The 72,089-nt window shown below is 35.4% G+C and overlaps 1 pseudogene; it reads left to right on the top strand.

Moving 5' to 3' along the window:
• Window positions 1–46,523: 46,523 nt before the first annotated feature.
• Window positions 46,524–67,438, top strand: LOC122750213 (annotated as a pseudogene).
• The last annotated feature ends 4,651 nt before the right edge of the window (window positions 67,439–72,089 follow it).

The following is a 72,089-nucleotide window of genomic DNA, read 5'->3' as shown; positions in this document are numbered from 1 at the left end:
TCATTAAAACAATCCTTTATAAAATTGATGATTAAGGATTTTTTTGCAATAACTTACATCAGGTGAGATAGAAAATGACACTTGACTTGTTCATTTATGTTCTTTAAGAATCTCAGTGAAAACCAATGAAGCTCTTCCCCAAAGCAGTTAAGCAGGCTATCAAATTATTACTTCCCCAAAGTCATTCATGAGTTACAGAAGGAAATGGAGTATTGTTTAAATACAACTAAGGTTACACAAATTTCCAAATTTAATTTTTAAAATGCTGAATTTTAGATCATTAATATGAAGACAATCATACTTCTAAAATGCACTGTTATGTGTTCTAAAATGAAGTGTTTTCATCATTTATGACTACCAAGGTACTACCTTTGGCCTTTAAAGCCTCAGTCCCCATGTGCAATATGAAGTTGAAAGGCCACTTATAGAAAAATAAAGTTGGGAAGATTTTGTTTGTTTGTTTTGGTGAGGCAATTGGGGTTAAGTGACTTGCTCAGGGTCACGCAGCTATTAAGTGTCAAATGTCTGAGGCCAGATTTGAACTCAGGTCCTTCTGAATCCAGGGCCAGTGCTCTATCCACTGCACCACCTAGCTGCCCCAGTTGGGAAGATTTTAATCAAACCAAGTATACCCAGACTAACTATATAGATATGTGTACCATGTATAAACTTGAGGGCTTGGGGAGATTGTTTTGTAAGTTATCTCAGAGAGAAGTTATTAAAAATTAAAGAGAAAATACATATAAGAAATTTTTACTATAGTGATAACACCATAGGTATTGATAGGTGAACAGAAAGAAAATGAAGGAAGCAGAGACAGAAAAAATATATACAGAATGAATAAAGCAAAATAAATGAAAACATCAAAAAATAAGCAATCAAAACTGAATGGTTTATATCATAATGGCCAAATTTGTCTCCAAATGAGATAGATAAGAAGGTACCTCCTCCCATTTTCTTTGCAGGTAAAGTAGGTGGGATAATAAATGTGGAACATTAGAAATACTGTCAGATTTTTCAGATATTTTGGTTAGGGTTTGTTAAAAACTTTTAAAAAACTAATCCTTGATATAAAGAATAACTTAATATATGGGAGATATCTATCTATACATGCACAAAATGTCAGCAATTATATATATTAACATTTATTAATCATAAATTACATATAACTATGAACCATACAAAGCATTTGGAATATGATTACCAAAAATGAAATATTATCTTCTCTGAAAAAACTCATATTATACTCACAATACATACTGAAATATAAATGAATTTTAAAAACAATAGATAAAAATAAAAGTTTATTTTAATAAAATATGTAGGATATTATGACATAAAATAACTACCAACCTATATGCTTATTTTTGTTTTTTAATAAAATATTTTTGAAAATTGTTAAGGGCTAAAATTCTAGCTAAACTGTCTAAAATATCTAATGAGTGGTCGCCAATAAATTATAAGCTTTAGCAAGAGTTAGACTTTTAAGCATTTATTAAGGAGAATAAGAATTTGGTAAAGAGAGAGAAAAAGGCCTAGATTCCTATCTATTAAAGGGAGAGCGCATTTCTAGCTCCCTTCTCCGCCAGAGTCCAGAGGAAAAGAGCCCCAGAGTCAGCGCCAGTCTCTTCCTTCCTCCTCCCACTAGTCCGCGTCACTTCCTCCCAAAGAAAAGACTCCTGGTCTTGCCCTCAAAGACCTTCGCTTCATGGGCAGAACTCTTCTACAGTAAGTATCCAGCAGGTGCCGTCATTCCAATCGTTACAGTCCCCCCTGTTGTTCCTCAAGAAACAAAATGTTTCCTTGATGGAACAGTAAAAACAATATAATAACTATTGCTAACTAATAATATGTGAACAACAATATAGAAAAGGAAGAGAGGAAAGTTTTGTCCAGAGGGGCGATTTTTTTTTGTCCTCATGAACCGACGCTTTGACATTAGTCTTGCAAAGGGAGGGCCTCTGCAGAGAATACATGTTACAGATGGTGTATATTATAACAGAAAGAGAAAAAAAAACCAACAAAAACAACAAATCAAAACTGTTCATTTAAAGTCTCTGAAAGTCTTTTCTCAGATGTCCTCTAGGTGTAGTCGTGGAATGGAAGTCTTTTCAGGGGTTGATGTGTGGATACTGGTAATCAGCCAGAAAATTTCCTACAAAATTGAGCTTAACACAACTTTAAAATAGCTTTGTCAATAATCAAATCAAACAATGAAAGTTCTCAAAAACATGTCTAAGGGAATTCAGAATCTTAGTTGTTACACATGAAACATATAATAAAACAAAAATTGAACCATTCTTTAAAATTATAATATTACTATAGTCCCCCCCTTATGGAGGGTAATTGAGAAGACAATTGCTACGATATTAATTATTAAAAATAATTTTTATCTTTGTTTCATCACTTTTTGCATCATCTGCCTAATTATCCTCATGCCACTATGAGAAATTAAAAAATCTAATATAATTGGTAACAGGTGTCAAGGCCAAATTCAACACTGTATTTATCATGACACCTGAGATAATTATGGGGGTTACCATAAAAAAACAGAGAAATGATGGGATATGAGCATTCCCACACTTGAGCAATATGTACTGCCCATACAGTATGCCAGGCTTAAAATAGGTGGATGGAATATATGTCCATGCCACCGAACATATTGGAAGAAACTGAGTCAGACTTAATCAGATGCATGGGATTGAGATGTCCATGGCATCAGGCATATAGGAGGGAGCATAGAAGCCAGGTGTAGAAGTGAGATGGGTGGGATGAATACTTCCAGCCATCTGTACAATATTGTGGGGAAAAAGAGAATAAAATATTAAACCAAGAGAATCCAACCTCAACATTTGTCAAAAGCTGTTCCCTCGGCCATACCTTGACTTCATGCATGTCTCCCCTCATGTGACAGTTCAGTGTCTGCTCTTGCATGTATTCCTCCTGTGATTGGATGGCATCTTGGCCAACTGGCATCTGATAACTCAGAATAAAGGCAATTAATGTCTTAAATGATAAGTTCCCATAATCCAAGTCTCATATGGATTTAAAAATTGAGGATAATAAATGATTGCAAAAAATGTGAATACATCTTGACTCAGAACACAATATATAATTATGCAACAATTTCAAATAATACCCCTTTTTTTTACTTAGTATACAATTACTTTTTTGAAAAATCTGAACATATTTAAATAAAAGTTAAAGCACAACACAATCTCAAAGACAACTTTTACAAATGTTCCCCTCTTTTTTTTTTTGGAATATGCTTATCAAAAATAATACTTCTAGAATCAATTTACACTTGCCATGGCAAACAATTTGCTAGGGAAATGCTTTAAAGAGTTTGATCAAATAATCAGTTGAGAAAAACAAAAACAAACAACTCAGAATATGGGACCACAATACTCCTAGAATTAACATTGTATTATGAAATCAAAACCATCTTGCAATTTTTTAAAATTAGATAGATAAAAACGAATAGAAGAAAATACACATGGAACAATAAAAAACAATGAAATTCAAACTAGGACTAAATGAATGTGAACTTAATATTAATAAGAGTATTATAAAATATAAACTTGATCACATGACTATAAAAAGCTTTTACAAATATTCTCCTTGTTTTAAAAACTAAGTATAAAACACAATCTCAAAAGCATTAAAATCTCTATGAAAATAAACCTATACCATTAATTCCAAAATGTATATGTAATAGCATAGAAATCCTATGTAACCTCTGAACTGACATTAATAATCTGAGTGAATTCAGAACACTCTTGATTCCGATATCTAAAATCCCCAATACTCATATCAATACCTTGCTGCTTACTTCTACATTTCTGTAAAATATATACCCTTCCATGGCAAAAGAAGCAGAGTCTTGAACTATGTTGATTGTCATTCTTATTCAGCTTAAGTTTTTCTTCTTTAACCCCTCTATATTGTCTGTCGGGCTTTTCACCATACAAATGCTTTATAAGATTACTAATTAAAGACAAAAGCAGGTTAGCAAAATTATGAACAAAACGAGCATATCTGGAATTTAAAGAGTTTTCTAAGATTGTCTCAAAAGCACAGCCAGGCCGGGGAAGGGCTGAGCCTGAAGCTGCAAATGCAGGTAGAAAAAGTTGAGCATGCACACCAGATCTCTGGACTTCCCAGGCAGGGGAAGCTATGGGCTTGGCCATAGGAGGAGTAGAGGGTGGGGTCTGGAGAGGAGGGGAGGGACCAGTGCAATTTGAATCAGACTTGATTTTGAACTCAGGCCTGGATTCCTCTTCCCCCACTTTGCCTCCAGGTGCTAGGGAATTAAAAGCTTCTAGAGGGTGGGTCATTGCCTCCAGGCATGCAAAATTAGAGCAACAATTAGTGTTAGAATTGGGAAAAGCTGCAGGAATCTCTTCAGGTTTCTCTGAAAAAGCATGGTTGGGAGAGGGAGTGATATTTCCTTGTGTGAGTAAGTTGCTGGCTCTTTTAACAAAAATAAAAAGAAAAATAGAAAATCCACAAAAACAAAGCATTAACATGATCTTATCCCCCATTTGTCTGGTTAAACAGACTAAAATCAAAAATAGGGTAATTAGGGAGTTTAAAAGGTCCATTCGAAAAAATTTAAAGGAAAACACAGCCAGTATGCCAGTACTTAGCAGTTAAAGGGAGAGGGAGGGGAAATTTCTTACCCAACCAGAAGATCAGAAGACTGAAGTTTAGCTTTCCTCTTCGTGGTCAGCCATCTGTTAAGGGCTAAAATTCTAGCTAAACTGTCTAAAATATCTAATGAGTGGTCGCCAATAAATTATAAGCTTTAGCAAGAGTTAGACTTTTAAGCATTTATTAAGGAGAATAAGAATTTGGTAAAGAGAGAGAGAAAGGCCTAGATTCCTATCTATTAAAGGGAGAGCGCATTTCTAGCTCCCTTCTCCGCCAGAGTCCAGAGGAAAAGAGCCCCAGAGTCAGCGCCAGTCTCTTCCTTCCTCCTCCCACTAGTCCGCGTCACTTCCTCCCAAAGAAAAGACTCCTGGTCTTGCCCTCAAAGACCTTCGCTTCATGGGCAGAACTCTTCTACAGTAAGTATCCAGCAGGTGCCGTCATTCCAATCGTTACAAAATCATCTATACACATATTTAAGGTAGTCTTGATGAAAATACATAAAGAAGCTTCAGATTTTCTCAAGGAAACCTAATTACCTAATTAACTGCAAAGTGCAGAAATTACAATTTCCTGTTTTTACTTTTTATGTTGATTGGGATAAATGGGATACATTATTTAGTAAAATTAAACCCCTCTCCTAAGATATGAGATTGCTTAGTAACTAAAACCATAGTAAAAATTACTTTTAATTGCCCTGTGACTCATAAAAGGTGAATGTCATTGTCATGGACAATACACTGCGTAGGGTTCAAATGAAAGAGATCCTCCTCATTGAGAATGTGGTCCTGTAGATTCTCCTCTTTATAATCAATGTAGTTTGGACTTAATCAATCTAGGATAGTATAAACATCATCATAAAATGTAATATTGATGGTAGTCATCCCTCAACATTTTGGGGTTTCACATTTTGGGGTTTTGTCATTCAAGCACTGGCCATTAATAATTAAATGGGAATTTGGGGAGATTTATGGTGTAATGTGAAAAAACGCATATATGAAGAAAACAAAAAACGATATGTCATAAATGAATAAATACTGTATATTGTTAATCTATTTTGTCATTCACTACTATAAGTATACATATATAAATTTATTATAAAGTTAAACTTTGTTAAAAGTTTCAGCATATTAAAGAAATATTATTACTCACTCACTTTGGGAACACCTCCACTTCATCTCTCTACCATCCAGACTCAGTCATGTGATTTTTTTTCCTGCATTGATCTTTGTATCTTGTGCTTTCTGTAGGAGAAGTAAAACCAAAAAGCAATTGCAGCAGCTACACCAGTGGCTACAAAAACTCTGTATAATGTGCAAGTACTAATTTCTCTCCCATAGAAACTGCAACTTTTTAATGGTTGCAGTGTGTTATTTTACTTGTTTTGTGTGTTAAATAAATATGATCAGAATTATTAAAAATAAAGTTTTGGGGAGGGACCTAGAATTATTTATGTTTTTCTTTTTATATTCTGGGGGTCCTGTACCCCAGCCACCAAGAATGTTGAGGGATAAGATAACTGTATAAATGGATTATATAATTATATTTATATTGTGTTATATTTATATCATATCAATTCTATTAATATTATATCTGAACATACATCTATATTGTATCTGAGTTAATATTATGCCTAAGCAATAATTTGCCTAATGAATTCTACCTCTACTATAAATGATATAATGTCTTTATGTTATATTGTATCTGTTTAAATAGATAGGTAGACAGACAGATAGACAGACAGACAGACAGACAGACAGACAGACAGACAGACAGACAGACAGACAGATAGATAGATAGATAGATAGATAGATAGATAGGTAGGTAGATAGATAGGTAGATAGACAGACAGAGAATGGATTATTAAAATTGTCTTAAGTCTCTAGCTATTCCAGTCTATTCTATCCACTGCTGCAAAAGTAATTTTCATTATGTGTAGATCTAATCATGTGATCCTCAACACAACCAACTCCTGTGGCTTCCTATTGCCTATAGGATTAAATATAAATTCCTCTGTTTATCTTTTAAAGCCATACACAACTTGCCCCCAGGCCTTTCAAACTGTGCTAGACATTATCCCCCATTTCACATTTTGCATTCCAGCCAAACTACCTTTCTTTCATCTCAGTATCCATGATTTTGACGAGCTATACCTCATACCCAAAATTTATTTCTTCCTGACCTCTCCCTCATAAAGTCCCTCTGATGTAGCAGTATTTTCATCATGAAGACTTTCCTGGTATTCCCAAACACTAAACCTCTCTCCTAATTATTATTTAACTCCTTCGTATGTGTAACTAAATATAATGAAATTACTCTCTCTCTCTCTCCTTTCAATATATGTTTGCATATGCACACATATGTGTATATATGTATATATTTAAATATTCATGTTAGTATATTTATTCAGTATTGTTTATATGTACTTATTGTATCTCCCAGTATAATGTAAGTTCCTTGGAATTAGTAATGTTATTGGATGTCATTCTTTATAATTTTTTTATCAACACTTAACACAGTGCCTGGAAATTAAAAGTGGCCTAATAAATATGTGTTGTTGTTTAATTTGGCGACATTACATTCTACAAAGTAAGAGAATTGTGATTGATCCAAAGAACAGTGGAAGGATTTATATACATATTCCCAATGTCTTTCAGTCTATTTGTCTGTCTCATTGTCTATAGACCTGTGTATTCTGTCTAATCAATTTATCTCTATACTTGAGGTTTGGAAGGTTCTTTCACATTGGATTTCTCTATTCTCAAGACCCTCTTCTGATAAATGTTTAATTATAAATTTTTATTTTTTTTACTACTTTTATTTCTTATATGATCTGAACCTTGTTAAGCTGTGTTATACAGTGGAAAACAATGGCTCCGAAGACAGGTTTTCAAAATAGGTCCCTTAAAAGATTGCTAAATTTGTGACATAGAGGACATTGTCAAACTGTCTTGGACTTCCGTTTCCATGTATTCAGTCAGTCAGTCAATAAACATTTATTAATTGCCTATAAATTGGCCAGTCACTGTGATAAGTGCTAAAAAAATGAAGAAGTTGGAGTACATGGCTTTTGAAATCCTTTCTTGATCTAGATTGAGAATCTTATGATCCCTTTGAATTTTGCTTTAAATTGGTAAATTAATTAAGTGAATCTTAAAAAAAAAATATTCTCTTCTTTTCCAGATTCCTTTCTTATTGTTTCTTTTTGGGAGCTCTTCATTGTACAGTATGAGATTAAAGTTTTCTACTTCACATACTAGTGATATATGGATTTAATTAATCTTCCATAACCCCTCCATAAAATAGTGAGAGTTCCCACAAGTATGTTATGCTCATTTTTGATATTCCTCCTTGGGAGAATTCTTTGACAGTTCTACCATTCTTATTATGGCTCTTACTATGGAAATAGCTGCCTTATATACTGTTGTGCACAAATGGGGAAGTGCTTTAACCTTTCTATCAGATATTGTGGAAGAATACCTTTGTTTTTAGTGGTGACAGGAGATACCAGCTTTTTTAAGTTACTTGGGCTTACGATAATTGTTCTACTACTTGAATTCACAGTTTCAAATGCAGAAAGGACTTTTGAGAAGTTTATCTTAAGTATGACCATCTCCTCTTCAAAATCACTTGAGATGTCAGTGCTGTTTCTTTTTGCCCTCTTTTTTGTTATAAAGTATCAGTTTTGGAATTTGCATTAAGTAAATATTTTCAGGTTTGGAGAAGGCCTCAAGCTCTTCAAATTTTAAACTTATATTTTTGTTGCTCCTCAATTGTTCTCTCATCTTACATAATCTTGAGCTTTACAGATAAAAATAGCTCTTTTGATTGCCCTGCACTTGCTGTTATTTTTTTTTTGAGGGGCTATGCGGGTTAAATGACTTGCCCAGGGTCACACAGCTCGTAAGTGTCAAGTGTCTGAGGCCGGATTTGAACTCAAGTACTCCTGAATCCAGGGCCATGCTTTATCCACTGCGCCACCTAGCTGCCCCCTGTTAATTTGTTTTTGTATGACTTGTAGCTGGGGGTAGAGTTTACAAAAACAAAGAGACAAAAATATATAACCCTTGCTTATAAAAGGGATGATCTGTTTCAGATTTGGTCATAATATAGTACTGGCACAAATCAAAGAATGTGTGTCTTCAATCCATTTCCAGAATATTCATTGTTACCAGTTTTAGTTCTCAGTGACATCTGTACCAAGGCATTCCAATAGGTGGAGGTTTTATTATATCTGATTTTTTCAACGTGTCTTGTCATCTTTTGGTAATAGAATGAGAAAGAGAAGCCCACACTCTGGTGCCCTCCATATCAAGTTGTTCCTCATGATGGTTTTGAAAAAAAAAAAAAGAATGACCTGTAAACCTATGCTGTCTTACCTATTTCTTAAATTCATAAGAGTAGTTTCATTACACTTCCTAGGGTGCTAAGCCAATTAGTAGTATAGACAGAGGCCCATTGGCCAGCATTTCATGGCTCCTTCCAGGCCTGAATAGTTACTGTTGTGGTCTTAGGGCACGCAGATTTGCTGTTGAGACTCAACCTGCCTAGAATTTCCTCAATTTGCTATTCCTTACCCTTCCACAATACCATGTGGTTGCTAAATTGAACTTTGGGTTGGTTATTCCAATTATCTTTAATTAAATATTTTTAATATAATATCAAATCCATTTTAAAATAATGAAGTAGAAATTTGCTTAGAATTATCACTATAGATACCTCAGGTATAAAAAGCCAAGTCAGAAATGCGGGCAAGGCTTGATTTATATTTCTTACACTTGCTGGCTATCCTTCAGAATCATTCAGGTGAAAGCCCTGCTGGAAGTAAATTGACCTTACTTAAGAGAAAAGACATTTTATTGACTCTGTTTTAATAAAGTAATAAGACTCTCCAGGCCATTCATTTGCTCTTCATTATCAAATGTCAGGTCAAGGGCCACAAAGCCCAGTAATCCCCAACAAATGAGATGTTAACTGTGACTTACTTGCTATTATGAAAAGAAAAAAAAGAACATAATTGAGCCTCAGGCATTTTGACTTTTATGGGCCTTTTATGGAATCAAATAATTTAAAGAAAAGGTTAGCAATAGCTTCAATAGACAGAGGAGAATAGCTATCACCCAAAAACATTAGATTAAGTCATCAACCCAAGCCAAAGCTGACATTGTGTGGACCATCCAAAAACAATGTTTAAATATTTCTTTTCTAAAGCACTTCATTAAGTGATATGGCAGGATCCCAAATTGACCATTGAGTGTTTTTTTTTAAATCATCCTATAATATAGTTTGGAATATAAAGAGTACACATATGGGGGCATAAGGGTCAAATTTAGTATGAGAAGAGTTACTTGGGCACCCCACCTTAATATTGGGATAAGAAAAGAAACAGCCTCTTTCAAAAACACAAAACATAGGTATGCCATCATGGAAAGTGCCATTGGCTTTGGACTTAGAGTACTTAGGCTCAAATTCTAATTCTGTTACATATTTAGATCCTGTATTTAGATCAAGGACTTGGAAAATGTGCCCTTTGATACTATGGGGGGAAAGGAAGTTATAATATTTCAGTAAAAATTTAAAGACTAATGAAAGTATGAAAGTAAGTACTGGCCCCCAAATCAGGATTAGCTTTTTGAGAAGTTTATTTTAGTAGTGGTCCACTTTCAGCAAGCAGTCAAATGTTTACCAAAGCAAGAGAGATTCGCTCTTGTTTTTAACGCTCTAAAAGAGAAAAAAATTTCAACACTTCTATAGTTATTCTTTGCTTTTGTCAAATCATGAACACAAATTGTGTTTATGTCAAACTGAATACACTTGATAAAATGGTATATATCTATGTTTAATTCTTCAAAGGTGGGTAGTGGCTTACTGTAGACTGGGAGTGGAATCAAGAAGACATGAGTTCAAATTTGACCCCAGACACTTAACTCTATGACCCTGGATATGTCACTTAACTTCTCGCTACCTCATTTTTCTCAACTGTAAAATGGGGGTAATAATAACATCAACCTTGAACAGTTTTGTGAGAATCAAATGAGATAATATTTGTTTTTAAAAAGTGCTTAGCACAGTGGCTGTCACATAGAAAGTGCTATGTAATGATTATTAGCTTCGTTTTCTCTTGTCTTCCCCTTTCCAAACTATTCAAGATGGAAAGAAAGTACTCAGCAGGCTCTTTTATCTGAAGAGACTTAAACATCTCTTCCCCAAGCTACAAGCCTTTTGAATTCTTTCTCTTTCCTCACTAGTCACTGAACATAGGGCTAGGTATCAGGAGGTTTGGATTTTATTCCTAGATCTACTTCCTTATATCTGGTTGACTTGGGACCAGTAACAACACCTTTATGGGCTTCATTTTCTTGATTCATAATGTGAGGAACCTGGACTAGATAAAATACTATACCAATGTAATGTACCATTGATTTATACAAGTGTTTTCTTCACAGGAGTTCCAGGAGAGAAGCACTATGAGTTTCATAATCCCCATTTGAAGAAACTAATCCATGAATATTTCCAGGGTCAAACAGCTAGCAAGGCTTGAAGGCAGGATTTAAGCTATGTCTTCTCTGACCTTGGCCCTTTACCATTTCCACTATAACATATTCATCTTTAAGTTCCCTTTCAAATATACATTATGTGATCCTTAGGCCTATAATATGAGGGAGCTAGACTGAATCACTTTTAAGGTCTCTGTAAGATATAAATTCTGTTTCTATTTTTTAAAGAAGAATGAAAAAAAAACTTATTAAACACTTACTATATGCAGAGCACCATGCTAAACGTGGGAATACAAATCGAAAAGGAAGCCAGCCCCTGCTCAGTTCGCATTCTAATGAGGAAGACAACAAATATAGAAAGTTTCAGCTACAAGCTGGATGGAAAGGTCCCATGTTCTTTATACCGTGGTATCAAAGCAGATAGTAATTCCTTTCAGTTCATGTCATTCCTGTTGATAAAATTACATCAGTTTCTTATGTTTAACCACATGATAGTGCCAAGGACTTTGGTAACAAGAGCTTTCTTTCTGGGTGTTCAGTATCTCTGACAATGTCATATTCAGGAGTAACTTTTATCTCCACAGGGATGTTTCCCACGATAAGGTAGGAGGGCATTGAGCTGGGTAGAATACTCGTCCAATGATACTTAAGCTCAGAATCCTGGAATAGCTCCAAAACCATCTGAGAGAAGACAATGACCAAGATGCTGATGATCATTTGACTTACCTAGCACATGCTACTATTTTTGATATCCTTATTTTGTTTTACATTTTTCTCATCAACACCATACAGTTCTTTCATATTCCAAAGATTGTATGACAGAAATGACTATCAATATGACTATTTCACTGATGAACATCACAGCCTTTCAAGATATCACCAGACTATATTTATGTCTTATTTTAGTTGAAAGTATTCATCATATGAACATTTGAACTGAAGAAAAAATACCTGCTGATGATTCACTGCCTTGAACTTTGCTAGGTTAGTTCCTGGATAATGAATAACCCTTCAGTTGCTGAGCCTGTTCTTGAAGTCTTTCTAGCTCGGTGGCAATTTGCCAGAAACTGTGTACCCTTGGCTGAATCTACAACAAAAAAAAAGTTATGTCTATTACAATGAGGTAACAGTCTAAATTTGGATTATTCCCATCCCTCTTAAAATAATGATACCAAAGCTCCAAGCAATAATAGAATATTGGTCACATTAAAACTTTCCAATAATTTTCAGGCCATTTAAAACACTGTCTCAGTAAGCAGTATCCATTGAAGTCCTCATATATGTAGCTTCCCAAAGATATAGTCCTTGGTTCTAAAAGGCTAAACAAATACATCAGTCATTTAGGAAACATTTTTTCAGTGCTTATGATGCGCCAAAGAGGCAACATGTAAACAGCTAAGTATATATTAGATATTTCTAGGTTAGCTTGGAGGCAATCCTACAATGAAGACACTAGCAGTATGTGTGTGTGTGTGCCAGGGTGAATATTGAATAAGGCTACAAAAAAACGGATTTCAGAAGGTGGAATTTGAGCTGAGTCTTGGAGAAAACAAGGGAAGCTGGCTTCCCTAAGAGTTGGAAGGGAAGATAGAGAACATTATAGGTATGAGGCACAGCAAATGCAAAGGTACAGTGTGGAGAGGGTGTAGCATATGTGAGGAACAAAAGAAGGGCAATTTTATTAGATCATAGTTTATGGACAGAGGGGTATGGTGTAAGAAGACTGTTCTATCACAATCTTCCAAACTGGAAAGTCTTGAGGTATAGTACTGGTCATAGACTGAATATCTAGTTAAGTTGAGAGGGATTTGTAATCAATAGGCTGACTATAGGCAAATAAATTTTTCAGCTATACCATCTTTGGCAAACCCTTTATCAAGCCATAGAGTTATTAACGGTTAATGCTGGTTTTTGGAGTTACAGTTGTAAGATCAGAAATCTCTAGCTTCAGGTTTGATTGTAGAAAAAAATGAGTAGCTCATCCTTGAACAGTAAATAAAAGGAGGTTTATTTTGCCCTAACACAGAAAAGTGGTATAATGGATAGATCCCTACATCTGGAATCAGGAAAACTTGAGTTCAAATCCAGCTTTAGCAAGAGGAAATCACTTAACCTCTGCTCAGTTCAATTTCTTCATGTGTAAAATGGATATTCTCATAGCACCTACCTCTGAGAGTTCTTGTGAATATCAAGTGAAAAAAATTTTCTAAAGTACATAGCACAGTCCCTGACATATAATAAGTGTTATATAAATGTTACTGTTTTATTAAGGATACAGTGGCACTTAGCTTCTCTGGCCATGACCTCTTTATTTTTTTCCATCTGAAAATGCATCTCATAATCAGGGGAGGATATCATAAAGGACATAGCAAGATATGTGATCTTCATGTGCTTTGGACTTTGTATGGCTTTAAATAACCAGGAAGCTGAATCAAGGAAACTGGGGCCTAAACCTAAGGACAGCTTTGTCTGCTTTTAGGTAAAGTCTCCTTTTTATGATAAGAAGAAAGAAACCACATCAGAAAAATCCTGGTTTTATCACATCAACACTCATGGACTAACTGATACTTGAAGTACCAAAATATTAATAAAGATTATGTAATCTGTCTTAAGTTGGAAAAGCATAGAACCAACTTGATATTCTATACCACTTCCCGTCTTCCTAGAAACGTGGATTTTCTTATTAGATTGTAAGCTCCTTGAAGGCAGGGACTGGTTTTTGCTTCTTTTTAGATTCCTAATGCTTAGTACAGTGACTGGCACATAATCTATTGATTAATTGACAGTAAAAGTAAAATTGTGTTTCTTAATCCTTTTAAATTCAGGATTCACAAAACCTTCGAAAATTGACTTTTTTGAACCTCAGTTTCTTTTTCTTTGGAATCATGACAATAACCAAGCACTGCCTATATCACAGAGTTATTATAATGAAAGCAATATGTAGACTTTTAAATGCTATATAAAAATGTATAACAAAATGAATGCTATGTTTGTTTCAAATGTCATGTATTATATAGGGCATCTATCTATTCGGAGATTTTTTTGAAGGAGGCTTTCTTCACTAAAATGTAACTTATTGTGGGTATTGGAGGTCAATTAATCAAAACTTGTCTTATTATAAAATGCCTACTTTGTGCAAAGCACTCTGCTTGGCACTATGAGAAATACAAAGTTTAGACATAAAACAATTACTGTCCTGGATAGATTATAGGTATTATGATGATAAGACACGAACACAGATTACTATAGTCTCATATGCATTATCATGTAATATAAATACATTAGACAGTTACAAAACAAATTGCTACATGAAGTCTGGGGGGAGGTATTATCACCCAGAAAAATTAGAGAATGTTTTCCAGAAAAAGTGATAGGTGAATTCAGCATTAAAAGCTAAATAGGAATTCAACAAGGGCATTCAGCCATAAAGAGAGGGTATTGGAAAATACAGCTTCATTACAGAGGTTGGGGCTCAAGCCTTGATGTCAGTAGCTGAAAAGAGAACAAGGAGTGAGGCCGCAGCTGCAGCCGCAGCCGCAGCAGATGGAAACAAATCATTTATATGTTTAGCAGAGTTAGGAAGGGAAAAAAGGAATGATAGCAGGATCAACTAGCAGTATTATATACTGAACAGTCCGAAGGTCTAACCTCAAATTCCCATGCTGCCACTTACTAGTTTTCTCACCTTAGGCAAATCTCTTCAAGTCTCAGAGCTTCATTTCCCCCATTTGTTTAACCATGAGGTTGCAGTAGATGGTCCCTTCCAATTCTATCATCACATATTTCGAAAACAAAACATTTCTTGTGCTTTCACCAAGCTGAATTTCTTAGCCATTTTATTGATAGTGAGGCAAATTGCCTCAAAATCTCAAGAATCTCTCTCTCTCTCTCTCTCTCTCTCTCTCTCTCTCTCTCTCTCTCTCTCTCTCTCTCTCTCTCCCTCTCCCCCTCTCCCTCTCCCTCTCCCCCCTCCCTCTCCCTCTCCCTCTCCCTCTCCCTCTCCCTCTCCCTCTCCCCCTCCCCCCTCCCTCTCCCTCCCTCCCTCCACCCCCCCACCTCTCTCTCTCTCTCTCTCTCCCCTTTTTTCCTGTTGGTATCTGTCTCAGTGTATCACTCTATCTCTGTTTCTTATTCTGTCTCTATCTCTTTGTCAGAAATATGGAAACATAACCATAATTTAAAAAAAAAAAGATTTAAAAAATTGGAAGGGCACATGGTGGTATGTCATTCCTATGCCAGCTATTAACTTGAGGTGTTGAAATTAGATCCAGGCTTTCTAAATCACTGATATAATACAGTACATCACTAGAACGGTGCTTATATGGAGTTATCCAAATGAGTACAAGCATCTTCGGTCTCACAAAAAAAAAATCACATCAGAAAACACGCTGGAATATGAGCTCTTATTTTCCTGTTTAATGGTCCTCACATTTATCTCCTACAATCTCTGTCTTTGTCTCTTTCTCTCCTTCTTCATACCTCCTTCTGATCTCTCTTTTTGCTTATTATCTTTTTTCCATCCCTATCTTTGTTTTTAATTCTCTCTTTCTCTGAATTGCTAATTCATTCATGGAATTGTGAAATATAGCCAGGCACTCCTGCTTCTTAGAAGGCTTGGGATGGGGATGGGGTGGAGGAAGAAGGCAGGGAGCAGGGGGAAGATATTGGAGAGGGGAGAATCACTGAGAGAAACCCATGTAAATCAATGTATTAGTAGACAGCAAGGGACCTGATGGAAATGGAGGATTGTTTTGAGGACAGGAATTTGAGGGTCTTATTATTACAGAGATTTGGTGGGAAACAGAGTAACCTGTGTTATTGAACCTTTGGGTTATTTCATTAACATATTCACATTATCTCAAAGTTATCAGCACCGTTTTGCGTTCTTGCTGGTCATGCTACAAATGTCTGAAGCTAATCTGGGATCATAGGACCTAAAGGCTGTGACTGAAAGGCCTAGAAGTTTTCCCCTGTTTTATGACAGTCTCAGAATGTGATTTTTTTTAATATATAGGGAAGTAGGCACATGACTTCCAGGTTCCCTTTTTTCAAATTTACTTCCTGCTATTGTTACATTGCTACTGGCTACATAAAAAGCTATATATTAAACTGATTGTAAGGGGAGAAAGATAATAATGGGGACCAGAACAAGATAAAATTCATACACAGTCTCCCTCTGTCTGTCTCTGACCCTATCTTTCTCTGTCTCTCTGTCTCTCTCACTGTCTGTCTCTGTCTCTGTCTGTCTCTGTCTCTCTCAATTTTTCTGTCACTCTCTTAATTTCCAGATTAATGGCCTAGAGCCTTATTTGATTTTTTTGTTGTTCCCTAAGGCAACCATGGGATTTAAGTTCCTGAAATATCAGATTTGAGTTCCCTCTTCCTTCTCATATCTATGTAATAAGTTTATAAGGCTTATCACATTTTCCTTTTTATTTTTACCATGCTTAGAAATACCATTTGCTTTGTATAAGATTAAAAAACCATTCTCCAATACATTAGTGGTCAAAGAATATGAACAAACTGGTCTCAAAATAACCATTGCAGACATTTAACAACTATATGAAAGAATGCTCCAAATAATAGTAAGAGAAATGCAAATCCAAACAATCCTAGAGGCTTCCCCTCGTGCTCAGAAAATTCGGCAAAGGCAACAAAAGAGAGGCCTAGTTAAGGTTAGACACGTTGTAAAAAAGAGGAACATTAATACATTTTAGTGGGCTATAAATTAGTACAACCATGCTAGAAAGCAAATTGGAATTATGCAAATAACGTACCTAAAATGCCCATATCGTTGATCCAGAGATTCCACTGTTAAACAAATACTCCAAGGAAGTCATTGGCAAAAAGAAAGGTTCTTGGTATACAAAAATATTTCTAGTAGTACACCTTTTTTCTTCTGATAGCAAAGAACTAAAAACAGCAGATAAAAGGACTAAGAAAAATTTGGAGTACATGAATTTGATGAAATATTACCGTACTGTAAGAACCAACAAATAAGACAGATTCAGAGAAGTGTGCAATGTCTTATATGAACTGATATAAAATAAAGTAATAAAATATGGTGGGGTGGGGAAGTTACACAATGACTAAAATTATGTAAGTGGAAAGAACAGGGCAGCTAGGTAGTGCAGTGAATGGAACACTGACCTTGAAGTTGGGAGGAGTTGAGTTCTAATCTCAACTCAGATACTTACCAGCTGTTTGACCCTGGACCCTGGACCCTGGACAAGTCACTTGACCACAATTGCCTTAAAAATTTAGGGTCATCTCCAGTTGTCCAGATATATATCTCACCACTGGACTCAGATGGCTCTGGAGAAGAAAGTGAGGTCACTGACGTTGCATAACCCTCCCTCACTTAATTCCAATTTAGTGAAAGTCATGATATCACCTCCTAATCTCATGGTTCTCTTCAAGAATGAAGAACAAATAACAACAACAAATGCAAAAAACAATAACAATAAAATAATTGAAAATGAATGTTTCAAAAATACAAAGAATAGGTTTGTCCAGGAAGAAGATATATAAGATAATTCTTTCTTTGGGGAAAAGGAGACAACAATCTTGTTTTAAAATATACATTTTAAGATTTTTGCATGTTTTAATGTTTTTTTTAACCTTTTTAATATGTTGGTCTTTTTTTTTTCTATTACTTCATTCCTAACACCTTTAACATTGTTATTATAAGGAATGTCTATTTGAAAAGAGAAGAGAGCAAGATATAGAGAAAGATTAAGAACATTTTAAAATAAAAAACATCTAGAATATTTTATTTTAAAATATATCAATCTCTGTTGGAAGCAATGTGGGAAGGAAGCTACCCCTTGTTCCAAATCACCAATAAACATTACTAGTTTATTTTCCAAAGTTCATCTCAACTCACCTCTGGTTCTCCTTCTACTTATATCCATCTTTATGCTGTCCATGGGGACATAATACTTTCTCAGAGAAAATGGCCTGCCAATCAAGACATCCAATTTCCCAATATAGGTACACATCTCCATGGGTATATCTTTAATGTACTACCCCTTAGCTTTTGTTTGTTTGTTTTAGCTTACTCCCTTATATACCATACTCTCATACAGATCACATGCCAGCCTACTTTAAACAAGGGTTATGGACTTGATGTCTCCACTAAAATTTCATGGGATTTCTTGTCAGTTCCAAAGCAAAGATAAGATTAATTAATTAATTTAATTAATTAAAGATAGATTGATTAAAATATGGTTCTTAATATTTTCATTTTTATTAATGTTATTTTAGGTGATTCTTCCTAAACAATAGTGGTTTGTTTCTAGTTTGTTTTATTTGTTGAATCCTTAATGATATTTTGAAGTTCTTAATTGTATTATAGGTATTTTTCATATGGTCATCCATTTAAGTGAACTTCTTGCCAGCATGTCTATTCTTGCTAGATATGTTTTTCTCCTCTTTTTAAAGGGATTCTAGATATAAATCATCATGGAGCTTTATTCTCCAGGTTATTTGCAGGAGGATAAAATAACTACTTTGGGAAGTTGAGTAAGAAGATTATAATGTAAGATTATTTAGTGTAGCCTCACTGAAGATATTCTTGGTTTAATTCCAGTAACATAAATGAAAACATGGAATATATATTTATATATACTTACATGTACACATGTATAAATATATGCATTATATTACATAATATATAGAATATACAATGATTTCATTTGTATCATCCTCTTGCTGTTTGATTTTTATTTTATATATATAGTATACATTATATTATGTAGCATTTATAGTATATATTACAATCACATATATATGCATCTATACATATGTATATGTGTGGATATGTGTGCATATATAAATATAAAATTGCACCCCCTTCCTAAATGATTTTAATGAATGCATAACATATTATATGTTGTATGTTATTTGTATATTCATACACATGTAACACCTTTATCTGTTTGTGCATATACATTGTTCTTTTTGTTAATGGAAATGTACTAGGGATACCTTCAGTGAAGTTATCCTTCCATTATATGATAGACAGAGACAGAAATATTATCCTCTTCCTGAATGACTTAATTTCTTTGGGAAAGTCTTTATATGTCTTGTGACATTCCTCTGGCATTAGAGAGTCCCTTCTGGAAGGACATATGTTCCCTTGCTTTCTACAAATAGACTCATAATACCCAGTTCTTCCAACATAGGTAGACTGTCAGTAAACAAAGTCTTTGTCCAGGGACTCAGTTCATGTCTAAAAATGGCTGATGAGCCAACCAGATACATCAATGCAAACAACACCCCCTTCATGAATGCGGATGCTGTGAATAATAAGAAATAACAATGGGGATCAGTTTTATGCTAAGGTGTATCGGCAAATGATAGGAGAGAGTAGGAAAGATGGAAGGAGATATTGGATGAGAAAGGGGGATCTGAAATATAACAAAGATATATACTTTAATATAGTTAAACTCAAATAATGGTGGAACTGCATTTTGCAGGGCAACAGAAATATGAATCCATTCAGATGGGAGATTGTACCATTGGGGTGGCATGTTTGTGAAAGGGAAGATGTGCTCCCTTAGGGAGTGTTTGCTCCCAGTGAGGGGAAATCTGTTCCTGCAGAAGTGAATATGCCTAGGGAAGGGTGATGTGCTCCAAAGTGACCTTCTGAATCTGGAACACTTAAATCTTGATTTTGGTGGCCATCTGGAGCTATCCAATTTATATATCATGGCTCAGGGTATCCAGGGGAATTTTGAAGTATACAAATGCAGGGAGGAAAGACAAATGTGTAGTTGTGTGAGAAAATAATGGGGTCCCATCCCCCACACTCGAGAAAGTCTTGCCTGATCTCTTTTACATTTTTTTTTTAGCGAGGCAATTGGTGTTAAGTGACTTGCCCAGGGTCACACAGCTAGTAAGTGTCAAGTGTCTGAGGCTAGATTTGAACTCAGGTCCTCCTGACTCCAGGGCCAGTGCTCTATCCACTGTGACACCTATCTGCCCCCCTGATCTCTTTTAAAACCAGTCCAGAGTTAGTAAAGTTGGAGCTCAGACTCTTAATACAGACAGTAATGATTAGAGCTATACCTTCCTAAAAGCTGTGCCCTCAGAGGGTCTGTCTTTCACATACCCTAAGAAGTAGGGTGCTGCTCATTTGGATATGTACTGTTAAGGGCTAAAATTCTAGCTAAACTGTCTAAAATATCTAATGAGTGGTCGCCAATAAATTATAAGCTTTAGCAAGAGTTAGACTTTTAAGCATTTATTAAGGAGAATAAGAATTTGGTAAAGAGAGAGAAAAAGGCCTAGATTCCTATCTATTAAAGGGAGAGCACATTTCTAGCTCCCTTCTCCGCCAGAGTCCAGAGGAAAAAGAGCGAGCCTGAGCGCCAGTCTCTTCCTTCCTCCTCCCACTAGCCCGCGTCACTTCCTGACTCCTGGTCTTGCCCTCAAAGACCTTCCCTTCATGGGCAGAACTCTTCTACAGTAAGTATCCAGCAGGTGGTGTTATTCCAATCGTTACAGTCCCCCCTGTTGTTCCTCAAGAAACAAAATGTTTCCTTGACGGAACAGTAAAAAGAATATAATAACTATTGCTAACTAATAATATGTGAACAACAATATAGAAAAGGAAGAGAGGAAAGTTTTGTCCAGAGGGGCGATTTTTTTTTTTCCTCATGAACTGACGCTTTGACATTAGTCTTGCAAAGGGAGGGCCTCTGCAGAGAATACATGTTACAGATGGTGTATATTATAACAGAAAGAGAAAAAAAACAACAAAAACAACAAATCAAAACTGTTTATTTAAAGTCTCTGAAAGTCTTTTCTCAGATGTCCTCTAGGTGTAGTCGTAGAATCGAAGTCTTTTCAGGGGTTGATGTGTGGATGCTGGTAATCAGCCAGGAAAATTTCCTACAAAATTGAGCTTAACACAACTTTAAAATAGCTTTGTCAATAATCAAATCAAACAATGAAAGTTCTCAAAAACATGTCTAAGGGAATTCAGAATCTTAGTTGTTACACATGAAACATATAATAAAACAAAAATTAAAACATTCTTTAAAATTATAATATTACTATAGTCCCCCCTTATGGAGGGTAATTGAGAAGACAATTGCTGCAATATTAATTAATAAAAATAATTTTTATCTTTGTTTTATCACTTTTTGCATCATCTGCCTAATTATCCTCATGCCATTATGAGAAATTAAAAAATCTAATATAATTGGTAACAGGTGTCAAGGCCAAATTCAACACTGTACTTATCATGACACCTGAGATAATTATGGGGGTTACCATAAAAGAACAGAGAAATGATGGGATATGAGCATTCCCACACTTGAGCAATATATACTGCCCATGCAGTATGCCAGGTCTAAAATAGGTGGATGGAATATATGTCCATGCCACCGAACATATTGGAGGAAACTGAGTCAGACTTAATCAGATGCATGGGATTGAGATGTCCATGGCATCAGGCATATAGGAGGGAGCATAGAAGCCAGGTGTAGGAGTGAGATGGGTAGGATGAATACTTCCAGCCATCTGTACAATATTGTGGGGAAAAATAAAATAAAATATTAAACCAAGAGAATCCAACCTCAACATTTGTCAAAAGCCGTTCTCTCAGCCATACCTTGACTTCATGCATGTTTCCCCTCATGTGACAGTTCAGTGTCTGCTCTTGCATGTATTCCTCCTGTGATTGGATGGCATCTTGGCCAACTGGCATCTGATAACTCAGAATAAAGGCAATTAATGTCTTAAATGATAAGTTCCCATAATCCAAGTCTCATATGGATTTAAAAATTGAGGATAATAAATGATTGCAAAAAATGCGAATACATCTTGACTCAGAACACAATATATAATTATGCAACAATTTCAAATAATACCCCCTTTTTTTACTTAGTATACAATTACTTTTGTGAAAAATCAGAACATATTTGAATACAAGTTAAAGCACAACACAATCTCAAAGACAACTTTTACAAATGTTCCTCTCTTTTTTTTTTTTTTTTTTGGAATATGCTTATCAAAAATAATACTTCTAGAATCAATTTACACTTGCCATGGCAAACAATTTGCCAGGGAAATGCTTTAAAGAGTTTGATCAAATAATCAGTTGAGAAAAAATAGCAAAAACAAATAACTCAGAATATGGGAGCACAATACTCCTAGAATTAACATTGTATTATGAAATCAAAACCATCTTGCAATGTTTCAAAATTAGATAGACAAATGAATAGAAGAAAATACACATGGAACAATAAAATACAGTGAAATTCAAACTAAGGAAATCTAAATGAATATGAACTTAATATCAATAAGAGTATTATAAAATATAAACTTGATCACATGACTATAAAAAGCTTTTACAAATATTCTCCTTGTTTTAGAAACTAAGTATAAGACACAATCTCAAAAGCATGAAAATCTCTATGAAAATAAACCCATACCATTAATTTCAAAATGTATATATAATAGCACAGAAATCCTATGTAACCTCTGAACTGATACTATTACTCTGAGTGAATTCAGAACACTTTTGATTCCGATATCTAAAATCCCCAATACTCATATCAATACCTTGCTGTTTACTTCTACATTTCTGTAAAATATATATACTTCCATGGCAAAAGAAGCAGAGTCTTGAACTATGGTGATGATTGTCATTCTCATTCAGCTTAAGTTTTTCTTCTTTAACCCCTCTATATTGTCTGTCAGTCTTTTCACCATACAAATGCTTTATAAGATTACTAATTAAAGACAAAAGCAGGTTAGCAAAATTATGAACAAAACGAGCATATCTGGAATTTAAAGGGTTTTCTAAGGTTGTCTCAGAAGCACAGCCAGGCTGGGGAAGGGCTGAGCCTGAAGCTGCAAATGTAGTTAGACAAAGTTGAGCATGCGCATCAGATCTCTGGACTTCCCAGGCAGGGGAAGCAATGGGCTTGGCCATAGGAGGAGTAGAGGGTGGGGTCTGGAGAGGAGGGGAGGGACCAGAGCAATTTGAATCAGACTTGATTTTGAACTCAGGCCTGGATTCCTCTTCCCCCACTTTGCCTCCAGGTGCTAGGGGATTAAAAGCTTCTAGAGGGTGGGTCATTGCCTCCAGGCATGCAAAATTAGAGCAACAATTAGTGTTAGAACTGGGAAAAGCTGCAGGAATCTCTTCAGGTTTCTCTGAAAAAGCATGGTTGGGAGAGGGAGAGATATTTCCTTGTGTGAGTAAGTTGCTGGCTCTTTTAACAAAAATAAAAAGAAAAATAGAAAATCCACAAAAACAAAGCATTAACATGATCTTATCTCCCATTTGTCTGGTTAAACAGACTAAAATCAAAAATAGGGTAATTAGGGAGTTTAAAAGGTCCATTCGAAAAAATTTAAAGGGAAAACACAGCCAGTACACCAGTACTTAGCAGTTAAAGGGAGAGGGAGGGGAAATTTCTTACCCAACCAGAAGATTAGAAGACTGAGGTTTAGCTTTCCTCTTCGTGGTCAGCCATCTGTTAAGGCTAAAATTCTAGCTAAACTGTCTAAAATATCTAATGAGTGGTCGCCAATAAATTATAAGCTTTAGCAAGAGTTAGACTTTTAAGCATTTATTAAGGAGAATAAGAATTTGGTAAAGAGAGAGAAAAAGGCCTAGATTCCTATCTATTAAAGGGAGAGCACATTTCTAGCTCCCTTCTCCGCCAGAGTCCAGAGGAAAAAGAGCGAGCCTGAACGCCAGTCTCTTCCTTCCTCCTCCCACTAGCCCGCGTCACTTCCTGACTCCTGGTCTTGCCCTCAAAGACCTTCCCTTCATGGGCAGAACTCTTCTACAGTAAGTATCCAGCAGGTGGCGTTATTCCAATCATTACAGTACCACCCTCAAGTCATGCCAATCAATGGACTTGAATGTTACTGGACAATTAGCTTGGGTCAAGGTGCAGTGACCTGCCTCTACCTGAGAAAGGATAAAATCCTTGGGAAGAGGGGGGTTGCATTTGCTCTCTTACTCTCTCTCTCTCTCTCTCTCTCTCTTGGCTGGGACTTCAGAGGTTACAGCCACATGTTCCCCCTCCTCTCTATCCTAGGTAACATAGGGCTTCTGAACATTCAGAGCCATATACTCTCTTTTTACTAGCATTTAATATGATTTAATAAATGCTTTATGCCAAAGACTGATGCTATAGCCTCTAATTTATAAGTAGCAATATATTAGAAACCCCAGCTAAGCTCCCTAAAACTTAGGACAGAGATAGGCACCCCTGTATATTTTCAAACAACACATTTGTAAAGGCATTATTTTTGGACCCACAGTTATATTAATCTTTTTTTTTTAGTAAGGCAATTGGGGTTAAGTGACTTGCCCAGGGTCACACAGCTAGTAAGTGTTAAGTGTCTGAGGCCAGATTTGAAGTCAGGTCCTCCTGACTCCAGGGCCGGTGCTCTATCCACTGTGCCACCTAGCTACCTCAGTTATATTAATCTTAAAAATATTACTGTAGCTATATTTTCATTGTTTAATCTTATAACAAAGGTTTCCATGCAAAAATTCTATGATATCTCCCCTAAAGGGGAAATTGTCATGGAAGTCTCAAAACCACCAGTCCTAATTTTATAACAGTATACTTTGAAAACTTTTGATTTAGTGTATGTTGAAAATAAGAATTCAAGATTGTGATATATATTTTAAAATGTTTTCTAAATTTTTTAATAAAGAAATGTTGTATCTGAACAATTATGGACAACAGGTTCCCCTCTCTCTCTCTCTGTATCTCTCTCTCTGTCTCTCTCTCTTCTTCTATGTGTGTATGTGAGGGTGTGGGTGTGGGTCTGATAAGAGTACAGTTGCAATTCAGATTCTTGGTTGAGCTCTACAGGATATTTTAAGGTTTATATTTGTAATATGGAAATTGTGATTTGGATTATGAATGAGGCTGAATCTCTGTTACATGATTCTAAACACCACCACCAGGTCACTTCTTACTAATGATTAAGATGTTAATGACATATTTTATATTTCCATTTTCTTTTATGGAGCTCAAGGTCTATATAGATAACCTTTTGGTTGTTTAGATAACCATGAGTTGATGCTGAATTCATAATGCCATTCATTTTATAAACAAAAGCACAAGATTCAGCCATAGTCTTGATGATTATTTGTTAACATATTGTTGACTGAATTCATGGGAATGTTGCACTTGGTGAGCCTTTTGATTCCATTTTTACCTCTGTCATTTTAGAGGTTTCAAATGGAAATCACTTCTAGCATTATCATTATCATTTGTAATCATCATCATCACCAACATTACTACCACCCCCACTATCATCCTTCTAATCTTTTAAAATGAGATTTAGATTGGGGCAGCTAGGTGGCACAGTGGATAAAGCACCAGCCCTTGATTCAGGAGGACCTGAGTTCAATCCAGCCTCAGACACTTGACACTTGACACTTACCAGCTGTGTGACCCTGGGCAATTCACATAACCCTCATTGCCCTGCCCCACCAAAATGAGATTCAGATTGAAAACATCCTTGCATGAGTAGCTATCTTTCTATAGTCTCTGTATTTAATAACCTATATACTATTATATAGGGACAACTAGGTGGCAAAGTGGATGCACTGTTCTACCTAGAGTAAAGCCGACCTGAGTTCAAATTCAGCTCCAGACACTTTCTAGATGTGTGCCTCTGGGCAAGTCGCTCAGTCATATTCCCCTCAGTTTCCTCATCTATAAAATAATCTAGAGATGGAAATGTTAAAATGACTCCAGTATCTTTGCAAGACAACCCCAAATGGTTTAAAGAAGAGTCATGCTGAACAAATAGACTGATTAACAACAGAAAAAGTACTATTATGTAGAACAAAATAAACTGATTCTCTGTGGTCTCATCAAGAGTGTCTTCAATATATCTCCATTAATAGGCATGTCAACAGCAATAATATGTAACTCAGGTTGTTCCCACATAATTTTAATCTCCTTTGTAAGATTTCTGTATTCCATAAAGTTTAAAAATTATGATTATTTGGCTTGAGAATGTTTGTTGTTTATTTAATATTGCATGGTTTTAAAGAAAATTTTCTGAATCTAATATATTCCAATTTATCATTCAGAAAGTGTGTCATTCATCATATTAATGTTGCAAAAGCTTTTTCTTTTCATTTGAACCAAGTTCCTGAACCTATGTAGATGATCAGAAATTTTCTGGACATCTACCAGTCTATATAAAAAAAATCATAAACTTCCTTATTTAATTTTTTTCTGCATTTTCTAATTTTTTAACTTCTTAACTTTTTAACACCTTAAATTGGCATTGGCTTATTTGTTTTGTTCATTGAACTGCATAAACTCTGTATTATCTTACCTTTTAAAGTTTTGTTTTCAACTGCTTATTAATGGAACCTAGAATTTCCAATATCTGTATTTTTTTCTGCATTCATTTGCCTGTGTTTCCTTTGTATTGTCATGAATTGGGCAAAGAGCATTTGAGGCCAGTTAAATGGTAATGTAATCTTATGGTGCCTTTCCACAGATCTTTAATACCACTGTTAATTGATATCTGTCCTTTGGGTCTTTCATGCTTGAAGATAGGTATATTTGTTGATAGCTAATTTTTTCTTATATGCTTCTTATCACAACGGATGCTCCAAAAATACTTTTTACAGTTTTTATAAAATGCTGTGGGATAATTCATTCAGTCCTGTTGGCTTGTAAAATTTTCAGCCCTTTGATGTATTTAGTCTGCTAACTGGATTCCTGAATCGAGACTCAATTTAACTCTCACAAATTCTAGTCTATCCCTATTTTATATCCAAAATAATTCCATATGTTGTTGCTTTTTTGCCTTCCACATTATTTCAGGAGGTTTCATTAAGTAATAAGTTTTAATGAATTCAGATTCTTCAAGGTTTTTTTTTTTTCTCTTCACAGTTCCATAGTTGCTCAAATTCAGCTATTGTTTTATCTAATATGGGCTTAGGAATGAAGTTATTTCTTATGATTGGTCTCCATTGAGCTACTTTACACTGTTGTATGACTTGGAGTGGAGGGTATCATTAACAAAGAGTAGTATGGAAAGCCTCATCTACTCTAACTGATGAGATCTTTTCCCAAGGTTTTTTGTTGGTTTGTTTATATCAGAGTACTGACACATGATGAAAGGGCCTTCTAACAGAGAGGTCCGCAACCTAGCATCAGGGCACTATCCCAGGGGCAGACCATTTCATACATTATCATTTTGCATACATTGGTAGTTAATACCATCTGTACTAAAGCATTCCTAGTAGGTAGGGTATTGGTATTCCTAATTTGATCTCATGTATCTTCTATCATGCAGTATCATATAATGCTAGAACATGAAAAAGCACCAGTTTCTCCATTGTCTTTTATGTCAAGATATTTGTAGGGCCGGTTCAAGTAAATCATTGTTTCCCCATTTTTCTTCAACTTTTAGGAACAGATGATGACATCAACCTTGATGCTTAACAACTGATGCCATTTCTAGAACCCAGTTCACCACTACTTCAGTGATTCCTACTGACCTTTGCAGTTACTGCAGAAGCCTCTGAGTACTCAGAGTTCCTTCTGTCTACCATTCTGGAAGTTCTGAAGAGCTCCAAAAAGTGGCAGCAGGGAGCTTGAGCCATGGATTTGAATCTCCAGGGCTTGGGTTAAACTCATCTCTGACATCAGCTCAGTAGTTCCATCCAAAAATGGCAGAGAATGAAGCAAATTTAGAAAATATCCCACATGTAAAACATATAATAGGCATTACAGTATGTCACACCTGGTGAAGGAAATCCCTGGTACTTTTGGTATTGAGGCTGGTTTCTTAGGCCCCATGAGACAATAGTGCTTTGGATGAATTATACTAGTGTAACATATACTGATCTTTTGCTAGGTATTTTGTCTAAAATCTTGGTTTTGAGGTGGTAAAGGAGATAGAAGGGAAGGAAAATGACCCTTTCCCTAGTCTTTCCAGGTCTAGCCAAAACATACTTCTCTGGCAAAACACTCTTTATATGACAATAATGGCACAAGGTGACCAAGAGCAAACATTGCAGTTACCATAACTGCATCTTGACTTCTAATTTGAATTCATCATGAATTTACAACACAGGTCTTTTCTACCACTATATCCTCAACATCTTACTGGTGGCTTTCACTGAGATGCAGGGCTTACCTGCTTGCTTTCTCTTAGGTAAAGCTTTTCTCCTGACTTGTATTGGGTGGGGTGGATCATCCCTGTTGGCCTCTCCTGCATATGGGGTTTAGCTCCTGTCTTGCTACAGGTCTGGGGCCTTGCTGCTGGGTTACTACAGTAAAAGAGTCATTCTGATTCTGGCCCTGGAGGAGGGATCATGTTTCTGGGCTGCCCCTGGGATAGTGCCCTGATGCTAGGTTGCTATGTTAACAGGACCTCTCTGTTAGAAGGCCCTGGTGGAGTAATTTTTTTTTTTTTTTTGCGAATCTTCCCAAGGGTTAGGGCCCTGCTGCTAGCTACCTATTGTAACAAAGTCTTTCTGCTGGCAGGCCTTGAAGTAGTATTTTGTTGCAGATTAGCTCAAGGGTTGGGGCCCCCTGCTGCTGTTCTACTATGGAAACAGAGTCTCTCTGCTGGTAGGCCCTGGAGAGGGGCTTCACTATTAGTCAACAGTGGGGTGAAGGCCTCCCTTGTGGCTTGTGCTGGGGGTGGGGTTCCAGGGGTAGGGCCTTGCTGTGCAGCTCAGACTGTCACTTGCCTAAGGGATGGCTGGTTTGTAGGAGGGCAGAACCTTGTTAGTGGATTGCCCGATACTTAGAGATCTGCTGCTGCTCTTCCTCCTCCTTCTCCTTCTCTTCTTGGATCTCACTCCCTTTTCATAGAACTGTGCCTCCAATAATTTTGAGGCAGTTTTCTAGTTGTTTGGAGGAGAAATCTGAGAGGGTTACCAAGGGTTCCTTCTTCACTCTCTCATCTTGGCACCAGAATTCAAGCAGATTAGAAGTAAAAAGAGCCCAAACTAGAGTAGTAGCAGGGTGGGTACAGAAAAAGAGAAAGTTAGTAGAAATACAACATGAGGTAAAATAAACAGAATTTTGTGTCTGGCTGGATAAGAGGAGCAATGGAAAAGAAGATATCTTTCAATTAAGCAAGAATTTATTAAGACCCTGTTATGTACAGAATTTTATTCTACAAACTAGAGATATAGAGATGAAAAGCAACAGTCCTTAAATTCAAAGAGTCTATAACCTAATAAGGGCAAATGTGTGCACACATAAGTATGATGTAAAGTAGAAAGTGTTTAATTCAAAGGATAATTCCAGGCAAAGAATAGGAAGAAATTGAAGGCAAAAGAAATAATAATTGGGGGCGGCTAGGTGGCACAGTGGATAGAGCACCGGCCCTGGAGTCAGGAGTACCTGAGTTCAAATCCGGCCTCAGACACTTAACACTTACTAGCTGTGTGACCCTGGGCAAGTCACTTAACCCCCATTGCCTCACTAAAAAAAAAAAAAAAAGAAAAAAAAAGAAAAAAATAAAGAAATAATAATTATCTTTATATTAAGCCTGGAAATAAAATAAAGAGGAATTCTATTGATATATATGAGGCAGATAACTTCTTCTTCTTCAGAGTTTTCAAACATTCCAGGGATGACTTATTTTTTGGAACTTTAAGCTATCAGATTCTATTTGTAAATCCTCCAAAAACTTTGAAATCTGATATACAAAAACTAACAAGAAACATTCCTCTCATAGTTTTAGAAGAGCACAGAAAGTAACAATAAAGAACCTGTCTGAAAATTCAGATACTCAGTAGTATCCAGCAACTATAGGAAAAATTTTCAACTGATATCTAGTCCCACATGTGGGGGCTCAAACAAACTTAATTTATAAAATTCCTGCAATGCTGAATGGAAACACACACACACACATACACACAGAAATAAAAAAATTATAATTTTCATAGCTTTGCCATTTTCATCATCATAAGTACAATTAATTCTCAGATGTTTTGAAAGGTGGGAAAAATATTGTAAAATTCTAAATGCTAACAAGTTCATTTGTGTTCCAAACTTGAGTATTAAAACTGGTATCCTGTAGAAATGCTGGAAAATTACAATGATTGTAGTGCGTGCTGTTTCAGAAATATGATGTTTAAATGTTGACTTCCTTTGTCATTGAAATTCATTTCTTATTTGCTGACATTTACAGTAAAAAAATTGATTTCTCCTGGACTTTTAGAAAAATAATTTGAATAAGATAAATGTAAATTGATTCTTGCTAGGACCCCTGACATATCTATTTAAATTCAATTTATTGTAGCAACTTTTATAAAAGAGCAGGTCTCAAAATAAAGCTTAAAAAAGAATGTTTACCTTTTAACATGTTTAAAATAAGTGTAGAGTTTTTCATTGCATGTTGTAGTTTTCTCTTTTTAATAGTTATAGAATAGTTTTATGTGTATTATATCATACCCAAAATTATAATTAAGATTATAATCATATAATAATTTTTTCACCATTTTGCCTTCATGAGTCTTCAGTTCAATTCAATTTCTTTAATCAGATTCAGATTATACTAAATTTCAGATTATTCATCAGAATATCTTTGCCAACGATGTAGCTCAAGATCCCTCTTCATGAACTCACTTCTCTCCAAAAATACATATTAAATGCATAAGATGTCCTCAGTCTTGTGCTATTTATTTGATGTTCATCATATAAGAGGAATCTAAAATAGGTTCTCTGACATCAAGAGCATTTATTATCCAATTGACAAGATGAATAGAAAAATGCAAATAAATCAATAACAACTCTAAACTTTTTTAAAGGTTTTTAAATGCAACTCTTCAAAAGATACAAGTGTGTTGATTAAAATCTAAATTGTGGGTTTTAATCTGTCCCCCCTTATCTTGGGGGGAAGCTGTCTAAAATCACTGATAAATTCAGCAAGAGTTTAGGCTTTTAAAGATTTATTAAAATATGTATTATAAGTTAGTGAAGACAGAGATTGAGAACAGATTCCTTGTAGCATGGGAATCTTAGCTCAGATCTAATTCAGTATAGCCAGAGAGAAAGAAAGCAATTTCCTTTCCTAACAGCCCATGAGAAATATCTCACCACCATGCTGGTGTCTGAACGACTAAGAGGGCCCCCACCCCCCACTTCCCGTTCTCCATCTGCTACCACACTCATTTCCCAGACAAAAAGAGGCCGATCCTCAACAGCTTCTCTGAGAAGCCATCTGTAAAACAGGAAGCAGGGCTGTCCACACACACAGCTCCAAGCTAATTGGTTGGTACCTTTGATTTACATGACTATAGGCAATTCTATAGACTTCTGGATGACTTCTGGATGCCAAATTACATAATTTCTCCTCAGGGTGGAGCTCTGATTCTCACACAAGTAAAGCTAGGTATGGGAAAAAATCAAAATGTAGATGAGTTGGAGTGGGAATCACAGTGCAGGGTTGGAAGTTGGGAAAATTTTGTATTGACAAAAAAGAATGATATTTTAAATTGTTAAACTGTAAGAGCATGGATATGAGATTGGGCATGGAGGACAAAGAAGGTAGGAAATATTGTTCTCTTTAGGTACAAATATTTGCATTAGAGATCAGAAAAAAATAGGTGGGTGGCATAGGACCACATTACAGATAATCTTAAATGCTATACAGAAGAATTTAGACTTGAAACAATAAATAATTATGTCCTTCTAGCTCTCACCCCACTCCCACTCATATATGTGCCTAGGAGTATGGAGCATGCACACACAAAGAAACATACATAAAAAGTCATATTTTTCTGTATATTATTTAAAAAGAGAATGATCTGATCAAAGTTATATTTAAGAATTATTAATTTCATGTGTGAGACACTATTTCATAGGAAATTAAAAGGCAGATTAAGAGTCAGGAAAACCTGTGTTCATGTCCTATTCCCGACACATACTGACTTTGTGACCCAGGGAAATTAAGTTAAACTCTCATTGCTTCCAGGCAGCTCTAAGACTCCAATCTCTAGAAAAGGTGATTATCTATCTTGATATAGGAAGTTCTCTGGAAATTCCCAGGAATTACCTACTCCAATGGAATAACAGGATCAAGACAATAAATGACAGAAAATAAATATCAATCTCAATTTGATATCAAATTGAACAGAACCAGAATGGAAATTAGTGCACTGTTCAGGAAGCAAATGTCAAAATCTGTGTGAAAGGAGGTAAGGATAGTGACAGTGAAAATAAAATAAAGAAAATACAGATCTAGGAAACTTGAAGGAACAACATTAGTATTTAGCCACTATTTAAATACAAGCAATGAATGAGATGCATGTTAAATAGGTTACTTGTGTCTTAAACTGCTAATACTGAAGGTACTAATTGTTTTAGGATCTAAGGTACCATTGGGTACACATTAAGCTTTGTGGATGTTCATCTGCTTTTATAGCATCTCCCAGGCTAGTTACATCAGGAGAAATAGAGCTTGACTGAGAAGTAAATATTGACTTATCTTCAAAGTTTTATCTCACATTACTTTCCTTCAAATATTCAATTATGTTATTTAATTTAGCTACTTGTCTTGCTCCAGAGTTTACTGAAGTTTTTCAAATCTCTGGAAATTGTTTCTCTCTCCTTCCCCAACCTCAATCCCATGAATCACAGAATTTGAGGTGAATGTGACCATACTTATCATCTTATCCTACACATATCTTCCCAAATCTACAAAATACTCCCAAAAGTTTGTCTGGCTGATTCTTGAAGACCTCCAATGAGTAAGAACCGACTACTCCCAAGACAAGACAAACCATTGAACTTCTAGCTAGTTCTAATTATTAACCAAGTTTTCTTAATCTCAGACTTAAATTTGTCTTGGTAACTTCCACCCACTACTTATACTTTTGCCTTATCTAATGAAACAAAATCCTAACCTAAAACAATGCCTGCTTTATATTCCCAATGAATTTTCAATGAACATGTATTAATTGCCCCCTATGTGACAGGCCCTGTGATAAGTGCTAGGGATACCATTAATAAGAGAAAAACAATCCTTGCTCTCTAGGAGTTAATAATATAAAGGGGAAGATAGCACATACAAGGAGACAGGAAGGATTGTGGGAGGGGAGCAGAACACCAGAGTTTCTTGTTCCCTGGACTTGAAACTAGGTGGAGCAGCAAATGTAAAGTGGAATGTACTGCCATATAAAAAGGAAGGTGGGGAGAAATTTGGTACTCCACCCTCTATTCCGCCAAAGAGGGACAGCTAGGTTGTGGAGTGGGTAGAGGACTGGCCTGAATTTGTGAGGATCTGAGTTCAAACCCCACCTCAGACACTTATTAGCTGGGTGACCCTGGACAAGTCACTTTTCCCCAATTGCCTTAAACAAAGACCCAGATGGCTTTGGAGGAAAAAGTGAGGTTTGGTGACTTTGCACAGCGCTCCCTCACTTAAATCCAATTTAGTACAAGTCATGACATCACCTCCAGATGCCATGGTCTTCATCCAGAATAAAGGACAAACAGCACCTCCAAACAGAAGAAAGAGGAGGCTGAAATGGGTAGTGTCAATCAAAACTTGAGTTATCCCTATGTTGGTGAGTTTAGAAGAGATGATCTTGTTCTATGGAGTTGAAACCAGGCAGGGTAGCCAAAAGGAAAGCAGAGATGTTACTTTCTTAACAGGAACTGTTCTTTTTGGGCAAAAAATAATATCCCCCTTTTGGACTTTCTGGTGGTGCTGGTTATATCCAATCATGCAATATTTTATTTTTATGTATCTTTTTACTCTACTAAATTGTAAGTTGCTTGAGGGCAAGAATGGTATTCATCTTTATTTCTCCTCCAGGGTCTAACACAGGGTAAATGCTATTAAGTGATGGTTGAATGAATAAACAAGCTTTTTATGGGTGCATTTGAAAAGCATATGAATGATGCTATCCACCTCCAGAAAAAGAACTGATAAAAAGTAGTGTGCATGGTTTTACACACACACACACACAAATATACATACATATGGGGATAAGTGTGTCTATATGTTTGCATGTGCTTGTGTGTGTGTGTGTGAAATGGAGGCTTTCTATAGTGTGAAGTGAGGAGGAAGGGAGGGAGAGAGTTCAGAATTTAAAATGTAACAAAATAAATTAAATTTAAATTTAAAATATAGTAGTGGAGATAATATATTCTGTTTCAACATTTTAAGAGTTGTTCACCTTTTCAAGCCCAATAGGATGATGGAAATAGAAGAATGGGGATCATAGTTAAGAAGTCAAATCTGAATATGTCAATTTAAAGAATCATCAGCTGGGAAGAAAACATATTATGTACAATTAGTATGAAAAAGGCTCAATTCAGATTGCTTCCTGAATATTCATAAGATTATCCATTCTATTCATAGGATGTCCATAAGTGTGGGAGAGAATTCAAATTTTATAGCTACCAAAAAAGACTAATGATAGGTTCTAGTTGAAACCATGAGCATGTATGATCTTGCTAAAAGGTTTATTGATAAGAAGAACATAGCCTTAGGGATTATCTGCATCAGGGTGCGTGTATGTGCATGTGTGTGCATGTGTGTGTGTGTGTGTGTGTGTGTGTCTTGGGATGGGAGGAATTAATAGAGAAAGATATGCTAAGGAAAAAGAAAAATAATAGGAGAGGTTAAAGAGGCAGCCTGACAGTACAGTATAATGGCATGGGAGCTTAGAGAAAAATAGTTTTAAAAAACAACAAAAAGGACATGGTGATATATGTTGAATGCCACAGAAATGCTCAAAATCATAAATGCTGATTGAAAAGAATTGTATTTAGGAAAAAAATTAACAAAAAAAAATAAAATAATACAAGGAAAAATTAAAATAAAAACATGACCTTAAATCTGAGCATTTGGAGAACATTCATCCTGAATGAACACAATGGAATGGATATCATTGTATTACAAATATATTACTGTTCAATATTAATGTTTTAAAAATAGTGGCTGGGAGATTGCCCCAAATTAACCTGTTTTAGCTACAATTTGGGTATACTTAGAGGCAAATAATCTCTAGAATTATCAGGACCCCTTCCCAAGTCTGTCAACACACAAATGTTACCTTTTAAAGTGCAATAAAAGGTGAAACTTGAGGTTAGCAAAGTATATAGTAGAGTTGATAAGTCATTCTCCCCACTGAAAAATGGAGTTTAACTTTAATATTGAGGTTGTAAAACTTATGCCCAGGATAGAGGTTATTTTGAGGATTGGGGCTATGAGTAATCCAAAACTGAGTCTCCTATATAGCAGAGAATCATTTTGTTATTGTTGTTATTTTTCAGTTGTTTCTGTTGTGTATGACTTTCCACAGCCCCATTAGGGGCTTTCTTGGCAAAGATATTGTAGTGATTTGCCATTTTCTTTTCTTTCTCATTTTACAGATGAAAAAACTGCTGAGGCAAACAGGGTTAAGTGAATTGCCCAAGATCACATAGGTAATAAGTTTCTGAGGCTAGATTTGAACTCAGCAAAAGGAGTCTTTTTTCACTTCTGTGTGGACATTTAATGCACTGTGCCACCAATGTGGGCTGGTATTGAACTAAGAGTCCCTTGCTGTGATCAGAGTGATTATGAATCTCATGCCTTAAAAAATTTAATTGCAAACAAAACAGTTTCTAAAGACATCATTGGTCATAGAAAACCAGCCACAGGACTAAGGAAATATATGCAAATTAAGTATTTGTGGTGATTTTAAGCCATTAGTTTTAATGTAACTGGAAGTAACAAAGTTCATATCAACTCTGTCCGACTTCTATACAGAGGTTCTTAAATCTGTTTTTTTTTCTAATTTTTATATCAGGAATACCTGTGGCAATCTGCTAAAGCCTATGGACCCTTTAACAGAATACTGGTTGTAAATGTACAAAGTAAAATAAATATGATTGCAAAGGAAAGGAATTAAATTGAAATACTTTCTTTTTTTCTCATCCAGTTTCATTGACCCTGTGAAAAATATCCATAGACACCAGTTAAGAACCTCTGTTTTACATTTTCTGAAATCATTCATGGTGAAGTATTGTTTTATTTTAGCCCTATTTGCCTGGGAAAGTATATAAAATATGAAAATGGCTCAAACTGAACTTCTGCCTCCTTGGGCTGTGTATGTGATGCAGTAGTTTTTTGGTAACATACTACGAATTTTGACAAATAGGTTTCATATTTGGAAAAGAAGTGAAATCAAATAATTTCTAATTAAGATGCAAATGTATTGACTCTGCCTGCTCCCCAAAGGTAGCTTAGTGTACCTGTTGTTCGTAGGCTGAATTGATAAATATATTTTCCCCTTCAAGCTGATTGATGACTTCTCCAGGATGGGTTCATCAAAGGCCCATTCTAACTGAAGCACTTTTGCCTGTGAGGGAGACTATAATGGGGAGTCTGTCATTCAGGTCACCATGATGAATTTGGAGTTGGAGGTAGAAGAGCCTTGACCTAATTTTTTTTTTTACTTTTTTGCTCACCAAACTGGAATGTATTGTTTTAAATTAAATGTGTGTAAGGTGAAGAAGGGCATATCAGAGAGAAATGGAAAATATGTGTGGATACACATGTACATATATGTACACAAATGTACACACACACACACACACACACACACACACACACACACACACACATATATATATATATATATATATATATAACATTCGCTTTGTCATTCACAACACTGGGAGATAATATGTTGGAGTAGGTAGACCACTATCATTGAGGTCAATAAGATGTAGTCTCAAATCCTATTTATGAAACATACTTATAAATCTAGACAAATCATTTTACCTCTCAGTGGTCCAAGTATATAAGTATATAAAAGAATATGGTTTTCAGAGCAAGTATTCATCTTACATTGAGGTTCCCTCCTGGAGAATTCCCTAATCCAATGAAATCATAGGTCATCACCAAAATAAATAAGCAAACAAATAAACAAAAAAATCAGTCACCTCTGCTAAGTTTTTCTAGTGTATTGGCTAATGATCAATTTTAGGATAGCGACAAAAACTTATTAATACAATCACAATACCCTGAAGCCCCCAGGGAGCTAAATTCCTGATATTGAGATAAGTATTTGTTTTCTGTTATAATTATTTTTTAAAATACTTTTCTAACTAACTTCTAATATAATTATTTTTCTGGAAAAAAGAACAGAGTATATTGGAGTGCCTTTTGTTGAGCAGAAATGGAAAGGGGAAATTTAGGAAAAGGCAGACATTTTCTTGGAACTTCTGTGGATCCTTGAATAGATGACTACTACAAATAGTTTAAGAATGAGTCTTCTAAAAGTAAATGCCTATAGTCAAGCAATGGCCCTCCTCCATTTCTTTTTTATCTGTTGTAATTCATCATTTCCTTTCATTTATTCTCCTTTCAGTTTCTCCTTTCACATGTTCCTTTGCTATATATTTTTTTTCCTAGTAAACACCTTTAAGTCCTGGATGGAACCGAAGGCATTATCTTCTCATTGCGTACTCCTATTCAGCTATTGTACTCTCCATCCCTTCCTGTCAGGTTTTTATTCCATGTTGTGTGTCTTTTAAAGAACTCCTTGGTATGGTTCAATTCTGCCTCCTGTCTCAAAAATAAACATGGTTCAAAATTGTTCTTAGAGCTGAGAAGAAATGATGGTTCTTTTGAATACAAATCCCAAGGCATCAGTCAGTTTTCAATCCCCATTTACAAAAAAAATAAATTTGAAAATATTGGCTGAAGCCATAGTGTGCAGGTATTTATTCAATAAAGAGGGGTTTGTACAGGCAATGAAGGCAAATGGTCCCACAGATTTTTAAAAGTAACATATAAGAAAATTCAGATTTTTGTAAGGGCATAGTAACTTGCTTCATTATAAGTCTACAAGAAAATTTGTTTTTAAACAGCTTGCTATCTTAAGTTACTTAAGATAATATGTCAATTAAAAAATGTAGATGTTATCTCACTGACACAGTCACTATCAGTGTGCCCCATCTATCCATGTTTGCTCATTTTCCACTCCATTTGCCTACGTACTTCAATGGTCATTTTGGCCTCCTTCTCATGGGTGGTTATTTTATAGCTGTTACAGTTTATGTAAAATTTTTGTTAAAGAAATCTTTACTTTCATCTATTTCTCATTTTTCCAAATTTAAGAGCTCATTTAAATAACTAAGCTTGTAGCTTGTATAACTGTGCTCAGTTTTTTATTCTTATCTTTCTGTTCTAATTTGGCGCTAACTTTGGTCTTAACTCCTAAATTTTATTTAGCAGATGCATGATTGCATAGAGACAGTTGATTCTGCAGTAAATCAAACATTGCTTACCAATAATTTCCTGTGATAAAATGGGGGTGGGAGAAATCCAAAATTTGGAAGCAGGACACAAACTGTGGTCTCTCTTACCTTTATGTCCACTATTATTTTTACTAAACCACATTATCCATGTGATGTTTATATATTTCCTTGGGGCAGTTAGAAAGCCTATTTACCATTTCCATTATTCTCCTCTATGAAAAGAGACTGATACATCATACCTTAGCTGTAACTTCTTTAGAGTATCTGTTTTCACTTATAATGGATAAGGAGAATGTCAGGATGGATATAGTAAACAGATAATAATTAACATTCAATTTTCATCAACCTCTTAATTATTGGTCAAGTATCCCACAGTTAGTATTAGCTTTAAAACAATGAATTCGGTTTAAAATTATGTTGCAATGGGTAATATGGAAATATGGTTTGCATGATTTAACATGTCTAATCAACATTATATTTCATCCTTTCTCAAGGGGTGAGGAGAAGAGGTAGAAATTTGAACCTCAAAATAAAAAAAAACAGTTTTAAAAAATATAATTGGGAAATATTTAGTGAAATGAAATATTAAAAAAAATTAAAAAGTATGTTTCTAGTAACTTCTCCCACCCCCCCCCTTTTATCACAGGCATAGAAGAAAACAGAAGGAGGCTACAAAAAACTGAAAGTCATTTTGCATTTGTAGAGTAAGTTATTGCAAAGATACTAGAAAATTTGTTAGTAATAAGCATTTCTATACTTATTTCTTCTCATTCTTGAATAGCAGACATAAATAGCACACTATTTTAATTTTAAAGGCACTTTTTGGGGGCAGCTAGGTGGCACAGTGGATAAGTACCAGCCCTGGATTCAGGAGGACCTAAGTTAAAATATGGCCTCAGACACTTGACACTTACTAGCTGTGTGACCCTGGGTAAATGACTGAACCCTCATTGCCTCACAAAAAAAAAAAAAAAGAAAGAAAGAAAGTAAAAGTCACTTTTTAAGAGTAGCACATTTATTACATAATGTTAGATAAACTTTTAAAATGTATATTATAGTGAGATTAAGTTATATACAACCACAAACATGCATATGTGTGTGTCTGTATTTTGTCTCAGTGAACATCCTAACAAATACTATTATAGTCTATTGGGTCTATAGAATTCATAGGAAAATTCTATAATATTACTAATGAGGAGAGCAGAGCACATTCTAGGTGTTGGTATTCAACTCCAAAAAAATGCATTTTTCCTACAAAAGTCAGTTTTTGAATATATTTCTGAATTTTTGAGCAGTTTTTTTTTGTAATTATTGATTCCTACAAAAGAAGGGTTTGGGTTTTTGTTTTTGTTTTTTCAAATGTCACCTATGTAAAAGCAATTTTTTTCTTTTAAGGCCTAATGCCACACTGTTGTTTTTTATTTTTAAAGAAATGATCAATTAATATGGTGCTTAAATTCTCTCAAAATTCTTTCTGCAAAATTTTCTTGTGGTTGTTGTTGTTTGTCCTTCATTCTTGAAGAAGACCATGACATCAGGAAGTGATGTCAAGACTTGCAATAAATTGGATTTAAGTGAGAGAGGGCTGTGCAAAATCACTAGCCTCACTCTCTTCTTCAGAGTCATCTGGGTCCAGTGGCAAGATATACATCAGTACAACTTGAGATGGTTCCAGATGTTTGAGACTATTGGGGTTATTTTACTTGCCCAGGCTCACATAGCTAGTAAGTGTCAAGTATCCAAGGACAGATTTGAACTCAGGTCCTCCTGACTCCAGGGCCAGTACTCTATCCACTTTGCCACCTAGTTACCCCTATAAAATCTACAACCTCATGTGTTGGTTTGGGTAACTTTTTTTTTTAATTAATAAAGTATTTTTTTTTCCGTTACATGTAAAGATAGTTCTCAATTTTTGTTTATACAAGCTTTACAATTTCAGATTTTTCTCCCTCCCTCCCTCCCCTCCCTCCCTCCTCCCCTAGACAGCAGGTAATCTAATATAGGTTATATATATATATATATATATATATATATATATATATATATATATATATATATGTATATATGTATATATGTATATATGTGTATATGTATATGTATATGTATATGTATATATATATATATATATATACACACACACATAATAACATTAAACATACTTCTGCATTAGTCATGTTATAAGAGAAAAAAATCAGAGCAATGATGAAAAACCTCAAAATAGAAAAAAAACAACAGCATCAAAAACAAAAGAAATAGTATGGTTCATTCAGCATCTATACTCTGCAGTTCTTTTTTTTTTTTTTCTTGGATTTGGAGATCCTCTTCCATCACAAGTTCCCTGGAACTCTTCTGTGCCATTGCATTGGTGAGAAGAATATAGTCCATCACAGTAGATCAACACTCAATGTTGATGATACTGTGTACAATGTTCTTCTGGTTCTGCTCATCTCACTCATCATCAGCTCACGCAAGACCCTCCAGGTTTCTCTGAACTCCCCCTGTTCATCATTTCTTATAGCACAATAGTATTCTATTGTATTCATATACTGCAAATTGTCCAGTCATTCCCCAATTGATGGGCACCCCCTCAACTTCCAATTCCTTGCCACCACATAAAGAGCAGCTATAAATATTTTTGTACATGTGGGTCCCTTTCCCCTTTCCAAGATTTCTTTGGGAAAAAGACCCAAAAGTGGTATTGCTGGGTCAAAGGGTATGCACAGCTTTATCGCCCTTTGGGCATAATTCCAAATTGCTCTCCAGAATGGTTGGATCAGTTCACAGCTCCACCAACAATGCATTAGTGTTCCAATTTTCCCACAGCTTCTCCAACATTTATTATTTTCCTTTTTTGTCATTTTAGCCAATCTGATAGGTGTCAGGTGTGGGTACCTTTTTTGATTGGATCAGAAATAGATCTCAATAGAGAGGCAGTACATCCTAAGGGGATTCTTGAGTCAGAAAATCTGGGTTCAAATCATCTTTTATGCTTAATGCTAGTGGGAATCTTGAAAAGTCACTTTAATTTACTAAGCCTCAGTTTCCTTGACTGTAAACTGAATGGACTAGACTGAACAGTCTCTATTTTCCAGATCTAGATCCACTAACCTATAATGAAAACATAACTTGTAAAGCTATCTATGAAAAACAACCTGGTTTTTCTTTTAAATCATTTGCAGACTTGTGTTATGTGGAATCTTAAAATCCCAGGTTGTGAATTGTGACAAAATGAGACAACTTGTCTCTCATTCACAGAAGGGGAGGTTACTAATTGAGCTTAATGAGGTCTAGTACCTAACAATGCTCTGACAGAAACATTCAAATGAGGAACGATTAAATTACAGCCCCTGACATGGAGCTGCAAAAAATATTATGCAAATTAAAATTTCTTGCTGAGAAGAGTTCCATACTTACCAGGCTGGTCAATTAGGAGAAGGGTCAGGTCATGTTCTATACCTGCAAATGTGTGCACAGTCACATACTAGGGACTGAAGGAAAATCAGACTAGGCCTAATGTGTCAGGCTATGGGAAAATAATTTCAAGAGAATTTGAAAATATTAATTCATATACTCAACAAATATATTGACATGCCTATTCAAAGCACTACAGTAGGTGCTTGAGTGAAATGATTTAGAGGCTCACAGATTTAAAGTTATAAGAGGACTTAGATATTATCTAATCCAACCACCTCATTTTATAGGTAAGGAGTCCAAGGCCCAGATAGTTTATGTGTCTTGACTATGGTCACACAGATGGTAGGTATCAAAATTGAAATACAATTCTCCTATTTTGACTCCAAAACTGTCACTTTTTTCTACATAACACCAGTTATGTCCTCAGCTAGATTTTAGTGCGTAAAACATGCAGCCTGCAGTGTGTGTCTTTTCTTCCTTAGAAACTTCTTTTACTTCTTTTAGTAAATTCACAGAATGACCATTTTTGAAAGTCACATAAAGTGACAAAATTTCCTAAAATTAAATTCTGAAGCACATATGTCCTAAATTTTCTAACAGTATAGCATTATTTCTGTGAAGAATACTGAATTTCTGATAAAGGAAAATGAACAGTGATGCAGGTCAGTTAGAAATATGTTCCCAACCCCCACTGCAAAAAATTCAGTTAATGATTAGAATTACTGTATGTAGAAATATTTTCTGTCCTTGATGAAAACTATATTTTAATAGGCATTTTGTGTAGAATTTCATTGTCTTACAGGGTTTATCTTCAATTTTAAAAATTAATTTAAAATTAAGGACAATTTGAAATAATAAAATTTTGATGATGAAAATACTCAGAACTTTGGATAGGGAAGGTATAAATGCCTAACATGGGCCTTTTTTAAAATTAGTTGAAATTCTGGGCTTCACATTTTGTAACCTTAAAATGTTATGTAGGTTTTACTATAGTTTTCCTATCCATGGAATATGGAATTTATATAATTTTCCTGAAAATAAATTGAAAGAAGATATTGCCTTTTTATAGTGTTCAAGTATTAGATGAGAAGTAGATATATACTGGGAGAAAGGAAAGCGAGAATAGGAAAAATTATATTACACAAAATGGAAGAGCTTTTACAATGGAAGAGAAAATGGGGAATGGGGAGGGAAGGAAATGCTTGAATATTATGTTCATTAGAAGTAGCTAAAAACAAAGAATAATATACATACTCAGTTAAGTATAGAAATCTCTGAGCTATAGAAAAGTAGAATGGAATGGGGGAGGTAGAAAGGGAGTAGTTAATTAAGGGAGGTAGTTGTCAGAAGCAAAATAGACTTTTGAAAAAGGACAGCATAAAATAGAGATAAAGATAAACAGGGAAACTATACTAGATGGAAATGCATAGCTAATAATCATACCTTGGAATGTGAATAGGATGAATTTACCCATAAAGTAGAGGTGGGTAGTACACTGGATAAAAAACAAAATCTAACAGTATGTTGTTTAAAAGAAATGCACTTGAAAATAGAGGCACTCAACGAGTGTAAATAAGGTGGTAGAAAAGAATCTATTATGATTCACCTGAGATGAAAAAAAATCAGGGGTAATAGTCTTAATCTCAAAAATTTTTTTTAAAAATAGTCCCAATTAAAGGAAGCAAGGAAACTATATTTTCCTAAATGATACCATAGATGATGAAGTAATATCAATACTTAATATATATGCACTAAATTGCATAGTGTCCAAATTCTTAAAGGAAAAGTTAAATGAGTTACAGAAGGAAATTGACAAAACCATATTAGTCAGGTAATTTCATTTTTCCTCCTTCAGAACTAGATAAACCCAGCCAAAAAGTAAACAAAAAATAAGGGAAGAGATGAATAAATTTTTTTTAAGTTTTATAGGAGGGCAGCTAGGTGGTGCAGTGGTTAGAGCACTGGCCCTGGATTCAGGAGGACCTGAGTTAAAATCCAGCCTCAGACACTTGACACTTACTAGCTGTGTGGCCCTGGGCAAGTCAATTTACCCCAATTGCCTCACCAAAAAAACCCAAAAAACCTTTATTTGTCTCATAAGAAGGTTTTGATAGAATACATGTTTTCCTCTTCTTTATACAGTACTATACTAAATTATTCTTTGAATGATTGAAAAAGTCATGCTGGCTTTGGTAACCCTGACTCCTATTATATTTCTTAAGTGAACAAAGGAAAAAAACTATTTTTCTTTTGCTAAATTTTTTTTTATGATGTCATGCTTCTTCAAACCACTTCACCTGCACCCTAATCATTCTCCTCATTCTCAATCCACAAGAAGGTTAGACTCTGACCCTGAGATGCTGGGCTCTCATAACTGTTTCTCCAGAAGAAGGTTTTCATACCACTTCCAGAAAAATTTTGATCACTACATTTTTCTAATTTCCCCTTACATATTATCTCCTATGTTATAATGTAAGTTCCTTGAGAGCAGAAAGAACCTTCCATAATTATTTTTGTATCCCTAGCTTCCACTTAAATGACATGCTTAATAAACACTTTATCTTCAGCATTAGTAGATGTTTCTAAGTGGAGCTGGGCTTGGCTTGAGCTTTTCATATCATCATATTAGCTAAAAGTGACACTGTATTTTCCAAGGCAAAGAGTCAAGTCAGAATGGCATGGAAATTCTAGGATCATTATTTCTCAAAGTTCATTTCTCCAAATCATATAAATAGTGCAGAAGCATCCATAAGGTAAAAAGTTTGATTACTATATGAAATGCTCATTTTTAGTTACTATTGCTTACTACTAGTATTGAGCATTTACTAATTCCAGTGAAATAGGAAAAAAAACCTAAAGCTCCCTATCTGGATGTTTCTCTCTCCTTTTATAATTATTCATATGTGTTTGTCTATGGCTTAATTAGACAATTTTGCCACAGAGAGGAACTTGTGGCCTAACATGTTTTAAGTCTTCCTTTAGTAAATGGGAGGCATATTTGAAAAATCTCTGAATATGGAAACAGACAACATGGGTTCAAACTCCTACTCAGCCACTTAGTATCTGAAAAAAAAAATTAAGTTTCTTACTTTTCTTTTCTTTTCTTTCTTTCTTTCTTTCTTTCTTTCTTTCTTTCTTTCTTCCTTTCTTTCTTTTTTTTTTTTTGGTGAGGCAATTGGGGTTAAGTGACTTGCCCAGTGTCACACAGCTAGTAAGTGTGTAAAGTGTTTGAGGCCAGATTTGAACTCAGGTCCTCCTGAATCCAGGGCCAGTGCTCTATCCATTGTGCCACCTAGCTGCTCCCTTACTTTTCTTAGCTATAAAACAAAGGGATCAGATTCAGTAATCCTTAATATACATTTTAAGTTACTTGTCAGAATTGAAAGGCCAAAATACCAACTAGGAACCTTACCCTTGCTATACATTAAAGAAATAGACTATGCTAGCATCAGGCTTGGAACTGGATCAGTTATTTCATTGGTATAGGGAACTCCTAGTTGTGAGACTCCCTTTACCATTGCAGGTGAGTACCTTCTCTTCGAGAATCTCTTATAGAGAACTGGGTCACATCTCCAGTATGTATTAGAGGGGGAACAAAACAATTTCCATCTCTTCTAGGTCATTGTGCCTTTCATTATGCTAGCACTCATTTTTTAACATGTCTAAATTGTGATTCAAACTAAATGATGAAAATCATTTTTATGAGTTCTCAAGAATATAATTTTATATAAAATTTAGGATGCATCATTTCTTTAGAGAACTTGGTACAATGGATGATGTTAGGGAAGCTAATTTTGTGAATTGTTGATTCTGCCATGGCAAGGATCTACTCAATTACTGTTTGGTCACACGAATTCCAAATACTCTAATTTACCTACAAATTTATCTCAATACTAAGTTATGGACACTTTCAAGATTAATCTGAAATTTCCCCACAAGGTACAGTAACATGGATTTTCAGCAATGCTAAAATAAAATAATAATAATAAAAATAAATAAAAAATAAAATAATAAAAATAGGCCATTAGTACCTCATTTTATATTAGAGGCTTGACCTTTGACATGCATTATACTTTGCCCCATCTTAGATTCTATTTTCCTATCCCTTAATGCACGGCCAGTCATCATTCAATTTAATAAGGAACCATTTCTTAATTTCAGGATCTCTTCTAAAAATGAATCATAATTCACCCTACTTCCACTATCCTTGGCCTGCATATTTGTGGTTTCTAAGTTGCCACAGGGAATTTTGACATAGAAGCTTAAGTTATTAAAATTGTAAAGTACACTTTTCTTCTTTCAGTGTTAAATTTAAAAAAATCTAAAACTCTGTTAAATTGATTTTCTCATTAACATGTGAAGTTTAAACTATATCAAAGTCATTAACAGGAAATTAATCACCTCTTCTATCCTAAACCAAGAAATTTGCCACTCTTTTTAAAATTTTGTTTTAGTTATAAGTAAGACCAAATGTTTTTCAAAGACAGAAAAATGACCAAGATATATTTGGAATTCTTGGTTTCAAATGAATTCCGTTATAATTTTCAATGTTCATTTCTGTGTGTATCTGGATATTCAGAAGCATGAGTATGGATCAGCTCTTCAAAAGATGTCTTTAATCATGAAAGCTCCAATGAACCTTTTGGAAACCCTCACTAACAGATAAAATAAAATGAGTATTGCTACATACCAGTCTCTGTAATGTTGATATGAGGACATGCCCACAAGTGTAAATACACTCAGTAACAAAATGCCTACAGCAGCAGTAATTCCAGACTTCATAGCTTCAAGGACATTCCATTCCCAGAGACTCATGCCTGAATGTTGCAATGAAAGTGAGTAAAATTTTCATAGTCTTTAGTATCATGCTCTTGTTTTGATGTTTAATGGGGGTAACTTAAGACCTTGAGCAATCTTCTGACAACTACAAATCTTTTTTAATGCAGTGCTTTACTGACTAAGGAATTAACAAATGTCTTTTTTTATTTGAGCATCAAAAACTACTTTATAGAAATTGTACCAGGTTTTACTTTGAAACAACTAGAACTCTTTTGGAAGTTGGATTAGTACTATCAGGACAGTAGGGCAAAATATGATGCCTTGAAATAAAAATTCCTTATCATTGTCATGATGAGATTTTCCTATTGTCACAAGGTTATTTTATTTTCTTTTTCCTCAGGATATTTGCTTTTTCCATTTATACTGAATAGTTGTGAGGAATCTATATTAAGAAATAATCTAGCAATAGAATGATGAAAATGGGCATAGGAAGGAAAGGACTGACAGAAATAGTCCTTTAAATTTGGTTAGAAAGAAAAGTAGAAATGATTCAACTCCATAGAAATTCTTTAAAACAATAGGCATATTTTTTACCACAGCCATATTAATCAAACTTATTCCTCATGCTTACTACAACTAGACTTTTTTTTTTTTTAAATCAGAGCTTTGTTGACTCCTTATCAGGAAGTTGTGTAGAGGGCTTCAAATGGGAGTTGAACTAGGGAAACTACATTCTATAGCCTGGCAATCTAGATGGCACTGAAAATACTGATGCTACTTTTGAGGTGGTAATTAAAATACAGTCTCTTCATAAAGATGTTTCACGTTTGTCATAGACTACTTGTATCTACTTGTTTATATATGTGTGTGTGTGCGCACATGTAAACATAAATCATATACATATATGAACATACATAAACCTATAGAGTTATACATGTGAACATAAATGTTTATGTATGTGTGCGTGTATATATATATATTAAGAAACAAGTAGATACAAGCAGTCTATGACAAACTTGAAATGTCTCTTGTCTATATGATGAGGCTGCATTGTAATTACCACCTCAAAAGTAGCATCAGTATATATGCATGTGTGTATGTTCATATATGCATAATTATTATAAAGTAAGCAAATATATAGAGATACATGGTTATGCATATATACTCATACATATATGCTTATACTTATATATACACTTATATTTACATGCATTTACATTTATTTTTATTTATATTTATTTAACATTGACAATCCTAATATTTTTTCTTCATTTGGGGATGGAATATCTAGTTTTGTAATGAAGTCAATAAAATCCTTGACATTTCAGAGGAACTAATTTTAATTATGGCTTTCATGTCAAGGTTTATTTTTTTTATTGATTAACATTTAACCCATTGGTATTTTAATATTACTTTCAATCTTTAGAAAAAAATAGGAAAGTAGGATATAAAACCCACTTAGTTCCACCTGATTAAATATAGCAATCTGATTCTCCCCTGTGCCAATATCTAGTTAGTAAGTTAAGTGCTTAGGGAGGCATGTCAACTCACTGAGGTGATAGGAGTACCATTTAGTGCGCCGTAGCAGGAATGATTTAGAAAGAATTAAAAGCCATATCCTAGAAGTGAAAAAAATACCTTTATTCCTTTGGGTCATCTCTTGAGTCAGCCTTATATGTAATTCTCTACAGTTAAACAAATTACGTTATAGATAAATTATTGATGTAACATATGTATATATATATATGTGTATATATATATATATATTGTATATATATATCAATCAAATTTTGGTTATCTTCTGTATGTACAATTCTGAAGTAAATACATCAGTCAATATACATATAGATTGAAAGAATTATGGATCATTTACTTAAATTCTTTGAGAACCTGTAATTTCCTTAGTTTGAATCCTTCATCTAGACGGGTAGAAGGGAATGTGAAAAGAAAGACAGAAGTAATATTTTACTTCAGTGGCATGACCATTTAGTTAGAATCTAGGGTCATCTGTTTAGAGTGAAACTCTAATGCAGGACCTAGTCATTTTTATCACATTACCCTAAAAATGGACCAATATTTAATTTTTTCTAGAGCCTCTTAATCTTTGTATCATTATATGGTACAAAATCCCTCTTGTTATGCATTTAAATCATTTTCTATAACTAAACAAAACTATAAATCTGTAGTGACTTGTGTCCATCCAAAGCCATTATTGACATGTCATGATGTGTTTTAATTATTTTCATTTTATTACAAATCACTTGCTGCTGCCATCTGGTGATCTGGTGGGTTTGTAAAAACATGATTATGATTAAAATGACTTTTATCAATGAATTATTATTTTCAAATTATATCCTGGCAATATAGTGTTGACATAACTCAAAATACATTTTTGAAAATGAATCTCAAGCATGTTCTTTAACAGAGAAAGAAATTGAACATTAGTCATCCCTTTCATATTTTGTAATGAGTTATTTAATATACTTAAAATGGGCAAACTTTTTTGGCCTCCAACTTGTTCATCTGTAAAATGAAAGGATTTGAGCTAGAAAAACCCTTACATTTGAATCAGATGTAGGTTGTCTGACAATGCAACTTTAAGCATTTCTAAGTCTCTTTAAAACAGCCTTAAGCATCATCATAAATATGGAAAAAAATGACATGCTCAATTTCATTCTCTGTTAAGAACATATGCAACAAAAGTTCATTTACGTCACTATGAGAGAGAAAAAAATGATGGTGGATTGATCTGTCCCATTATGGCATTTCTTATGTTCTCATTAGCATCATTTCATAGAATTGTTTTAAGGTGTTATAGTTCAGTGCTATATCTAATCATTGGCTTGTCTTTAAATGAAAGGGTCTCTCAAAGGAATGGAATGTGAAAATCCCACAAAAATAATTAAGTACCACATAAACATAAAACACCATCATCGTCATCATCATTGTCGTCATTGTTATTGTCTTTGAAAAAAACAACACTTCAATCACCACCATCATTTGTCAGACATATATATTTCCCAAATATAATAAATTTCATTTTGAGTTTATTATTGAGAAGTCTCAATATATAGGAATAACATAAAAGTTATTTATCTAGGAAAATATACTTGTCAGGATCTAACATAACAATCATTTTTTCATAAGCAAGATTTCAGAATTATATTTTTAGAGCTCACTCAGTTTAAAATATAGTAGTTTTTATTTTAAAAATATAGTGGGGGGGGCAGCTAGGTGGTGCAGTGGATAGAGCACCAGCCCTGGATTCAGGAGTACCTGAGTTCAAATCCAGCCTCAGACACTTAACACTTACTAGCTGTGTGAACCTGGTCAAGTAACTTAACCCCCATTGACCCGCAAAACAAATTAAAAAATAAAAAAATAAAGTGCACAAGGTGAAGTTTACTGCCCTGGACTAAATAGCATATCCTATATTGTTGTAATTAAAAGGCTGTTATTGAATACCTCTATATACCTTTGAGGGTTCTAGCACTTCTTAGATATTTAAGTCTTCTTTGCAAATGTAGCTCCATTGTATGATTGAATTCACTCTAGAAACATTTATTTGTTTCTATTGTGTGTATAGTTCTGTGTTAGAATGTGGGGATAGCAAAGTAAGCATTTCACAGGCCTTAATTTCTAAGAATTGATGATCTAATTGGAGAGAAGGAAAACTATATAAATCATCAGGGTACAAAGAAATGAGATAAGTGCAAAAGCAAGGTCCAGATATAATGCAATGAGAATTTTTAAAAGAGTAACACAACTTTTCACAATTTCCTTCATGTGATGACCAGACAGTCTAAAATTGGGTGAAGTGGTGTTCAAAACACTTGACATGTACTAGTAATAAAGGGAGAAAAGATTTTATCTTCTTATTGCACATTGAGCCTCAGGTGAAACATTTCCACTAATGAGAATGTGGAGTCCAGAAGTGATTTTTTTATCATCTTTTATAAACTCAAACATAGACCTTGAGGGAAACCTGCATATAAACTCACATGGGACATTTGTAGACAGACAGGCAGGCAGGCAGGCAGACAGACACAGACAGACAGCTAGATAGATGGATAGATAACACAAAGATGTATGTATATTATTCAGTTGTTTCAGTCATGTTTAACTTTTTTACCCCATTTGGGATTATCTTGACAAAAATACTAGAGTTTTTTTGCCATTTTCTTCTCCAGCTTATTTTATAGATGAGGAACTAATACATACAGGGTTAAATTACTTTCCCAGGTTTATACAGTTAGGAAGTATCTGAGAGCAGATTTCAACTCAGGAAGAGGAGTCTTCCTGACTCTAGGCACAGCTCTCTATCTACTGTGACCTAGATGCCCCATATACACAGATGCATGTGTGCATGTATGTATATATGCACACATGTGTATACATATGCATACATGCACATGTATGTATATGTGTCTACATATATGCATATATACAAAAGAAGGTATGTGTGTATGTGTCTATACACACACTTAAAAGAGTTTATCTCAATTTCCTCATGCATAGAAACTGTTTTGATACAGAGATATTATAGAATGTACCAGTCTTCAGTAGCTCTAAGAAATCTGGGAGAGGACCATGAAGGGTAGGGGGTATAGAAGTATTAGAGCAAAGAGAGACTATTATTACTTCCCTACAAGTGAAGAGTTCAAAGAGAGAGTCCTCATATAACAAAAGGTATTTAAGCAAGTTATTTTCATCACCCCAAAAACAGTGTCAGAAAATTAATGGTTTATTGGGCAAAAAAACCAATTTATATAGTCATTGAAACTCAGCTTTTAAAATCACTACTTACTTTTGTTTCCATATTATTTGTTGAACTTTGGACTCAACTCATACTTGATGTATTAAATGCATTTATTTTATTTTTTAATTCTAGTCATACATTGAGCAAACAGTCAATGTGTTTCTTTTCTGGTCAATATCTGTTCTCATCTATTGTAATTTTTCAATGGTATAGAAAAATATAAAAAAGGTATTTCTTACATCTCTGAATTTATCTGCCACATAGCTATCATCTTATTTTTAGTGGCACAGGTTTTCATTTTTTAAGATAGTCTCATTTCCACTAATAGAAAACAGAGGTTAAATAAAACCTATCTACAATTCTTACTGCTAGCTTCCTTTTCAGCTTAAGTAACTCTTCATCAAGCTCTTCATGTGACTATGGAATTGTTAGCAATTCACACTGATAGCTTAGAGCCTTTCTTTTCAGGTGATAAAATGCCTTATGACAAGGTTTTGATCTCAAGGAGTAAAAATTATTTCACCTCAAAGTCAGCATCATTTTCCTTGAATTTATTTTTCTTCATGAATGAGTCACATGTTGTGGAAAAATATGGATTGAAAGTCATAAGACCTAGGTTCTATTCTGAGATATCCCATAGTCTTCCATATGACTTTAAGACAAGTCACTTTAATTATGATTCAGTATCTACAAATATAGAAACAGAGATGTTGGACTTTTCCACATACTTAATGGGAACACTATGTCAGTCTCTTTCTTTCCTTTGTTATGGGGAAAGCACATGGATCCTTAGGATTCCTCTGTAAAGAATTACACTTTCCACTCTCATTCACATCCTAGTTAGAAATAAAAGAACAGTTTTATTTGATACAAGAGAAACTGGGAAGAAGGTAATGGGAGGAGGGATAGAGGTAGGGGTTGTGGTTCTTAGGAATTCCTCTTTAAAGAACTATACCCAAAGATGGAGGAGAGGAATCATCAAGCTGCCTTAGCTCTCCTTCTGTTCCTTCAAAAAGAGCATTAAATCAAGCCTGTGGACAGATTCTGAAAATACAGAACTTGCAAAGGGACAGAGAGACACAGTCTTCCAACCAGAGATAATTTAGAAGACTTCAGGAAAGGTCGGTCTGACTCGGGCAAAAGGGAGGCACAGTGCAGGGTGACAGCTCAGTCCTGAGGGGATTGGGGCAAGTCAGCAGGAAGCTGCGGGCCACACCTGAACAACTGAGGCTCCTGGATCCTGGCTCAAAAATCTGGTGGTCCAGCAGGACAGAGGAAATACCTACCCAAAGGCGGAAGCTAGGTGGCACAGTGGATAGAGCACCGACCCTGGAGTCAGGAGGACCTGAGTTCAAATCCACTCTCAAACACTTAACACTTACTAGCTCTGTGACCCTAGGCAAGTCACTTAACCCCAATTGCCTCACCAAAAAAAGAAACAAACAAACAAACAAAAAAACTACCTGCACCAGCCAAGAGGGCAGGTTGCCAGCTGGAGGGCCACAAATAGGATAGGCGCAATGAGGCCCATTGATCCCAGCACACTCAAACAGGAAGTGCAGGGTGGGGGAACTCCACACACCATAAAAGCCATAGTGTTAAAAGCTAGTGACACAGCACTTATACTCCACAAGAAGCTCAAAACAGGGATCCTGGTACCCCCAGAGCAGACCTCAACTTAAAAAATAAATAAATAAGCTGCAATAATGAGTAAGAAGCAAAAAAGAGCCCTCTCCATTGAGAGCTTCTGTATCAACAGGGAAGAGGCAAACACAAACACAGATGAGAACAATACCCTCAAATTGCCTACATGTGAAGCCTCAAGAGGGAAGCTGAATTGGACTTAAGAACAAAAAACCTTCCTGGAAGAGCTCAAAAAGGATTTTAAAAATCAAATGAGAGAGGTAGAAGAAAAAATGGGGAGAGAAATGAAAGCAAAACAAGAAAACTATGAAAAAAGAATCAGCAGCTTGGAAAAGGAAGCACAAAGATTGACTGCAGAAAAAAATTCCTTAAAAAATTCATTTGGCCAAATGGAAAAAAAAAGATGTATAATCTCACTAAAGAAAACAATGCATTAAAAATTAAAATTGGACAGTTGGAAGATAAGGAATCCATGAGACACCAGGAATCAGTCAAGAAGAATCAAAAGAATGAAGAAATAGAAATAAATGTGAAATACCTCATTGGAAAGACAACTGATCTGGAAAACAGATCCTGGAGAGAAAATTTGAGAATCATTGGACTGCCTGAAAGCCATGATCAGAAAAAGAGTCTAGACACCATATTCCAGGAAATTATTGAGGAGAACTGCCCTGATATAGACTCAGAGGATAAAATCATCATTGAAAGAATCCAGCGATCACCTCCTGAAAGAGACCCCAAAAGGAAAACTCCAAGGAATATTGTAGCCAAATTCCAGAATTATCAGGTGAAGGAGAAAATGCTCCAAGCAGCCAGAAAGAAGCAATTTAAATGTCATAGAGCCACAGTCAGGATTGCTCAGAACCTGGCAGCTTCAATATATTTTTTTGTTTTTGTTTTTGTTTTTTGGTGAGGCAATTGGTGTTAAGTGACTTGCCCAGGGTCACACAGCTAGTAAGTGTTAAGTGTCTGACGCCGGATTTGAACTCAGGTCCTCCTGACTCCAGGGCCAGTGCTCTATCCACTGTGCCACCTAGCTGCCCCCCAGCTTCAATATTAAAGGAACACAAGGCTTGGAATATGATATTCTGGAAGGCAAAGGAGCTTGGATTGCAGCCAAGAATCTATTACCCAGCAGAAATGGTCATTCTCTTTCAGGAGAAAAGATGGACATTCAATGACATTGGGGACTTTCAAAGTTTCCTGATGAAAAGACCAGAACTCAATAGAAAATTCCATCTTAACATACAAGACTCAAGAGAAGTTTGAAAAGGTAAACAGAGGGAAAAGAAAGTTACCCAATTAGGTTAAACTGTTTACATCCCTACACAGGAAGATAATACCCATAAATCTTAAGAACTGTAAATGTATTTGGGCAGAGAGAAGGACTTTACACAGAGGGTATAAATATAAATTGTCTTTGATGTGATGATACAAAGAAAATTAAGGGGTCAAAAAAAGGAGTCTATGGGGAAGAGAGGAAAGGGGAGGTAGAATGGGTTGAATTATAGCATATGAAGAAGCAAACGTGGTTTCAACCCTAGCCTCATTAGATTTGATTCAAAGAAGAATTAACATATACGTTCATTGGGATAAAGAAACTTAGCTCATTCTTTAGGGAAGCAAAAGGGGAAGGGAAAGGAGGGGACTGATACAAAATATACAAAAGCAAGGGAGAAAAGGGTAAAGAAAAGAGAGGGGGTGATAAAAAGGGAGGGCAGATTGGAGGAGGCAGGGGTAAGAAGCAAAACATCGGTGAGGAGGAATAGGGTGAAAGAAGGGTGAAAAAGTACAAAGGGGGTAAATAGAATGGAGAGGAATAGACAGTAATAATAACTGTGAATGTGAATGGGATGAACTCTGCTATAAAATGGAAGCAAATTGCAGAGTAGATTAAAAACCAGAATCCTATAATATGCTGTTTACAAGAAACACATTTGAAGCAGAGAGATACACACAGAGTAAAGATAAAAGGCTGGAGCAGAATATATTATGCCTCAGCTAAAGTAAAAAAAAGCAGGGGTAGCAATCCTTATCTCAGACAAAGCGCAGGAAAAATAGATCTCATTAAAAGCGATAAGGGGGGCAACTAGGTGGCACAGTGGATAGAGCACTGGCCCTGGAGTCAGGAGTACCTAAGTTCAAATCCAGCATCAGCCTAGGCAAGTCACTTAAGCCCAATTGCCTCACAAAAAAAAAAAAGAGAGAGATAAGGAAGGAAACTACATCTTGCTAAAAGGTACTATAGAAAATGAAGCAATATCAATATCAAATATCTATGTGCCAAGTGGTATAGCATCAAAATACTTAGAGGAGAAGTTAAATGAATTACAAGAGAAATTAGACAGTAATACTATAGTAGTGGGGGATCTGAATCTCCCCCTCTCGGAATTAGATAAATCTAGCTGAAAAATAAATAAGAAAGAAGTGAAAGAGGTGAATAGATTACTAGAAAAGTTAGAAAAGTCAGATGTCTGGAGAAAATTGTATGGGGATAGAAAGGAACATACATTTTTTCTCAGCAGTACATGGCACATTTTCAAAATTGACCATGTATTAGGGCACAAAAACATCATAGTCAAATGTAGAAAGGCAGAAATAGGAAATGCATCCTCTTCAGATCATGACGCAATAAAAATTACATGTAAGAAAGAGCCAGGGAAAAGTAGAATGAAAATCAATTGGAAACTAAATAATTTCATTCGAAAGAATGAATGGGTCAAACAACAAATCATAGAAACAATCAATAACTATATCCAAAAGAATGACAATAATGAGACAACATACCAAAATCTATGGGATGCAGCCAAAGCAGTGCTTAGTGGAAATGTTATAGCTCTAAATACTTACATGAATAAAAAAAGAGAAAGAGGAGATTAATGAATTGGGCATGAAACTTAAAAAGCTAGAAAAAAAAAACAAATTAGAAGTCTCCAATTAGATACTAAACTAGAGATCCTGAAAATTAAAGGAGAAATTAATAAGATCAAAAGCAGGAAAACTATAGAATTAATCAAAAAACCTAAGAGCTGGTTTTATGAAAAAACTAATAAAATAGATAAAATATTGTTTAATTTGATTTAAAAAAAGAATGAAGAAAAACAAATTACCAGTATCAAAAATGAAAAGGGTGATGTTACCACCAATGAAGTGGAAATTAAATCAATAATTAGGAATTATTTTGCCCAAATGTATGCCAATACATATGACAATCTAAATGAAATGAATGAATATTTACAAAAATACAAGCTGCCCACGTTAACTTAAGAGGAAATAAAATCCCTAAATAAGCCCATATTAAAAAAAAGACATTGAACAAGCCATTAAGGAACTCCCTAAGAAAATATCCCCAGGGCCAGATGGGTTTACAGGTGAATTTTACCAAACATTTAAAGAACAATTAATTCCAATATAATACAAATTATTTTCAAAAATAGGTGGAGTGAATTCTACCAAATTCGTTTTATGATACCAATATGGTGGTGATACCAAAACCAGGCAAAGGAAAAACAGAGAAAGAAAATTATAGACGAATTTCCCTAATGAATATTGATGCTAAAATCTTAAATAAGATATTAGCAAGGAGATTACAGCAAATGATCACCAGGATAATACACTATGACCTGGTGGGATTTATACCAGGAATGCAGGGCTTGTTTAACATTAGGAAAACTATTAACATAAACAACCATATCAATTAGAAAACTAACCAGAATCATATGATTATCTCAATAGATGCAGAGAAAGCTTTTGACAAAATACAGCACCCATTCCTAATAAAAACACTAGAGAGTTTAGGAATAGGTGGAGCATTCCTTAAAATAATAAGCAGTATCTACCTAAAATCATAAGCAAGCATTATATGCAATGGAGATAAGTTAAAGTCCTTCCCAACAAGATTAGGGGTGAAACAGGGATGTCCATTATCACCCCTATTATTTAAAATTGTACTAGATATGTTAGATTTAGCAATCAGAGAAGAAAAAGGAATTAAAGGAATTAGAACAGGCCAGGAGGAAACAAAACTATCACTCTTTGCAGATGATATGATGGTATACTTAAAGAATCCTAGAGAATCAACTCAAAAATTACTTGAAACTATTAACAACTTTAGCAAAGTAGCAAGATATAAAATAAATCCACATAAATCATCAGCGTTTCTATACAGGACCAACAAAGCCCAGCAGCAAGAGATAGAAGGAGAAATTCCATTTAAAGTAATGGTAGATAATATAAAATACTTGGGAGTCTACTTGCCAAAACAAACTCAAGAACTCTATGAACTCAATTACCAAACACTCTTCACACAAATCAAATCAGATCTAAATTATTGGAAAGATATCATTTGCTCATGGATAGGCAGAGGTAATACAGTAACAATGACAATTCTACCTAAATTAATTTACTTATTCATTGCCATACCAATCAGACTACCTAAACATTATTTTATAGAGCTAGAAAAATAATAACAAAATTCATCTGGAAAAACACAAAGTCAAGAATATCAAGGGAAATAATGAAAAAAAATGTACAGGAAGGTGGGTTAGCTGTGGCAAACCTGGAGCTTTACTATAAAGCAGCAGTCGTCAAAACTCTCTGGAACTGGCTAAGAAATAGTTTGGAGGATCAATGGAATAGGCTAGGTACAGGAAAGAGTAGTAAATGACACTAGTAATGTAGTGTTTGATAAAACCAAAGACTCCAGCTTCTGGGATAGGAACTCAGTATTTGACAAAAACTGCTGGGAAAACTGGAAGATAGTATGGCAGAAATTAGGCATAGACCAACATATTACACCTTATACTAAATTAAGGTCAAAATGGATATGTGATTTAGACATAAGAGATGATACCATGGGTAAATTAAGAGAGAAAGGAATAGTCTACCTTTCAGATCTTTGGAAAGGAGAACAGTTTATGACCAAGCAAGAGATAGAGAATATCATAAAATGCATAATGGATGACTGTTATTACATTAAAATAAAAAGCTTTAGTACATGGGGCAGCTAGGTGGCGCAGTGGATAGAGCACTGGCCCTGGAGTCAGGAGTACCTGAGTTCAAATCCGGCCTCAGACACTTAAGACACACTTACTGGGGCAGCTAGGTGGCGCAGTGGATAGAGCACCGGCCCTGGAGTCAGGAGTACCTGAGTTCAAATCCAGCCTCAGACACTTAAGACACACTTACTGGGGCAGCTAGGTGGTGCAGTGGATAGAGCACCGGCCCTGGAGTCAGGAGTACCTGAGTTCAAATCTGGCCTCAGACACTTAACACTTACTAGCTGTGTGACCCTGGGCAAGTCACTTAATCCCAATTGCCTCACTAAAAAAAAAAAAAAAAGACACACTTACTAGCTGTGTGACCCTGGGCAAGTCACTTAACCCCAATTGCCTCACTAAAAAAAAAAAAAAAAAAAAAAAAAAAAGTTTTAGTACAAACAGAAGCAATGCATCCAAAATTAGAAGGGAGGCAGAAAGCTGGGAAACAATTTTTATGGCCAGTACTTCTGATAAAGGCCTCATTTCTAAAATATTTAGAGAACTAAATCAAATTTATAAGAATCCAATCATTCCCCAATTGAGAAATGGTCAAAGGATATGAACAGGCAGTTTTCTGATGAAGAAATAAAAGTTATATATTCCCATAAGAAAAAATTCTCTGAATCACTATTGATTAGAGAAATGCAAATTAAAACAACTCTGAGGTACCACCTGACACCTATCAGATTGGCTAAAATGACAAAAAAGGAAAATAATAAATGTTGGAGAAGCTGTGCAAAAATTGGAATACTAATGCATTGTTGGTGGAGCTGTGAACTGATACAACCATTCTGGAGAGCAATTTGGAATTGTGTCCAAAGGGTGATAAAGCTATGCATACTCTTTGACCCAGCAATACCACTTTTGGGTCTTTTTCCCAAAGAGATCGTGGAAAGGGGAAAGGGACCCACATGTACAAAAATATTTATAGCTGCTCTTTATGTGGTGGCAAGGAATTGGAAGTTAAGAGGATGCCCATCAATTGGGGAATGGCTGGACAAGTTGTGGTATATGAATGTAATGGAATACTATTGTGCTGTAAGTAATGATGAACAGGAGGAGTTCAGAGAAACCTGGAGGATCGTGCGTGGACTGATGATGAGTGAGATGAGCAGAACCAGAAGAATATTGTACACAGTATCTTCAACATTGTGTGTTGATCAACTGTGATGGACTAGATTCTTCTCACCAATGCAATGGTACTGAAGAGTTCCAGGGGACTCATAATGGAAGAGGATCTCCAAATCCAGGGGAAAAAAAATAACTGTGGAGTATAGATGCTGATTGAACCATACTATTTCTTTTGTTTTTGATATTGTTTTTCTATTTTGAGGTTTTTCCTCATTGCTCTGATTTTTCTCTTATAACATGACTTATGTACAAATAAGTTATATATATATATATATATATATATATATATATATATATATAGCCTATATCAGATTACCTGTTGTCTAGGGGAGGAGGGAGGGAGGGGAAGGAGGGAGAAAAATCTGAAATTGGAAAGCTTGTATAAACAAAAGTTGAGAACTATCTTTACATGTAACTGGAAAAAAATACTTTATTTTAAAAAAAGAATTACACCCTCTTACACACAAAACCAATTAGAATAAAATAATAGTTTATTTAGGGTGCTAGGGAAAGGAACCCAAGAGAGACATCCTTGGACTTCTTTCTTCTCATGGGGGGAGAAGGCATAGCACAGAGGCATGGCTCTGAGATACCTATGTCTTCAAGCAGGAGACAGGTAGATACTTTTATAGAGGACTGATAGGGGTGATTATCTGACTGTGGAATTTTCCCTTATTGGTGGAGGACCATCCCTCACTGGTGGTGGCTGGGGTAATTGGGTGAGGGATGACTATGGATCTCTCAAGCCATCTCTGTGCTCCTCACACCACAAAGGCAGCAGCCACACCTAAATCTTATTTCCCCAAGGGTGGGGGAGACTGGAATGGAGGGCAGTGGTCCTAGAGCTAGCTCAGTCCCTAGTCTCTCGTGCCACTTATCTCTTTAGGTGTGTCTGGCCTTTGGTTTAGTTTCTCAAGGAGAAGGTTGTTTGATATACTCCGAAGAACTTCTGAGGTGCTAGGCCCATAACAAAACTGAGCTGACTGGCTCTGAAATTGGCCAAATCCTTTACCTACATTTTCAGCTGAGGCTCACATTATGCGTCTTTTAGAGATGGGTGAATTCTAGATGCACCCTGCAATTCTGCAGCCCTAGGCCAGGCCTCCCTAAACCTCAACTACAGGAGGCTTAAAATGGTTGTGGCCAGGTGCTGCTTGTGGCCTTCAGCTTTGTGAGGGTGAATGCCCTTGAAGACCTGTAACCCCTTGTTACCAGATGGATCAAGAAGAGGACTGGGGCAGCCCCTCAACATCCCAGTCCCCACAAGTATGAGGGAGCATTTATTTAATTGGGAGAAGGAGCAGCCAGTCCAACTGCAATACCCAGAATCACCATCTAAACCCAATCCAAGCCATAGGGCTTTTCTTTACTTCCACTGGGGCTAAGCCCCAGGAGGCATTTACTTTGTTAAGAAAAGTTTCTGAAGGAGAAGTTTCTTTGATTTACTCCAGAGAATTTCTGGGGTAAGCTAGGCCTATAACACCTTTATCCCTCTCTTCCTATGACACTTTGTTCATAGCCCTCTTAAAATGCATATACCATCCAAATAATCTACTATAATTATTGAACTTGTCTTTTAAATCTGATATACATATATATGAATAGATAGAAGATAGGTGTTGAGAGACAGAGGAGGGGGGAGAGAATGAATTATACTTGTGATTTAATTGGTATGGTCAGAAAATTTCATTCCCAATGCCATTTAGTTCCTGATTTACAACTTAAACCCCTGGAAAATTCCCTGGGGCAAGAGGTGAAGTTGCTCGCCCAGAGTTACATGTTATGTGTCAGCAGCAGGAACTGAATGCTGATTTTTTCCAGTCTTTTAACATAACATTTTCTGTCCTCTCAGGCCACCAAACTTTATTTCTCTGAATTTAATAAAAAAAAAAATAGAGGATATAAAATTTCTGACATGTGGACGTAATATTTTAGCCGATAACCAGGGATATTTGCAATCAATGAAACACTTATTGATCAACAAAAATTATTTACAAATTGAAATTACAGGCAATTAAATAAATTGAAAGGTAATACATTGTCAACTATAGAGATAGCAAGTTTGAATTGGTGGGTCTGCCTTTACCCATGTAAATCAAACTACATAAGTAGTGAATTGAATACATAGAAAAGGTAATGTAGTAGTGTGAGAATCAGAATGCCACCACGGCTGCTGAGAAAGACATTGTGAGAACCAGGGCAGCTCAGCCCTGAGGAGAAAGCATTTGACCAGCCTCAGGAAAATGCCTGTAATCAGGAAGTTGCATCTATTCATAGACTGCCTGTAAGTTATGTCAATCAATGGACCAGCCAATTAGCTGGGAGTTGTGTGTGGGGACAGCCCTCTTTAGGTCCCACAGAGAGCTTCCACTCTAGGAGACTAAGGATCTTTCTCTTTCATTTGGGAACTGGCTGCTGGTAGCAGGGGCAGGCAGAGTAGGCATCGTAGGCAGATTTTCTTTCTCCATATGCTTTCTTTACTAACCCCTAATATATTTTAATAAATACTTAATGCCCAAAGATTGGTGCTATGAGCTTCTAATTTAAGGTGACCACTCATTAGATTTTTAGACATCACAGATTTTTTAACCATCACAGTAGATAAAGCTTTAGACTTGAAATCAGGAAGACATGGGTTTGAATCCCATCTTACTCACTAGCTATTTGTCCCTGCACGAGTTATTTAACTCTCTAAATCTGCTTCCTTATCTGTAAAATGAGAGTAGTGATATACTTTTTTTCAGTCATGATGCTCAAACACAATACATATAAAATTATTTAATGTTAAGTTGTTCTATGTCAACGGTTGTTATTAACCTTACTTAAATAAGATTATCGCTTATACATTTCCCAAGTGCTTTCTCTTGATTTCTATATGAGAGCATGTAAATATAAGATGGCTTATTGTATTTATAACATCTCATAATAATCAGAGAATTTAATTATGAATAACAATACAGAAATTGGATTTAGATATTATTATCTAATGCTACTATAACTCACATGTGGAAAATGGAGTACTTGACAGATCCCCACAGTTAAAGATGAGAAAAGTACTCTGCTGCATGTGTCTTCCCATCTCTTCTCATTCTTTGTCTCCATTCCCATTATGAAATCCTTATGGTGACAGAAAAGTCCTGCCAGTACAGGGCATTAGTGCATTGCCACTAGTTAGATAAGGGTCTGTGGGAGGAAATGGGGTGGGGGTGACTCCTCTCAAAAGCTAATTAAGACCTGCCTGGGAGAGTTAATTCAGTCCCTGGGAAAATAGAAGGAGACACTCAAATGCTAATATTAAAATATGAGAGCTAAATCAAGATAGAGAATTTTTCTCCCCCATGGGAAAATTCAAAGCAGAGGGGTGGGGATACTTGGTCCATGACAAGCAAATTATTCTGTGTAAATTGTAACCCTTGAAAAAAAGGGAGGGGACATATCCTGTTAGGGATTAAGGGACAAAAGGGGGCCTGAGAGCCTCCATTTTTGGTCACCAACAGCTGCACATTGGGTGGCCCAATCTTGCGAGAATGACAATAAATACACCTTTGACACATCACTGTCACTGCACTGCAGAAAATTATAGAAGGATTAATTTTCCTCACAATTTGGAGTTCCTGCTGAGATAAAGGAGTTGTTTTTGGCTGTGGGAACCTCCCAGGGTCCAACTCTTTCTTTTATGTGTGTGTGTGTGTGTGTGTGTGTGTGTGTGTGTGTGTGTGTGTGTGTATAATAAAAGTATTTTATTATTTTCCAGTTACATGTAAAGATAGTTTTCAAAATTTGTTTTCAAAGAATTTTTAGTTCCAATTTTTTCCTACCCTTCCATCCCTCCCCCCTCCCCAAGACAGAAAGCAATCTGATATGGGTTATAACATTAAACATATTTCTGCATTAGTCATATTGTAAAAGGAGATTAGAACACAAGGGAAAAAGCTAAAAAAAAACCAGCCAAAAAGTAGAAAGAGCATGGTTCAATCTGCATTCAGAAACCACATTTCTTTTTTCTAGATATGGAGAACATTTTTTTATCATGAGTTCTTTGAAATTGTTTTGGATCATTGCACTACTGAGAAGAGCCAAGTCTATCACAGTTGATCATCATGCAATGTTGCTGTTACTGCATATAATGTTCTCCTGGTTCTGCTCATTTTACTCTGTATAAGTTCATATAAGTCCTTCCAGGTTTCTCATATGCCACAACTTATTTAGCCATTCGCCAATTGATGGGCATTCCCTCAGTTTCCAATAATTTGCCACCACAAAGAGAACTGCTATGAACATTCTTTTTTTTTAACCTGCATTAGTCATATTGTGAAAGAAGAATCAGAGCATAAGAGAAAAACCTCAAAAAAGAAGAAAAAAACAGCCCCAAAGTATAAACAGTATGGTTCAAACTGCATTCATAATCCTCAGTTCTTTTTTCTGGATATTGAGAACATTTTTCTACCATGAGTTATTTGAAGTTGTTTTGGATCATTGTACTGCTGAGAAGAGCCAAGTCTATCACCACTGTTCATCAGACGATGTTATCATTACTGTGTACAATGTTCTTCTGGTTCTGCTCATCTCAGTATCAGTTAATGTAAGTCCTTCCAGGTTTCTCTGAACTCAACCTGCTCATAGTTTCTTACAGCACAATAGTATTCCATTACATTCATATACCACAACTTGTTTAGCCAGACTCCAATTGATGAGCATTACCTCAATTTCCCATTTTTTGCCAACACAAAGAGAGCTGCTATAAATATTTTTTCTACATGTGGTTCCTTTTCCCTCCTCTATGATTTCTTTGGAATACAGACCTAGCAGTGGTACCACTGGGTCAAAGGGTATGAACAGTCCCATAGCACTTTGGGCAAGGTTCCAAATTGCTGTCTGGAATGGTTGGATCAGTTCACACTCCACCAACAATGCATTAGTGTTCCAATTTTTCCATAGCTTTTCATTTTTTAAAATATTAGCCAATATGATAGGTGTCAGGTGGTACCTCAGAGTTCTTTTAATTTCCATTTCTCTACTTAATAGTGATTTAGGGCATTTTTTATTTGGGAATAGATAGCTTTGATTTCTTCATCAAAAAATTGCCTGGGGCAGCTAGGTGGCACAGTGGATAGAGCACCGGCCCTGGAGTCAGGAGTACCTGAGTTCAAATCCGACCTCAGACACTTAACACTTACTAGCTGTGTGACCCTGGGCAAGTCACTTAACCCCAATTGCCTCACTAAAAAAAAATGTGCTAAAAAAAAATTGCCTGTTCATATCCTTTGACCATTTCTCAATTGGGGAATGATGTACATTCTTATAAATTAGATTTAGTTCCCTATATATTTTAGAAATGAAGTATCAGAAATACTGGCTATAAAAATTGTTTTCCAGAGTTCTGCCTCCCTTCTAAATTTCACTGCATTTCTTCTATTTGTACAAAAATGCTTTAATTTAATGTAGTCAAAGTCATCTATCTTGCATTTCATCATAAGCTCTATCTCCTTCTTCTCCTAATTTATCTATGGTTTCACCCTTTATAGCTAAATCTTGTAATCATTTTGACCTTATTTTGGTATATGGTATAAGATGTTAGTCTATGCCTAGTTTCTGCCATACTATCTCCCAGTTTTCCCAAGCAGTTTTTGTCAAATACTGAGTTCCTATCCCAGAAGCTGGAGTCTTTGGTTTTATCAGACAGTAGATTACTAAAATCATCTAATACTGTGTCTCCTGTGCCTAGCCTATTCCATTGATTCACCACTCTATTGCTTAACCAGTGCCAAATAGTTTTGATGACTGCTGCTTTATAGTAAAGCTTCAGATTTAGTACAGCTAGGCTACCTTCCTGTGCATTTTTTCATTAGTTGCCTTGATATTCTTGACTTTTTGTTCTTCCAGATGAATTTTGTTATTTTTTCTAATTCTATAAAATAATATTCAGGCAATATGATTTGTATGGCACTGAATAAGTATATTAATTTAGGTAGAATTGTCATTTTGTTTTTGTTTTGTTTGGGGTTTTTTTTGGGGGGGAGGGGCAATGAGGGTTAAGTGACTTGCCCAGGGTCACACAACTAGTAAGTGTCAAGTGTCTGAGGCCAGATTTGAACTCAGGTCCTCCTGAATCCAGGGCCAGTGCTTTATCCATTGTGCCACTTAGCTGCCCCTAGGATTGTCATTTTTATTATATTAGCTCTGCCTATCCATGAGTAATTTATATTTTCCCAACTATATAGATTTAATTTTATTTGTGTGAAAAGTGTTTTGTAATTGTGTTCATAGAGTTCCTGGGTTTTTCGTGGCAGGTAGATTCCCAAGTATTTTATATTGTCTACCATTATTTTAAATGGAATTTCTCTTTCTATCTCTTGCTGCTGGACTTTGTTGGTCATGTATAGAAATGATGATGATTTATGTGGGTTTATTTTATATTCTGAAACTTGGCTAAAGTTGTTAATTGTTTCAAGTAGTTTACTAGTTGATTCTTTAGAATTCTCTAAGTATAACATCATATGATCTGCAAAGAGTGATAGTTTTGTTTCAACCTTGACTATTCTAATTCCTTTAATTCCTTTTACTTCTCTTATTGCTATAGCTGACATTTCTAGTACAATATTGAATAATAGAGGTGATACTGTACATCCTTGTTTCACCTCTGATCTTATTGGAAATGCCTCTAACTTATCCCCGTTGCATATAATGTTTGTTGATGGTTTTAGGTAGGTACTGCTTATTATTCTAAGGAAATCTCCACCTATTCCTATGCTCCCTAGTATTTTTTTTTTGGCAGGGCAATGGGGGTTAAGTGACGTTCCCAGGGTCACACAGCTAGTAAGTGTCAAGTGTCTGAGGCCAGATTTGAACTCAAGTACTCCTGAATCCAGAGCCGGTGCTTTATCCACTGCATCACCTAGCTGCCCCCCTCAAGTATTTTTAATAGGAATGAGTGTTGTATTTTTTCAAATGCTTTCTCTGCATCTATTGAGATAATCATATGATTTTGGTTAGTTTTGTTATTGATGTGGTTGATTTATGTTGATAGTTTTCCTGATGTTGAACCAGCTTTGCATTCCTGGTATAAATCCCACCTGGTCATAGTGTATTATCCTGGTGATCACTTTCTATAATCTCCTTTTTAATATCTTATTCAAGATTTTTGCATTAATATTCATTAGGGAAATTGGTCTGAAATTTTCTTTCTCTGTTTTGGCTCTTCCTGGTTTTGGTATCAACACCATATTTGTGTCATAAAAGGAATTTGGTAGAACTCCTTCACCTAATTTTCCAAATAATTTGTATAGTATTGGAATTAATTTTTAATGATTGGGAAGCATGTTTTTTCTTTGTTTGTTTTTTGGGTTATTTTTTGTTTGTTTTTGATGTGCACAAGAATTGTTTACAAATTAAAAGGCGCCTCTTTTCCTTCTCTCAAGATGGCAGACCAAAAACCCCAAAAGGAACTAAAGGAAAAAAAGGTCAAAAAAAAGAAAAAAAGGAAAAGAAGGCCAAAAAGGAAGATGTGGCTGAGAAGGTGGTGAAAAAGCTTTGAAAGCATTGCAGCTGCAACTCCATCCTAGCCAGAGGGGTCGGCAGATACTCAAGATCTGCCATGTGTTCCTGGCAGGCTATGTACAAGCACAAGTAAGCTGCATCCAAAACCAGGATTGAAAGGAAAAAGAAAGAGAAGGTGCCTGCTACCATCTCAAAGCCAGTTGGTGGGGATAAGAATGGAGGAAACCAAGTGGTGAAGATCCACAAAATGCTAATAACTAATTACCCTATTGAGGATGTGCCTAGAAAGCTGCTAAGTCACTGCAAAAAGCTCTTCAGCCAGCAAGTGAGGAGACTCTGATCTAGCATTACCCCAGACACAGTTCTGATCATGCTCACTGGCTGGCACAGGAGCAAGCAAGTGGTTTTCCTGAAGCAGCTGGCTAGTGATTTGCTACTGTTGGCTGAACCTCTGACCATCAACCATGTTCCTCTGCAAAGAATCCATCAGAAATTTGTCATTGCCACCTCTACCAGGGTTAACCTTTCAGGTGTGAAAATTCCAAATCATCTTACTGATGCTTACATCAAGAAGAAGAGGCTACATAAACCTAGACATCAAGAAGGAGAGATTTTTGACAGAAAAAAAGAGAAATATGAGATTACAGAGCAGCACAAGGCTAATTAGAAAGCAGTGGACTCTCAGATCCTGCCCCAAATCAAAAGATTCCTCAGCACTGTGGCTACCTGTATTGTATATTTTCTCTTTCCAATGGAGTCTATCCTCACAAACTGGTGTTTTAAATGCCTGGCAGAGAACTCTTATTAAAATATTTGTAATTGTTAAAAAAAAGTTAAAAGTCAAAGAAAGTTCTCCCTTTTTATCTCTTCTCTTCTCTCTCCCTTCTCTTCCAAGACAAGAGAATATCAATGGGGGACGGAAAAGGACTCAGAAAGGAAGCTTCAAGGAAATAGAAATTGTTTGGGATCATGTTTCATATCTGTCTCATATGTGTGTCATGTAAAATTGTCTTATGTGTTCAAGTTTCTGTCAAAAATGTAAGTTTGTGCTTGGAATTTAGAAGCCTATGCTGGGGATAGATTAAGGAAGTGACGGAGGGACAGAAGGAAATTTGCCGCCCTAGCATTGTCTTAGAAACTGATTAGAAAACTGAATATAGCGTTAGTTATTAATTTAAACCAACAAAGGAAAGGAAATCATCCAAAACATTTAGTGACTTTTATTGGACCATATAGTTAAGAAATTTGGAGATTCATACAAACTAAAGTCAAGTAAAAAATCTGTTAAAGTATAAAATGCTTGGAATAAATGATTCTTGGGTGAATTAATACTAAGATGAAATTATCAATTGATGTTCTATTGGAATTGAATAAATTCTGGTCTCATTTTAAAGTTAAAATTAATATTATAATACTCTATCAGGAAATTTGTATTTGTAACATGTAAAAGAAAATGGCTTAACAGTTAATACTGTTATTAGAGTTATTGTCGGAATGTAGGTAATAGTGGATTTCTGTGAAGTGGGCATAGTAAGAACATTTTACTTTCAAACTCTGTCTTCATCTACTTAATTGAGTCTAGCCACCTTTTAGTATAAATCTCTAGAAAGACATGAAATCTAGTGTTATATAAATATTGGATACGGTAAAGATTGGTTATTGTTTAATGTGCTTATTGTATGGAACCTGAAATATCTCTTTGTGCTATCCAAATTGAGAAAGTGCCACACCCTCTCAGTATTCAACCAAGTTCTTTATATATAGGCCACAAAAGCCTTGGGATAGAAAATTCACTTTAAGGAAAGGAAAAAGCCAGTACATTTTAGCCTTATCTTGTTATCTGATAAGTTTCTAATGTAGCTGCAGAGGTCCTTAGATAAAGGAGGAAACAAATTTTTACATAGCAGGAGAATCAATAGGTACTACATATCTTTCACAAAGGTATTATATGAATTTTATAAATTCAGAGTACTAGGCAATAGAATTAAAATTTTACCAGTAGTTATTACAAACCCACAATTGATTTGATTTAAACTAAAATCTACACGAAAAGAAATAACCTGGTCTGAATGTGTGTTCTTCTATCAGGATTATTATGGTAAATTAGGAAGATTTGGCTTTAAAAAGTCTATTAGACAGTTCTGTTTTAGTTTACTTTTTTGTAATAAGCTTAGCTCCCAAGGTCATGAGGATCACATGATTGTAAAGTGCTTAGCATAGGGTGAGTGTTACATAAATTCTTTTTTGTGTAAAGTATAGAGAACGGGGCAGCTAGGTGGCACAATGGATGAAGCACAAGTCATGGATTCAGGAGGACCTGAGTTCAAATCTGGCCTCAGACACTTGACATATACTAGCTGTGTGACCCTGGGCAAGTCACTTAACCCTCACTGTCAATACAAAATAAAAATGAAAAGAAACAAGTAAAAAGTAAAGTATAGAGCAAAAATGTTATGGGGAAAATTCATGGGGGGTTGGTATAGGGATTCTTAGGAATTCCTCTTTGGAGAATTGCACCTTCTTGCATACACATCCAATTGGAATGAAATAATGGTTTATTTCAGTGGGGGGGACCAAGCAAGAGGTTCCTGAACTTCTCATGGGGAGAGAACATGGCATGGAGGTGTGGCCTTCTAGGATGCCTTTCTCCCTGAGTGGGAGATGAGCAGATGCCTTTGTGGAGGACAGTTGGTGGTGGTCCAGTGGGGTCATCATCTGACTGTCAAGGGTTACCCTTTTGGGGGAGGACCATCCCCCACTGGTGGTGGCTGAGGGAGGTTGGGTGAGGGATGGCTCAAGATACCTCAGGCCATCTCTCTCCCCCTGGGGCTGTGGAGGTGGCAGCCATACTTGGTATCATCTCCCTGAAGGGTAGATTGGCAGTTGATGGGTTTTGTTTCAAGTTTTTAAAAATTCCCAATGCTTTAAGGTATTACGTTTCTAGATTTTCTTATAGTGTACACATTGGTAAACAATGGTATCAGCTGTTAGGTGAAATCTCTTAAATGTATATGTCTTCTGGTAAAAATTGTATTTCTTATTGCAATTAGAAGATATGAACATAAGGCAGGTATGTAAGATTTTACTGTTTTCAGTCCAATTGTGTGATTATGTTTTAGGAAAAAGTAGGGAGAGAGACTTAGCATTTCAAAAGCATTTTATATCATGAAGTTTTGGTGAATATTCCCTTTTAACATCAGGACAAATTTTGAGCTGTTTCTTTAAAAAAAGATATATACATACATATATGTATGTGTATGTATGTATATGTGTGTATATACATATACATTTGTATATACATATACATACACACGCATATATAAACATATATATATATATATATATATATTTGGAAAAAGCTTTTCTGGGACCCTGAATATCTGAATATTTGAGGTTCATTCTTAGATTTTATGTGTTCTTGTAAGTCTCATGGCATATTTCTATTATAAGACTAGAGAAAGTAGAAATGTTTATTGCAATATTGGATCAATTGGTTATTAAATTAATAATAAAACATCTAAATTACTGCACCAAGCTGTGAAAAAGATCTTGTTGTTTTAATCTGAATTTATTGGTATTAAGCAATAGTTAAATTAGTGTCTGAATTTGATATGTATAAGATATACTAGAGGTCATTTGTAATTTATGAACTGTCTTATATCACCTTAATTAGGAAATAGGAGTCTACCTACCTATGATTATTATTTGGAATTAGAACATGTGTAGGAACACATTTAGAGTAGTTGAGTCACCTCAAAGATTTAAAGGAATTCTGAGGGCAGTACCATCTGTGGTTGAGTGGGACATTTTCTAGTTTGTTCCCATTAGGCAATTTGGGATTGTTTACACTCATTTCAAACACTGCTTGTTATTGAGAATCTCAAGGCAGATTCAATTGTTTAGTTCTACCTTAGGGATGAAAAGCATAAATTTAACACGGGTTTAAGCATAAGTTAATGCTTGCTACATAAGATATGTGATCCCTGAGAAGTGAGTTCAATTTTAGTACTGATTATTGGAACTTGCTATTTAAGATTAACTGTTATAATTCTGAGTCTGACTCCAGTTATGACCATTAAAGACCCATGATGCCAGTAACCCTACATGTATGCACTGCAGGTGGAGTCCTCCTGGGAAAGGCTGGGAGACTGACTTTTTAGCAAAGACTGAGGTAGGTGTCTCCTGAATCAGTTTCCCCAAATACTCTCCCACCTGGCTGTTTTTAAGTCTGGCACACTATATTGACTGTCTTCAGAACTTATGCCTGGAGCAAACATATGGAGTTTGAGGAAATATTTTTCCCTGAGAGCATTGTTTCTCTTCTTTTATGGCAAATTACTATGATCATGTCACTTGATCAACATCAACACAATATTGTCTCTTCATCCATAAGTTAATACTGTAATATCTGGGTGAGATTCAGCCATAAGATTCATGCTATTTGGCTTAGAAATTATAGTCCCTTTCAGATTCTAAACAACTAGAATATATAAACATTTAGCTTTGTTATCTGTCTGTTATTAGTTATGCATTTTAAAACTGAATCAGAAACATCTCAAGTTTGTTTCAAAAAAAGTAGAGGAGGGTAACTTATAGAATGTTTTGTTATACCTGATTAAAAGTCAATTCTATTTAAGTATATTATGTAATATAGAAATAACATCTGTATGTAGAGCATGTCCTGTAATACAAACGTGGTTTATTATGGACAACTTATTTGACATACACTGTTTTGAAATTGTTTAAATGTCATCCTAAGTCTTTTACTACAATTGAAGTTAGCTTAGTAAGCTTTATGTAAGTTCATTTGTGGTCATTTTCTTATAAAGGTATTCTGTAACCTAAGTTTTATGTAAGGATTAGATCTTAGACAACTGAGTAAGAATTTTTGACTTAAGAGTTCTGCTTTCTGTGGTATTTTGAAACCTTTAAGTTATAGCCTGCAGGTATCAAGGTAATGGTTACCCTTTGGCCTGTTGTTAGTAATGTTTGTTAAAGATAGAATTGGATAAAATTGTAAACAATATGGGGGGGCACTCATATGATAAATTCTTTAAGGTTCAGGTAAACTATGGGCCCTTGATTTTGATATTCCTCTTATTGTTAGCAAGAGCAGAACCATAAGATTTGAGGTAGGTTTTACTGAATGGAATATTTACTGGAGGAGTAGAATTTGAGAGATTATACCAATTTGTATTGAGATTTGTATTATATTGAGATTTTAATAGGGACATCTGAGGAGTCTCTAAACACAATTTGAAACCTGAGAAGTAAATCTACTGGAGATGTGCCCTGGAGACAAGACATCTTCCAGACTGCCCCAAGAAAAGTAGGTCCAGAGACTGGACAGATATATGGGACATCTGAGATCCATGATGAAATTGCTAACTGAATGGACACTGGGAGTGTGTTACTGAAATTACAAAGAGACTTG

Source organism: Dromiciops gliroides, chromosome 1, assembly GCF_019393635.1.
Source record: "Dromiciops gliroides isolate mDroGli1 chromosome 1, mDroGli1.pri, whole genome shotgun sequence".
NCBI classification, from domain to species: Eukaryota; Metazoa; Chordata; class Mammalia; order Microbiotheria; family Microbiotheriidae; genus Dromiciops; species Dromiciops gliroides.
The sequence above is the reverse complement of the archived record's forward strand: the minus strand, read 5'-3'. Positions and strand labels throughout refer to the sequence as shown.